The sequence below is a fragment of the Pangasianodon hypophthalmus genome, chromosome 6 (assembly GCF_027358585.1).
Source record: "Pangasianodon hypophthalmus isolate fPanHyp1 chromosome 6, fPanHyp1.pri, whole genome shotgun sequence".
Taxonomy (NCBI): Eukaryota; Metazoa; Chordata; class Actinopteri; order Siluriformes; family Pangasiidae; genus Pangasianodon; species Pangasianodon hypophthalmus.
In genome coordinates, this window is record NC_069715.1 from 13,292,509 (window position 1) to 13,364,597 (window position 72,089).

General features: G+C 38.6%; 1 long non-coding RNA gene across 2 annotated transcripts; it reads left to right on the forward strand.

Annotated features, from left to right (window-relative positions):
• The first annotated feature begins 14,312 nt into the window (after positions 1-14,312).
• LOC128318500 (uncharacterized) lies at positions 14,313-56,301 on the forward strand. 2 transcript variants are annotated; one of them, XR_008301872.1, is made up of 4 exons: positions 14,313-14,818; positions 15,015-15,099; positions 26,879-26,975; positions 53,075-56,301. It is a non-coding gene; the product is annotated as an uncharacterized LOC128318500 (long non-coding RNA). The 2 variants fall into 2 exon arrangements; XR_008301873.1 differs by lacking the exon at positions 15,015-15,099.
• The last annotated feature ends 15,788 nt before the right edge of the window (positions 56,302-72,089 follow it).

Here is a 72,089-nt window from a genome sequence, read left to right on the forward strand (position 1 = left end):
AATATCAATATAGAATTGATTATTATAGATTATGACTGATTATAAATTGATTATTATAGAAAAAAGACAAACAACTGCAGGTGATTTGGCCATAACTCTGACACTTGATCTCGTCTCTATGTTATCAGCATTTGCCAATTAAAGGTACCACAGATTCTGAACAAAGTTGGTCACTTATAGATCTGAGGCTACTAAATCGAAATGTATAATATTGTAATTGTAGCAGATTCAGTAGTATCATCAAATATCAAATCACTGCCTTATTAATCATACCATAATGTATCATAGCAGATTCAGTGGTATCATCAAATATTGAATCATTGCTTTAAGAATTGAAATTGAATTGCATGGTATGGAGTTTTACACCCCTACTGATCACTCTCACTCTATAGGTCTTGAATCAGTTGTGATTGTTTGTATGTTCTTGTTACTTTTGGCATGAAATCTTACATAATGTATGAACTTTCTTTCTTAACTAAATTACATAATAGTTCTAAGTTTCTCCAGTTACAGTAAACTGAGATTAGGTCTTGTCAGGTTTGAAGGGTTTGGATAAAGTGGTGAAGCATAAAAGTCTGTATTCTCACCCTTTCTAGACTGCCTCCACAGAGAGCACAGGACTTCCAGTTTTCCCCCCTCTACCTCCATCCTACACAGACAAAGTGAGGTGACTCTGATCTGGTTTCAGTTATCCATGTGCTATAAGAGATGAAGTGGAAGAGAGAGAGGAAAGGAGACAGATGAAAGAGAAAAGGACCCTCTCATACACTTAACCATAATCTATGATTGGACTGTACTATCCGCCTCCATTATCACCTTCGGACTCGAGGGAATGGAGTGAATTACATCTACCACTGAAAGCACCCTGGCTGCCAGTACGCACACACACACACACACACACAGGTTACATGCAAGAGGAAGAGGAAAATAGTATAGTGAAGGCCTCTCCTGAACCAGTCATGTAGCAATCAATTCAGATAAAATGGAAAACAGGAGCGAGAGAGAGAGAGAGAAAGAGAGAGAGAGAAAGGGGAAAGGGAACTAAGGCAAGATGCAGTGACGAGGAGTAAGTCAGACTAAGATGCATTTGTAATAGAAGGGCTCGATTTAATACAATACAATCCTACTATGTGTTCTGATTTGATGCATGATATAGTTCTCGGCATAATTATTACAGTCGCTGTAGAGAGTATTATTTTTTTCCTTCTCAAAGGGAGGAATTGCTACAGTTATGATGTTTCTTTTATCACTGGTAGTCATATATATATATATATATATATATATATATATATATATATATATATATATATATATATATATATATACATATAATCACACACTCTTTCCTTTTACATAATTCATTGTAAAATTGAAAAAAAAAACTGTTCTAGCCTAGATCTGTTTCAGGTTAAGCATTGTATACAATTCTGGCTGTATTTTTAGTCAGCTGTTGCAATACAAGATAAGAACACATTGCAGAAAAACAACACACACACACACACACTCACTCACACATACACACATAATAACAGATGCAGCCCTATAACTCTCATGGTTGAGCAGTGTGGAGTGAAAGACATCCACCATCCTCCACTTTGAGAAACACTACAGAGCTTGAGGCTACTCTAGACCTGCTCAGAGTTTAGGTGTGTCCCACTTCTTCACGGAGAGTCAAATTCGTAACCATTCAAGCTGTCAACCATATAACAGTCTGTTCAGTATCACAGCTAGTCCCAGCCACCAGCTATCACATTCCAGGAGACTTAACACTGCATAACACAGTGTATAACTGACAAACACTGGAGCAGAGGCAGAATAAACTGAATGTATTGGAGTGTACTGACTGTATTAACACATGCAATATTGTGCAGCCATGAAGCATAAAAAAGGCTATATTCTATTCATGACAGGCAGCTTGTCCCTGTCTGTTTTCAACAATGCTATGATGGTGCTGCATAGTAATGGCCAAATTGATAATCACTATCATTTTCTCAATGTTGAAATCATTATTATTTATCACAATTACACAGCCACTTTTTGTCTACAGAATTTTTAATTGTATGCTATTGTTCTTCTTTCGGCTGCTGCCTTTAGGGGTCACCACAGCAGATCACTGGTCCACATATTTGATTTGGCACAGTTTTTATGCTGGATGCCCTTCCTGATTCAACTATCCCCAATTTTATAAGGGCTTGGGACCGGCACTGGGAGTGCACCCAGTGGCTGGGGTTGGTTCTCTGGCCGGGAACAAAACCAAGGCCACGGCGGTGTGAGCACCAAGGCCTAACAACTAGTCCTCCAGGGACCCAGAAATTTTTAATTGTATAAACACAATAAATATTGCTATTTACTTGCCACTGGATGTGCCTGAGATAATATACCCATATTGATGATCAAAAATGTATAGCTCAGTGTCTTAAAATGACAAATTCCTTTGGGTTCTTCAGTTTGTTCCCTATGTATGCATGTGTATGTGCATGGTGCCCTGTGATGGACTGGCATCCCATCCAGAGAGGATTCATTCTTTGCACCCAGAGTTCTCAGGAAACACTCCAGGTCCACCAAAATCCTGACCAAGACAAAGAGGTTATTGAAGATAAATGAATGTGATTAATCGTGTAACCCTTCTATGATAATTGACCTCATATTGCTACCTCTCTTCAGTGAAGTGAAGTGACTCTTCAAGTATTTCCTCAGTGTTGATTAGAAAACCATTTTCTTTTTTAAGCTAACATTCCAAGAATTGGCATTTACTGTTTTGTGAACCACAGCTGTGCTGTGCTACATGTTACGCTGTGGCTGAAGCCTTTGTTAAGACAAGTTTGACATTTCAGGCCAAGTATGGCACCATATTAATAACAGTGCATCATGTGTTGTACAATACACCACACATAACTGCATTACAGCGGTATCAAATATTGTTTTCTATCCGCCATGGCCTGTCTATATTTTTGCTGAATTTTCATTTGGGACTGTAATGGAAATGTATTGTTTATGAAGTCTGGGGCAAGAGGACATTCGTCTGGTGCTCCAACCCCAGAAAAGTCATTAGTATTGATTGAGGCAGACCACTGATGTGGTGGCCGGCTGCTGACCAGCCTGCAGAGAGCATGGTGTTCAGTGGTTATACAAATAGAGCTGACCATGCTCCTTCACTGCTCAGGGAGCTTTTTGTGGTGAAGTCTTTGCTAAGTATGTCACTCTTGATTTATAGATACAGTATTTCAACACATTAATAAGGAACTACATATTAAAATTAAGGTTGTTTGTAGTTTTTCTCAGTTGATATAACACATTTCTCCAAACTAAATTCAGTGCTTTCAAAACTGTTAACACATCTATCTAGAGCTAATTATTTTTGCAAAACACATTCTACACTTTCACACAGATTGAAGACACACAAAAACACACAAAATATCCAAAACAGAAAAGTTTTCTAAGACAAGACACTACAAGTAGAAATAATTTTGGTCATGTCAATTTTCCCCATTTTTGGATAAATTGCATCTATAACATGTCTTCTCTTAAACTATAGTAATAAAATGATCAAAACCCAACAAAAAAAGTCTTTATTTCATTTGATGAAGGCTTTAAGCTCCACCCAATTTCCACAATGTTATGTATCCATAAAAGGCTTGTTTCCTGAGCTACATATACATGTAAATTTATGTTTTATAAACCCCACTTACTAGAGTGGAATGATTAAATCACACTGTATTTTTAAAACTGTTTTCTAAAACTGTATTTTTTTCTACAGTATCTGCAGAATCAAAAATGTCTCTTTCTAGATGACTTGCTTTCGTGAAATTTTACATGTTCATTCTTATTCCTATATATAAGTATATTGTGGAAGATTTTCCTAAAATGTTGATATTGCTGGATTTATGTTGCATTTTATATTAAAAAAAGACAAAAATAATTATTTATAATAAAAAAATAAAACATCCTGATATTTGTTTTTTATTACTATAAGTATAAACATTTATGCACAGTTTTGTTTGTATCAATAAGCATATTTTTTAAATAGCTCCATTACAAAAAAATTGTTAAATTTTTTTTTTTAATTTAAATTAACCATGTAACTGTATAATTAATAAAGATTAATTGTTATCTATTGTTTTTTTTTAATCCCTTATTCACTAGTACTATCTTGCCCTAAAATGGTCACATAGCCACCTAAAATATTTATATAGTTTAATATATAAATTTATATATAATATAATATATAGTTTGTAGTTTATCAAAAGCTAGAATGAGTTTTTTCACACAAATAAAAATGTGTGCCATTTTTCTAAGCACAACAGACAAATCTCTGCATAAAGTTCACATTTCATTTTAGCTTGCAATCTTCACACTTTCACTTAACTCATTTACATTTATCCCCAAGTTGATGTCAGTTGGATTACTAAAGCACACAACAGAGGAAGTGCAATTTGCTAAACTGTTCACACGCTTCTGAACATTTCACTCTGTACATAAAAAGAGTGACATTTGAATGAATTGCATGATAAGCAAAGAACAAAGAAGAAGAGCAGTGAGCAGAAGAGTGGAGAAGAACAGTAAAAGAATCTTAAATGAGACAAGGGCCACCCTAACTGACCATGTCCTGGAGACAATACTGGAGACAATATTGTCTTGGGAGCATATTACACAGCAAAATCTTCATTTTTCTGAATGACATCCTCATTCCACATCAGGAACAGCTGAGACTGAGGCCATTTGTGTTGGATTCGAAAAAAGATCATTTCCACCATTCAACACTGAGTGAATCGAAGCCCATCCGTATTTCCTAATGCTGTTTCTTCCACCGTATTTTCTTCCTGAATCCTGCTGAGGTCCTCCCTTCTTGAAAATGGAAAATATATATATTAAAAAAAAAAGACACACCATTATGGAAGCTTCAGGTAAATGTATCTTAAACTGTTTTTCCCCAGGTACACTGCTTGAGAAAATACGGTATATTGTGTGATGTGGATTAAATTATCTGGCCTCACAGAACGGAACAGCATGATAAATGAATGAAAAAGCTAAACTGAACTCATAATCAATGAATACTTCTTGTTCCTGTTTGCAATTTCCTCTAATCTATCTTTTTAGTCACATTAGTTTTACACAAACAATTAATTTTCCAATACATCAAAATGGGAAAACCCAATATTTAAGAAACACTACAATACAGAAAAACTAATTTTCAAATGTGGGGGAAAAGTTCATACAATAGAGATGAGGAACTATTCTGATAAATAGGTTTTGCCTTTGTGTACCTGTGTGATTATAGCTGAATGCATTCATTAGTCAAAAGATGACAGGTATAAAGTTTTGAGATTAATATTTGTTCTTTATATATATATATATATATATATATATATATATATATATATATATATATATATATATATATATGAAAAGAAAGCTGTATTACATTTTGGAGTTGAAATTTACTGTTCTGGACAATTAAGAGTGTTTTGATGGCTGTGTTCTGATGTTTTGAGAGCATTCCCTTTAGTTTGTAAAAGATACAAGAAATGTGTCATATTGATTTTGAAAAAAAAAGTATCTAGTGCTTTGTATAGTCACAAATAGGGGAAAAAAAACGCTAAGACAAAATTAATAAAAAAAAATTTCCCTAATTTCTGTCTAATGAATTTGGTCTGTGCTAGAAGGCTGCATATTATAACTGTATGTTTGAAATGTATAGAAAGAGAGTGGTTAAGAAAGAGAAAATAAAGAGAGTCGATGAACACAGGCTACAGTGCCACACTTTTTTGCAGACTCTACCAGCAAGCCTTAATTTCCCCATCAACTCTCATTTCATATTCTGGAATAATAGAATATAAGAGGTATACATTTGGAAATTAGTAAAATTAAAGACATCTGACCTGACAAACACTACAGAGCTTTAATTTTCTCTGCACCTCTGTATGGAATCACAGAGCTAATGTTAAAATGTGAAATAGAGATAGACTGTCTAATTAAAATGCCTAGACAAAGTTTTTCTTGATGTTTGTCGACTGGTGTAGGAGAAATTGCCTGGCCAAATAGAAATTAATCCACTGTACATTTTGTTCATACATTTATTCATTTACTAAACTGCTGTAAATGCACTAAAATTAAACACCCTCGCTAAAAGTGAAGGTAAATAAACATGAATAAATTAATTACATTTTTGTTCTCAGTTGATCACCGACAAATGAAAAACTCAGTAAATTGTAGAATTCATGAAATGAAGGTTTGTGTGGTATTTTGATTTGATTTGTGGTACTTTCATTTTGCTCACAATATACAGCATGAAGGTTCGCATAATGTGTTTATAATCATTCAGTGAAATAAGTAGGTATGAAGCAGGATGACAGCATAACAACTCATGACTCCAAACAACACAGTTTATCTTACAATATGGGACAATAAAAGCTTCCGCTGCACAGTACTTTTCAGAGAACGGATTACCAACCACCCCTCAAATCATCTTTCCAGCATTTGCTTTATATTTATAGAGTACTGTAATTCATGCACAGAAAGCATGTCGAAAATGTGTGTAATTTGTTTCATGAATATGCAGTATGTCAAACATTTGTTTAATTATGAGTAAAATAAAATGTGAGAATTCATTACAGAATTCATTTCATTCCTTTACAATTAGTTATAGTGATCTCTTGCTATTGCTAGCTTTTAAAATATTTTATTTTGTGCTCTACATTGTTTTATTGGCACTTTGTGACAGTTAGAAAAATTATCACAGCATGTGGCAGTGTATGTTTTTGTATGTTAATGCTGTGGTGAGTGCTTTTTTTATGCGGTAACACTGACAGCATGAAGAATTTCTCTTTCTGTCTGAATATATAGCACACAAACATTAGTGTATTTATTCTTTCATTTAAAATTTGTTTATTGCTCTTTTTATAGATCGTAATGAAACAAAAGCACTCTATGTTTAAACTCTTCAAGTTAAAAAGAAGGTTTTGCCAAGAAAAAGTCTTTTAGATGATGTCTGTATTGTGTGTCTGTGTTTGTGTATGATTGTGTACGTGGGCGGGAGAGAGTGAGCGAGGAGGAAAAGCTGAAGAAATCGAGTGAATGAGAGTGAAGTAATGTTTGTATGCACTGCCGTGTTGCTGTATAGTATGTGACAGCTTAAATGCTAGGCAGCTGGGCAACATGGGTGTGAATCCCTGCATATGGACTGAGCGCTCCATCTGCCCTTTCGCCACAGCCCACCTGCCTGTCTGCCTGTCCATGTGTCTGTCTCTCTTCTCTCTCACTCATCTTTTTCTAGCTGATAGAGCTGCACCGTTATCTGACAGCAGCCTCACAGCACAGCGACAGCCACGCTGTGTAGGATGGGACAAAAGACCTGAGACGAGGGACATGTCCTGAAATGATCCGCAGAGACCAGACACCACAGGCTCCTAAATTATAGATATATTACACCTTTTACCATGTGTCTATGGGGGTTAAAGCTGGTAGGGTACAAGCTGACAAACCTTAAATCTCTGCAGTGATGAATGCATGCAATATGTGTTTGTGCCAGAGGGGCTTTATCATCTCTATTTGAAGGGAAAGTTCTGTATGATTCATTAGAGACCAAGAGAGAAGGGGGGCTGGGGGTGGGGGGGGGTAGAGGCAATGTTGATGCAAAATGCAGAAAAGTGTAAGACGTAAAGCCAGACTGCTTGAGAAAGACACAAAGTCTTAGGATTCTGAGGTAAAAGAGCTGTTTTTAGGTACCTCGTAATAATGCAGTAGGAAAGGGTAATGCAGCTGAAAGCCTTTTACATACCTCCTTAACTATAGAATAAGACACAAAAATGTGTGCTGTTATAAGAAAATAATCCAAGCTGGGGTGGTGTAATAATAAGTGCAATATAAGTGGATTATTTTCTTATAACAGCATGCCCCAAAGTGTGATGTTTCCTCTTATACCACAGTGATTTACCAACAATTATAATTGTAATGTATTAATGACTGACACGTCACACTTTTCAGCCATTTGTCATTATAAAGTTCCTGTAATCACTTACCTTATAGCAACTATCAACAAATTGTTTAAATAAGTCATTCCCAAACCAGCTTCTCTTTTATCTCTCCTTAAGTTATAAGACAAAAAAAAAACACAGCCTGTCATGGTGAGAAACCAGAAAGAGTAAAAGTGCTCTATTGTGAAGACTCTACTGTAGCGGAAAACTTAGTGACTGTTACAAAGTGCTGATAGCTAAGACTCCTTACATATATGTTATATAAACGTATCCTTACAGAAAGCTTCAACATATCAACAATTACACATTTTACTTTGTTAAATAACAATATGTTTTTTATAAATCCATTTATCATTAGTATTAGATTATGCAGAGCATCTGCCATACATGTCCCCGTGTATGAGCTGTCACTATAGGAGCGATAATGTATTAGAATGAGCACATTAATATAAACCTGTCATTAATGTTACAGACGGAATTACTGTCAAAGCCATGCTGTTGTAAAAAAGTTAATCAACACCTTCTGATTTGAGAATCCAACAGCGCTGTGGTATAAATATGAAATATGGTTTCACACTATAAAGCAACTTATCGTTGTGGAATTTTACAGTTACAAAAAATACAAAAATTACATGTTGTGTAGAATTCATTAAATAGAAGTGTGTTAAAACAAAGGTTTACAGTATCGTATGCAGTGAGTCTCAGTGTAAGCAAGCTCAATAGTGAGTAATTAATACTAATTTCAGATTAACGCACACTTATACATTGCATGAGTGATCATGAATCATCTATTGTGTGTGCATACAGAATATGCATATCAGCATAACTGTAAGAGCATGCAAACGTGAATGTAAGACGAATGAATATATATTATAGCCTTAAATACACGAAATGTAATTTCAGATAAATAATGACTTTTTAAGGATTGACAGACATGTTGTGATTTGCATAAAGAAAAACTGTATGCAAATTAACTTTATTGTGTTGTCTTGCTCTCTGCACTTTATTTTGCCAACTATAAAATACAACTCATATTTAAAATAACTATGGGTGTTAATTACTTGTGTAAAGTCCAATACCTTTTCAAATGGTTCTCAATATTTGATACTCTAGATGTTGCATTACATAGGCAAACACTAAGCCGATGCTGTATTCTGCCTTTAGGCAAGTGGAATTGCGTATGCTAATTTTCCTCAGATGTGCGAGACACAGCTCAAGACTAAAGACGAAAGTTATTTTACTTTCTCAACCTGCAGAAAAAGATGAGCTCAAGGAGTGAGGTTTGGTCATTTTTTTGCTTACCTTGCTGATTAAGACAGGCAGTGAACAGACACAACAAAACAAGCATGTAGAACAAGTTATAAATCCCTCCACTGCAAAAAAAAGCCAACCTGAGCAACTTGCATTTAGCCGACAAGCATCCCGACCTCTACAAAGACACAGCAAGTTAAATGGTTATACGCTGTGCTGCCTCCATAATTATAAAATTGTTTCAGTGTAAGTTTAACAGTTTTTCTTTAAAGATATAACTACTGTACTGTGTAGTGACTCATGAAGCTTGTGATACTGTATTCACTTCTTTGTAATTGCCATCACAATTCAATCATCGAATTTTTAAGGAGCATGATAAAATATTGACGTTAAAAAAAGACAGATGTTAAACATGCAAACATCAAATTGAGCTTCTTAATGGTACTTCCACACTGAATACTGTGCACCCTCTCCTATGACTTTACTTCTCACTTGATTGCTCTATATTTAGATTCACAATGGTCCAGATTTTTTTGCACATTATTAGGATATAACTAACATTTTTGTGCATGCTTTCAGCAGAATTGATGGCATTTACTCTCAGACAACAGCGACTTGCCCCCCATGTTCTGACTGATCAGTGCTATGTGGCTCTAACACCTGATTTCAGAATACATTAAAATGAAATCATGTTTGATTTATTTTTTTAGTTACTCATTTGTTTCATCAAACATGTTGTTTTTGTCTTAATAAAAAGAAGGAAATTGTAATTTAGCATTAACAATCTGAATTTTGGGTGCAAAATCTTCAGCGTAGAGTTGTAATGCAATGGCACTATCTCAAGTCAAGTCAAGTCAAGTGGAGTTTATTGTCATTTCAGCCATATACAAGTACATAGTGAAACGAAACAACATTTCTCCAGGACCAAGGTGCTACATAAGACAACACAGAACGACACAAAACTACGGGGACTACATAAATTAAACATAAAGTGCACAAGTGCAAACGTGCGGACGCACAAGACAGAACAAGACAGTACAATAACTACAACGCCAACCATATCTGTATTCGTATTTCCAATAATCCATATTTATACTTGTATTCCGATTTAATCTTGAAGGTGGCATGGCCTAAAGTGGAGGAGTTTTTTTTTTAAATAATTAAACATGAAACCTGCCACGTTGTCTCTGGAATCACTGGAAAAGAGCTGGGAGAAAAACAGCAGTAGAAATGCCAGCAGTGTCAACATGGTCTTTCATAGTCACCTCATCACTCGAGTATATAACTGATCTCAACTGGGACTGTTTTCTTTTTATTCTGCTTGCACAGCTATTAAAGTTTGGACCTGCCCATGATATTTTCGAACAAATTTATTTGGTTCTATTTTCCACAATATAAGTAACAATAGTGTGCCTCTTTTCTATATTTGTATCCGTTTAATACACACTTGCTGTTCAATCTGAGTAATGTATTTGGTTACACCCCTACTTCAGTGTGTGGGTTCCCCCCCCCCCCTTTTTTTATAATGTATTTATTCTTTTATTTTTTGGCCAAACTATTTTTTAGTGTCAAGAAATGTAGTATTGCATCTGGTATCATAGTCATAGTCAAACTTTTAGTATTGTGACAACCTTGTGAAATACAGGAAATCAAACTGCAGTGCAGCTGACATGAAATAACACCATAGATGTGAAGATGTGAAGATGTGAAAAATGCTTTGGTGTCTATGTATGTCTATCTATGTGGGTGTCCATCTTTTTGCAGTCATGCATCTGATTGTCCTCTGACGTTCAGGATTTATCCACTTCGTTTTTTTATACTACATCCCTGATAGAAATGCACCCAATCATTTGTTCCAGGTTCCTGGCAAAGCATCAAACTGAATACTGTGGTGTGGGAGAGACTCTGAACTCTGAACTGCACTTCCTGCAATACTGAAAATGAAATCGTGAAGAGAGAAAGAGAGAAGAGAAGGAGGGTTATAGTGTCAGATGTGGACTGGCTGTGAGTCTTTATGCACTGGCAGTGTGGGGGTGTGTGGTCATAGAGAGACCATCATGCAGTGTGTCTGTGTGTGTATATGTGTGTGTCTGAGAGAAAGGGAAGTGTGTGACTCATTGGCCAGTATTAATCTGTTCCTGTAAATGATCTGACTGGCACTCTCCTCGCCTATAAGCGCCGGCTGTCAGAGCGATAAGGGCATGAGCCTCAGTGGGGATGTCTCTCCTTTACTCTTCCTCTCTCTCCTTCCTCTGAGAGATCCAGATAAGGCCCATGTGCAGGGGGTCTCCACACCACACCAGCCTCAACAAAAAGCCCCATTATGAGCCTGTCAAAGCCACTGCTGCTGCAGGTCTTCTCCACACACACACACACTCACACACACACACGTGCAGGTGCCAAGGACATTCCTAGTGCATGAGAGCCCACACACATGTGAACACATTTCTCCCTTTCATTTCTCCCCTCTTTCAATTTCACAAACAGAGACTCATGGACACATACCTTCATATTAAATAGACTGAATTTTCTGCACCAATTAAGCATTAGCACTTTATCCTACACAGGCAGCCACGCCTTTTATGGTTCTCTCTCACATTGGCAGGCAATATACCAGTATATGTCACACCAGTAGAAATTAGTCACATCACAAAGCCAACAGCTTTAATTATGCCATTGTGTCTGTGCACCCCATCATCAAGTGTAAATTAGGCATCGGATTCAGGTAGCATGCAGTAAAACAGAGTGGCTGTGGGTCTCAAATACACACAACAAACAAAATGACAACGAGCTTCTTAGATTAGCTTATATATATATATATATATACCTTGTAAAATGGGCTTGTAGTGATTTATATGATCTTTTAAATTGAATATTAGGAACAATAGTTATTTTGCACTGCTACCAAAGTGCTTACTGTTCAAAATATTGTGATATAAAATTTTGGCTACATTGTCCACCCCTTATATCTCACTCATTCACATTAACACACACACACACACATACATACACACACACACCTGAGCACTGACTGCTGGTAGGGAGGTTGGTGGCTCTTATGAATCCCTGTGCTGGTTGAATGGGGCACAATGTGAGCCTGTGGGTCTGATTGGTTCGTGTGGCCGAGGTGAAGCCGCTCAGTTAGTGTGTGCTCCTGTCGGCTCCCTGAGGTCTACTGCAAAGAGGCTCATCTCTTCAGAATGCATTACCATGCTATTTCTCTCTCACACACACACACATGCACACACACACACAAAAACAGCGTTAAGCACTTAAACTGGTACATGGATGCCTGAATTCCTAATGCTGCAGATTATTTCCCTGATTCAGTTGCCACTGCCAATTTCCCTCAGCTCACAGAATTTTGCCTATAAATCTTTTTTCAGTTTTTCTTTGAGTGCTTGTGCTAAATGTCTTTTCCCAAAAGACTGATCTATCTCCTCACATATTATTACAAATGCCCTGCTGATATTGAAGTCTCCACACCTCTAAGCTTGCAAAGGACCTACTGTGGGACATCTTTATCTGCAGAGCCAGACAGCTGATTTTCTAATGGTGAACAGCATAGAGACGGAGATCAGATTTATCAGTGCTCTTTGGCTCTATCACATATGATATGAAATCTCAAAAAAAACAACTCTTGCATAACTCTTCACTTCCATTTCTGCAAACTGTCTTCTTCTTTCTCTAACACACACACAGTGCGATCTGTCAGCTTCTTTTGTACCGTTGCATTGAAGGAGAGCAGATACAACACAGCGCCAAGCCAATTAAGTCTACCAAGGACAAGCTCTGGGAGCTCGTTGCCTTGAGGGTCACGTGACTTGCAGATGAATGCCACCATGCTCTCAGCTGCCTGTACACTCTTCATTAAGCGCACATGAAAGAACACAGGTCACTATAGCCACCTTACTGTTTTAAACTGTAAAGGCAACACTTGTTCCTTACCATTCTGCTTTGAGATTTAATTTTGCATCAGGTGTGTCACACACTGCTACAGTATGGGCCATACTAATATTTTTTTTGTTTGTGGTTGTCCTCTAAATCCCAAGAATATTTACCAAACCTTTTTTTTTAAAAAAAAAGTTTCTGCGCATGTTCTCCTCACGTCTGCATTGGGTTTCTCTGGGTTCTCCGGGTTCTATCCACCTCCCAGAAACATGCTGGTAGGTGGATTGTCTTTGCTGAATTGGCTCTAGCTGTGAACAGATGCATTCTCGGTGCCCTGCGTTGAACTGGTGTCTTATTCAGGGTGTGTCCCCAACCGTGACCCTGACCTGAAGAGGAATCATTTAAATCATTTTTCTCCAATAGTATATCTCCATGTTTAACAGTGTTTTATTAAAATGATTTAAAATAGAACAAGGCAGCAAACCCGCTTTTAGTAACTCGCTGGCACGACTAATGCGGCAACGCAATATTATCCAACTGCTGTGATCTCATTTCCATCTTAGAACCTCATAAAGAACTGAATGCAGGTAATATTATAATTTGTTCTGGAGTGTTCTACGTCTATGCTTTTATTTGAATGCTGGGGGTACTGATGCGCCCGATGATCTTAAAACAATTGTTTCCTAGAAGCATTGCATATATTAGTAAATCACAAGATATTCATACTGTAAATGCCATATACTCTCCAAGACTATTGTTGTACTGAGCTGTTGTTGTTGTTTTTTCTTTCTTTCTTTTTTTAATTTCGCTGTTGTCAAAAACCTTCCTGGACCTGATGCAGATCTCTGCCCTGTGGAAACAAATAAGAATGCTATATAGGTAAGGTCATTTTTGCAATGTAGGCCTACACTACCTTCAATGCACACCAATCATTGTAAACTACTGTAATTCCTTTGCAACAAAACGTTGAAACGTTTCATTTGTTTGCTACTTAATAAAGAAAATGTTGATGGGTTAAGTAAATGACTGCTCTAATTAAATGTGCATTGATTAGTGCATGTAGTGTGTGATCTGAATCAAGCAAAGCAGAGTGAGGATCACTCTCCAGTGGCACATAATGCATGCAACATGGCACAAACTACAAATGCACCCTCTTCTGTGCCTGGCTTAGTGAGGAGGACAGCCGTATAATAATTGCCGCGCAAACAATAATCCGTCTCCATTTTCTCCCCACATCCAGTTGTAGCTCGGGGCTGATAAAATACTGTACTGCTCTTGCTTTTTTGAAAACCATTTGAATATTTCTTTGGCAGGAAATCGCATTATGGGCTATTAAAAAGTAATTATTTGTACATAAATTCCCCCGCGACTCGGCGGCGGAAGCGGCTCGATACAAAGGCAGTTAGGAGCCGCTCTTTACGGGCGCGAGGCGCGTTTATTAAAAAAGCGCGCGGCTCCTCCATCATTCGGCGCGCGACTGCGCGTGTCAGCCACCTCATATTTTGTAGCTCATGCTAATGTAATTGCCGCGGCTTTAGCACTGTCAGTGCGGACGGGAGGCGCTCATTAGCATTCTTACAAATGTTTATTTCGTCGGGTTTTCGTCGGGACGCGCAGGCCCTCAACTCCGGAGATATTAGCGCTCTGCTACAACTGCACGCGAGGGGAGCAGCTCCAGAACATCTCTGTGTACAACGCCTTGGGTAAATGTACCTGTCAATCATGACATCATGGATTTTTGAACAAGTTCACTGGTTATGCAATACTTGCAATTGGTTTTGATCAGTTTTTCATTCACTCATCCATCCATCCATTCATCCATCCATTCATCCATACATTCATACATTCATCCATCCATTCATTTATCCATTCATTCATTCATTCATTCATTCAAACAAGGCAGGGACAAGCAGGCAGGCAGGCAGGCGCAGGGCAGAAACGCACTCTGGATGGGCCACCGATCCATCATAGATCATCTTTTCAGGTATTTGTAATCAAATATTTAGTGATAAGAAGCTGAGGAGCATGTGGCGCAGCACTTCCTCAGTTCAGTCCTGAGCTGAGGTTACTGTCTGTGTGGAATTTTGCAGTGGGTTTCCTCCACATTATCTGGTTTCCTCCCACATCCCAAAAACATTCCAGTAGATCAAATGGCGGTGCTAAATTTCCCCAGTTGTGAAGGTGTGTGAATGTATTGTATGTGTGCTCTGGCATGCTATCTGGGGTGTATTCCTGCCACATGCCCAGTGTTACTGGATTCTGGCTCTGGATCCACCATGACTCTGACCAGGATAAAGCAGTTACTAAAGATGAATGAATGAATTAGTGTTAAGCAGCTATAATAGTCTAACTTTCTTTCACACATGCCTATGCATTTTTTTTATTTTTCATTTTTAGTGGCATCCAGTTATACCTATTATCATTCCCACTCAAGTAATTTTGTTTAGGTCAAACAGTATTCTCTTAGGAAAAAGGTTCCTCAAGGGTTCTTATCTGCTTAAAGGGGATTTACTTGGAACATTAGTGAGCCACCACTACAACTGACACCCAACACTGTGAAGGATGAAAAAGCCATTTAGTTTTGGTTTTATCTTCTTAAACACAGTATTAGTCTACTTGTGGACAACCTACCTTCGACACACACATCAGCTTTTGCTAGACTTTATGGTGATATCAGATGAGTGTTTCTTTCAACAGATGTATTTTGACAGAATACGCTATAAAATAAAGTGATTTACAGTGTGTGACAAGTAATTACACTCTTAGAAAACAGAAAACAGTCTCTTTAAGGATTCATTGCAATTAAGGATTCATTTATTATAAATAAAGGTTCTTAGCCTCCTAAAAGGGTTCTTCTTGGATTGGATATGTTAACACTACATTGTAAGGTTCTACATTGAACCTTTAAAGGTTCCCCCAGAGGGACAATGAAAGAACTCTTAATTGTTCTAATTTTTCAATTTCTATCAGATAATTACTTACAAGTCAAATAAAAAAATACAATCTTCTGTCTATACAGGCAACTAAGATTACTTTGCATGCCTGGCACTTTTCAACAGTTTCACCAGCATGTCAGCCTGTCTAGATGTTCTCAGCAATTACCATCTCTGTTAAAAGACTCATTCATGCAAACAAACCTGATTTGTATAAGGAAATGGTGCAACACCATCCACTGACAAATGCAAGGTTTTTGCTTTGTGCCAGGGAAAGAGATAAAATATGTCTCTATGCTTTACAGGAGCAGCATTGGGGGAAACTTCTAAATCATCAGTAAAGCAGTTTATAAAAATAATAGTTATATTATCAGTCAGTCCACAAAAAAGTTCGATCATTTAAATAATCCCTTTAAATGCTTAGTTCATGTAAAAAAAAATTACAGAACAAAGGGTGAGGGAGGCACATTAATTAAAAAAATTTATAGTGTGAGTTCTTTCCATTGGTAATTTAGATGTCAACTACTATGGGGGCGTAAGTCACCTTAACCTTAACCTTAAAAACTGAAAACTGAGAACAGCGGAAATAAAAGCTTTTTCATCAGACAGCAATATCAGGACTGTTCTACTCAAATATATTAGTCTTCATAACAACATCACAACAATCTCATTATTATTCATAATTAATCAAATTTTATGGACTAGGAGCTAAATTTGCATATATGTATATGTACGTGGCTCCTGTATGTATATGTTATATATGTTTTGACAATGTAGTAAAACCAGGTAAAAGGAAAAAGGAAAAGAAAAAACTAAATAAAAAAACATTATGTCTCTCAACTGAACCCATTTTGACATTCTTGCTCATACTCTAATCTTTGACGTAAAGAAGCGCTGGGAAGCGCTGGGCCGTAGCCAGGGTTCAGGCAGCCTTTGTTTGGGTGAATATTAAGAAAGCTAATTAGCGGCGAGTCTGCTGGCTGGCATGAGAGACTGGCAGGCAGTGTGATCTGTGTATCTGCTGGCTGGTTGGTCCCTCTGCCTTGCAGTCCACACTGAATCATAATGCACACAGTGTTCACACACAGTTTGTCATTAGTGCTAATGGCTGTGTTTACTCACTAGAATATGGCTTGAAATCCCAAACATTTGAATTTCAGCTTCATTATATTGACCATAAGGCTCTTTCACCAAATCTTTAGCCGTGTGCTTTAACTGTAGTCTACTGATACACTGTGACATGGATAGCAGCACTGTGTTGTTCTAGACCATTTTCAGTAAAGACATCATGTTAGAGGCATTCAGTGTAAACATAAAACATAAATATTGCCATTTGAACAGTAAGCCAAAAAGAACCCCCTGAAAATATCTAAAAACTGGCATATCTTACAAAGTAATGCAGACTGTAGAGTCCATTTTTTTAGTTGCATCCCATATGCTTTTAAATTGAATTTTCTTTCTTAATTAAGAAAGTCAATATCTATTTTGTTTGTTTCCTGCTTCAGTTTAGAGTGAACTGAAATTCTACATTTGCATTACAGGCTAATGAATATCAAAATATTTTAACACAGGCTATAGTTAATTTATATACTTATGTGTATATTATCCTCATTCATGGATCAAGACCTTTGTGAAGCAACTTGTATAATTTGGTGAACCACAGGGCTGTGTCACCAGGAGTTTGATGCTATCAGTAGGGCCACCACTGGTGAACAGATCTGAGAGGAGAGGTCAGACAAAGTGTGATCCTAAAGAATGAGAGGTACAAAAAGTCTGAACGCATTCTGTCTGTATTAGGGTTCCTGGGACCCTCTCCTGGAGTTGTGACTGGGCCACCCACACAACACATGGAGGTCATGTGAAGCCATCTTGTTGGCTCAGCAGCTGTAAGATAAAGGGTGGGGGTCTGGCGCAATACCAGTTGGGCAGTCGGCATGTGATGTCTTAGATGGACTAGATATTTGCAATGGAAACGGGCTTTGGGAAGGAACCTGAGTTAATGTATGAAATGGAAAAGAATCGAATAGATATAGCCAGCCTTACATCCTCACACAGTACCAAACTTTTCAGATGGGGGTAGTCTCTCTACTACTCTGCTCCCACAGGAGAAAGGCCTCAGCCTGGTGTGAGCATACTCACAAGACCCAGAAATAAAATGAGGGCCTCACAGTAGGATTTTTTTCTTAGTGGACATGAGTTGCCTCTGTGAGGTTTCGAGTCTCAAGAAGGAAAAGCTCTGACAGTATGTGCATATGCACCAATAGCAGTTTGGAGTATTCAGCCTTCTTGAATAGAGTGTCTATCACTCACTCCATACTGCTACTAGGGGATTTCATTGGTAATGCTGGGAAAATAGGAGATACATAGAGGGGGTGGATCGGGAGAAACAGCCTCTCGGCTCTGAACCCCAGTGGTGAAAGACTTCTGTACAAGCAACAGATTGTACATTGGCACCTCGGACCAAAGGTCAGTGATCAATTGTTTTGGAAATTTGGGTAAATATAGGGGCAGAGTTGTCAATTTGTCAATACTTGGTGGTTAGTTAAACTCATTGCACAGGGCAGTAGCCAGATTTACCTCCTAAATCCGTGTTGCCTGGGACTGTCTGGCAGAAGCTTTAATGAGAGACAGATTTAACTCACACCTCTGAACGGCCATGTACCTAGTAAGATTGGGGACATATAGTCTGAAGTGATCATGTTCAAGCCCTCTATTATAAAGTTGGCTTCAAGAAGACTGGTCAGAAGGCTGTTGGTGCCTGTCATGGCAGTAACCCTAAGACGCGCTGGTGCACACCAGTGGTGAGAGAAGCCAACAAGCTGAAGATGGAGGCCTTTTGACTAATGCTCACGGATGGCTTGCCTGATTCATTTGAGGTGAAAATTGATGGCCAAAAGAGCTACAGTAGTTGCAGAGGCAAAACCTAGGGCATGGGAGAAGAAGCCATGGAAACAGATTCTTTGGGAAGATTGATTGGAGCCTCAGGAGGGGATACAAGACCACGCACAAGCTCTACTGAGCAAGCATATGGCAATGTTGTCCAATCCTGAGGATTTTGTTGAGCAATATGGGGCAGAGTGGCACGGTGGTGCAATTGCCACCTCAGCTGCAGGGTCCCTGGGTAGATCCTGAGCTCAGGTTACTGTCTGTGTATATTTTTGCATGTTTTCCCATGTCTATTTCTTGTTTGTGTCATCTCCACTCCTTTTGTGATTTTCATGGAAAGTATATCAAGATGCTGTCAAAGTTGGAGCCGTATCTGGTATGGAGGGGCTAAAGGTAACATCCCAGTTACTTGCAGATGATGTTCTCTTGGCACCATCCAAAGTGGACCTCTGACACACACATGAAATGCTTTTTCAGGGGAGAATCTGTGCCCCAGTGGGAGGAGTTTAATTACCTTGAGATCTTATTCACGAGCAATGGAAAAAGCATGTGGATCTGCGATGGTGACATGGGAGTTCAGTTTTCTGATGAAGCTCTCTGTTTACCGGCCTGTCTATGTCCCTATCCTCACCTATGGTCATGAGTGCGAGCAGAAGAAATGAGTTCCTTTGCAGGGTTGTTGGCCTTACTCTCTGGTGTGATAAGGTGAAGAGCTCAGCAGAGCCTCAGAGTTGAGACACAGCTACTCCAAATTGAAAGGAGGCAGCTGAGGTGGTTCAGGCACGTTACGCAAGATGCAAACCTGGTTGGTTCAGCTAGATGTATAGCTAGAGTATAGCCGTCTAACCTGACGTTTCTTTGTAGAGCCTGGGATGCTTGTCAGCCAGATGCTAACCTATTTTGCTGATATATCTATCTATACCTATCTATCTAACATATATATAAAGACACAGTATGTAGTGTCACAGAAAAGAAATATTCAGACAGTATGTGTCTTCTCAGAATGGCCAGTGTCTGACTCTATATTCACATGCAGTGCTTCCTAGTAGCACTACATTTGGTAGGACAGATCATTAAGACTGTCAGACAAATTTAATCTCAGACAGCCCAGAGAAGGAGACATAATTATTGTGCTTTCTTGGAAGAGTTGAGGGTGAGGGAAAATGGAATGCTGAGCAGCTGGCTTTTTGCTAAGGGCAGCTCTATCATTATATGACTTTAAGGGAAAGCATAATGCAGAAACAATACTTATACAAAGCTGGACCTGAAACTCCAGTGTGAACAGCAGGCTAGTCAGGAAGGGGTCTTCTCTCACATTACAGCCACCTGCTATACCCCAGTGGGCCAGAGACACCACAGGCTCCTGTTTCTGTGAACTAGAGCCTAACCATATTCCATTCTACTGTACCTGTGCTGTTACTGCTGATGACAGATATGCTTGCAGCTTAAACAAATACACATCCTCTGCCAATGCTAGGTTATGTATGGGAAATTGAGATGTAAAGATGATTGGCACCCTAGGCTACAGCCCTAATCTAGTTATACTAAAGCTTTTTCTGCATTTTCTGACTTAATGTGAAATTATACACTTCTTTTTTACTGCAGTGAGTGAGATAGGCATTTCTTAACATTTCACAAGCAGCTCAGCCTCTGTGATTTGATAATGACTTTCCAAGTGGTTTTGTCCCACATAAAAAACATTCACACTCAAGCAAAATCCACTTAAACACTCAAATACATGATTGGTCATTTAGCGCATGACCTAGCACTGCTGTTGGCGGCGGCTGCCAGGCTATTTATAATTGCTTTCTCTGACTACTGGAGGACTAGTATGTTGAATTGACCTTCCCAGAGAACAGAGGGACAGGGGTGGGCACAGCCAGGGGCTACTGACCACTGGGGTCACACTGGTGGACAAAGCGTGGGTGGAACAATTCCAAACAAACACCACGACCAGTCTCTCTCTCTCTCTCTTTCTCTTGACCCGCCCCTTGCCTTCTGCCTTTCACTCTCCACCCTCACAGCTCAGAATTACTCAGCCTGTTTGTATTTTCATGGCCTGGTGAATCACACAGCGACTACAGGGAGTGCTGACATTTAAAGGGAGCAGATGAGAAGCAATTAGCATGCTTTGCGAAACAATTAGGACTCACAGACTGCACAGCTGATCAAACATTGACCTCCCATTGCGTTCCCAAAGCATCCAATGTCTGATAGCACATCTCCTGCCAGGCTCCACCCAAGCTGTTGCTTTCTCAGCAAAACTCTCCTCCACCCACTGAGCTAACTTTGTCTGATTCTGTGATTCTGTGATTTTTCCTTCACACACAGAGTATCTATCTATCTATCTATCTATCTATCTATCTATCTCTCTCTCTCTCTCTCTCTCTCTATATATATATATATATATATATATATATATATATATATATATATATATATATATATATTTATATATTTATATATATATATACATACTTACTAATATGTAAGTATGTATATATATATATACATACTTACATATTAGTAACCATGTAGGAAATGTGCCAGATGTTAGACATGGTCAGTAAGCTCTGTGAAAGCATTGCTGGAATATAAATGCTCAGTGTGTTGGTCCACATGTGTAGAACTCCAATTTGTCATCCTATCAGCTGTCCGACATCGTGCATGATTACATCTTAAAATGAAGCCTGTTTAAGATAGAGTAAGTAGATCATTTGAGTTCATTTCCAAGGTCTTGAGTTCATATCGCTCTGATTGTTCCATTAAATTCACTTACAAACAGGGGTTAAAGTGGAATTTGGAAGGTGGTGAAATTCTGACAGTGATTGCAGAGGAGGTTGTAGTTTCAATTTCACATCATGTATTGAAAAATCTATATTACAAAATTGTTATGAAATGAAAAACCTCACACCAGCCCAATGTCCTTGCCTCCTTTCACACATGTAGCATCAAATCATTGTTCACAAGATCAGACTATGCTATGCACTAGCTAGCTAACGTAATCTCCAAGCAAACAAGCTTCCTATATTAACACACAGTCTGATAAACAAATTTGGACATTATGAGGGTTTAATGAAAGGTAAAATTATTACATATGTCATTACAAGTTTAGTTAGATTCATATGTACAGTTAACTTACCAGCACTGTTAAAGTTAACTTGATTTGAAGTGATTTTGATCATACATTCCCTCCACTCAGTGTTCAAATATCTTGCATCACATTACACTGTGAACAATAAACTGAACAATGTCTGTTATAGATGCACCATGATTGGCTCTTACTTTTTTCCTGTGAAACATGATTGGACTTTATTGTACAGTATATACAATGACGATGGGTTTGGTTCCTGCTGTCCATCAGGTCACAGGTGTGACTCAAATTTTTGCTGTCTCCAATTTACTAAGGCACTGAAATGCTGTTCCAGATCATTCCAGCTCACTTTAACCCATGCGTACAAAACCATGGTGAACCATCATTCATTTGATTTTCAACATTAAATCTAAGGCAGACGCTTAGCTTTAGTATGTCCTTATTGCATCTTCACTTTTCATAGCCTCCACTCTTTCTTCACCTCTCCCCAGAGGTAAGCCGGTGGTATATAGTACCACAAGAGAACATTAGCAATAGGGAAGCATACATCAGGGACCTGGCAGAGAAAAAGGGGCAAAGCACAGGGATAAGAGGTTGGGTCAGTAGTCCCACACTAAGTAGACAAAGAATAATAGAATCTGCATAATGCTCCTGTCCCCTTTCCCGTGGGACCCCCCACCCCACCCCCACTCCCAAGCCTTCTGGGTAATATATGGAGGCTCTCAGGATGCACTAGGCTCGTGTGCTCGTTTATAGGAGAAATGAGAAAAGTAAACTGCAAACACAGCACCCAGAGCGACACTTAATGGCCTCATCGTCAGTCTTCTTCTCTCTATTTCTTTTTGTTGTTGTCTCTCTCTCTCTTAAGTCTGACTGGTGAGATCATTTGCTGTTTTCTGTCCTCCTCTTGAAAGGGTGTGAGCAAATTATGGGGTGTTTTTTTTGTCTTCGAGTAAAATGTCTCTCAGCGGTCATTTCATTAAAACTATCTATGGTGTAAACAAACCCAGTCGGTCTTCTGAGCAAAACTGTATGTGTGTGGACAAGTCCACATGATAGTGGTGTAACTCACTAAGACACCTAAAATTTCTTATTTGTTTTCACACTTTCAAATCCACCAGGCCCTTATCGTGCTGCCAGAGCCACAGTCACTGATGCATGGCTCTTATCTCATTAATCACAGACCGCTAGTTTTTGTGCAGTGTGAGTCTGACACTGGCTCAAGACTGGCTGTGTGTGTGATTGGAACGGAGCGAGTGTGTAATGAGTGCATGGATCAGAGCAGGGCTTAGGATTTCTGTGGTCTCATAATGGGCCTACAGCAGGATGAATATCCTTCTTTCTGAGGGAGTTTAGCCTTGATTATTGGCATGCTCAACAGAGAAGACAGGAGCTTACCTGTTCTCTTAATGTAATATAAGGAGCAGGCCATAGACCAGATATCACACACAGCGGCATAAATCCCTCATAAATTGACTGCAAATCTGAGCGTACTATTGTTGATCATAATTGTGTGTGTGTTTGTGTGTGTTCATATCTGGGTCATTCCATCTCATATGGTCCAATAAATGTAAATTTGGTTGCTTGACCGTTTTTAATTTTCGTATTTTTTTTGAGTGATTACTTCTATGTATTGGCATTGCAAAACCACCTTTTTTTTTTTTTTTTCATTTCACTTGGTTTAACCATGATAGCCATCTTTGTGTCATGGCACACAACAAATTTTGGTTACAAATTTGGAGACAAAACAACAAATTTTTACAGAAGAATGCTACTATAGAGGACTTGTCTGTGAAATTGTCTATGAAAATTTCAGGTTTATATCTGGTCCCCCACCAGATTCAACCCGAAAGTGAACAGATTTTTTTTTTTTTTTTTTAAATGGCACTTTCTTGCCCCCATTAAAAAAAAGAGTCTCCAACCTGAAATGTTCTGCATGCACTCTATACTTAACTAGCTACTCCCTAAAAAATTAAGACTAAAATATGAACCCTTCCCATTATAAATTGACCCTAATAGATAGATAGATAGATAGATAGATAGATATACACCTTGTAATGTTTTCTAACTTTAACCAAAATTTGTTGTATGCCATGACACAAACATGGCCATTGGGGTTAAAGAAACAGAAATTAAAAAAAAAAAAAAAAAAGTGTTTTTGCAATTTCAGTACTTAGGGGTAATCTCTCAAAAAATTTGGGAATATTAAAAATGGTCAAGCAACCTGTATTGGACCACTTGAGATGGAATGACCCATCTGCTTATTGGTTATGCTAAATTATATCATAAAACTACTGGGAATGTGCAGCTTATTGATCACTGATAAAATCTACACTTTTGTAAGTTATATAAATTAACCTCTATTGCCACAATCACAAACACATAGGCTGTGACTAACCACCAGCGTACCACCTGTAACCTTTTACATCTTTATGACATGTGTCCTATTCATGAAGTATTTTCACCTCATGCCTTCACCCTGGAGCCACTACAACTATGACCATGACCAGGATAAGGTGGTTCCTAAAGATGAATGAATTTAAAAAAAAAAAAAAAAAAAAAGCACAGAATTCAGAGAAACCTGATCTAGTAAGTAAAAAGTGATTTTTTTTTTAACGTGTCCATAAAAAAGTTACCTGCCAGTTACAAAATGACTTCACTTAGTCCTTAGTCCTTATTTCTCTGCCTGCTGCATTCCCTCTAATTCAAAATAATTTTTTATTTTGATTCCTTGATACATTCATTATTTATGTTCCACAACCAAGTAATAGGCTGGAGAAGCTTTTTATTTGTATGTTTGTCTTCACTTAGGCAGTGCCCTTGGCAGCTGAATTGATAGAATCACAGGCATTTTTTAATTAATAGTTGCCTTGTTTGTTTGTAGAACCCTAAATATTCATGAGAGGCAAAAGCTAGAGAGAGAGAGGGAAAGTCAGCTTCAAGTCTCTCGTTGTGTAATCAGACAGGCCATTAAACACAGAGCGAGATACTTTCTCACTCATGGACAAGCATCCACACTAGAACAATGTTTGAGTATCCTGTTGCATATGTGCCATTTACAATGAATGACAACAAGGTCTAAGTTGGACATATGGACTTGGAAGCTCTGATTTGTTAAGCTGATCTTGCTCTTTTTATGAGTCGGATGAGCAGGGGAAGAAAGTAACATGTATTCTATACACAGTAATTAAGTACATGGTTTACTGTAACAGTACCTTTTTTGAGTATAATTAAATCATAGTTGCTTTACTTGAGCTTTATATATATATATATACATATACATGTATATGTGTATGTGTGTATACGTGTATATATATATATATATATATATATATATATATACACACACAATATTCAACTTCGTTACATAACATTACATAACTTTTGATCACTGTTAAAGAGTAAAAAAATAATAATGCATTTAACCCCAGATGATTGTAAGCAAATTATGTGCAAATTTTAAATAATTCGATTTTGTGGCACAATCAACATATAGCAGTTTCCTGCTGAAGGTCTACACTTTAGGCAAATGCAGGCAGCAGCAGTGTCTGAGACACTGAAGACTGATGAGGGTCCCTGGCTTTTCAAGTATCTTCAGTTTTAAATACTTCAGTGGAGACAATGTGATAACGATCTGCAAATGATGACATGTCAAACCTGTGGAGATATCTTCATTTCACAGCTCAACACACAGATAGATAAGTGAGCTATGTCTCTCTTTCACTTTGATGTTCAATACTGATTGCCTGTTGTGTTAAACATATAAATATATAAGTGCTTCTACAGCCTGGGTAACACTCGGGATCACTCAGGTGTAAGGGGCATCCTTGATAGATAGCTAACTATGTAGCTTGAAACATGTATGAATTAACATGAGTTAGCTAGCTTGCTGACAAACCTAACAAGCTACTCAAACCCCAAGAGTATTTGGCTAAGTTAGCTAGCCAGCTAGTATTATCTTTCTTTATATACTGTTGATAATTGGGGTGGCATTCACTTCAGCATATCTCACTTGGTTAGTTAACATAATTGCTCAAAAATGCATTCCTCGGATATAGAACATTTTCGGATTAGTCAATTTTAGTCATGTAAAAAAGTAATTTGTAAATTAATTGCTCAAGTAGTTTTCCACCAGCCATCTTATCTACTCTTGAGTAATTAGCTTGATCACTACTTTAACACAAGTGAATTATTACTACGTTAACAGTACATTTACTCAGGTCAGTGTGGTTTGTACCCTTTCACCACTGCTGATGAGGCAGTAGGATGGAGGAAGGAGAGAGAGAGAGAGAGAGAGAGAGAGAGAGAGATTCTCCACCTGCACACTGTGGCCAGACTGCAGGGGTGGTTAGGAGTTTACCGGTACACACACTGTGCAGAACAGCTGTCCTCACAGCCACAGCTTTACACATACACACAATACACACACTCACATACACCTTTAAAGTGAAGAGGAGCACAGAGACAGATGCTGTTACAGGCAAGTCAGCATGGAGCCCCCTTACTTTTTCTTTGCACACACACACACACACACACACACACGTCTGCAAACACAAAGTTGTCTTTAGCACAGAGTGGCATATTCGAAACTGTTGTTTTTGCACAGATTTACAAATCAGTGTGAAGAACCATTCAGTTAATGTCCTACTTTTAGTCTAAATCAAAATTGGTTATTTGAAAAGGAAATAAAAGCTCCATAGCCCTATACAAATGTACACACCTAGAGTTGCAGACAGGATGGTAACAGTAGTGCTAGTGTTTAGCTTGGGACCTCTCCAGCCTCTCCATCCTGTTCAGTATGCTAAGAGGGATTGAGGACTTGACAGTATGTTCTCCCTCCCTGCTGTCAGGAGCCAGTGATGGAGGAGCTGACAGATGCCTGCCACTCCACAGAGCTGCAACATGCAGAGCAATCACACCACAGGCAGCGTCGATTCAACTTGGGAGGTGAGTAAACTGCTCCTCAGTGCCAAAGGAATTATACAGTTTCAACAAGACTATATTTACAAAGAGTATATATTTCAGTAGTAATAAGGTACTTGAGAAGCTTACGAGAGAGCAATTAAATAAAACAATGTGATCAAGTTGATAAAACAGTGCTACTTAAGTTTTAAACAGTTGGAGGTAAAATTACTTTTGTGCAACGTTTTTACTGCTTGGGAGGAACGGTGGCTTAGTGGTTAGCCTGTTTGCCTCACACCTCCAGGGCTGGGGATTCAAATCCTGTCTCCACCCTGTGTGTGCTGAGTTTGCACGTTCTCCCCATGCTTCAGAGGTTTCCTCTGGATACTCTGGTTTCCTCCCCCAGTCCTAAGACATGCATTGTAGGCTGCATTGTTGCCATTTCCAAATTGTCCGTAGTGTATGAATGTGTATGTGGTTGTGCCATGCGATGGGTTGGCACCCTGTCCAGGGTGTCCCCTGCCTTGTGTGACAGCGAATAGATTAACAGGAGAATTTTACTTATTCTTACTTATGGGGAAACCCTGACATTGTATAAAGATGGAATCACATTCTTGCTCAGTTAGAGAAAGTGACATATTCCAGCATTGGAGAGCCACAAGTTGGTAAAACACTTCTGAAAATTGCCTCTCACAAAACCATGACTTTGTACAAATTCTATCCTTTTCGAAATGAATAAAATTCAACTATTTTTTTTTTCTTAACTAAGGGATATAAAGGGAATATTGTGCAGGAAGACACAGCAAGAAACACACCAACAAGCCATGTTTGCTACTAATAAGCTGCTACTGTAGAGCAAGACCTCTGGGCCAGGGATATATATGGTTTAAGAGAGCATTTAATTGGATGATCAGGGAGATTTGGACAAATAGGAATCATTAAAAACTATAAAATTAAAACGAGAATCCCAAATGTAGTATTATATGGGTATCCATAAGACTAATGGACAGGTACCAAAATCTCTGAAACTTGAATTTTTATTTCAGATGTGCTTTAATGAAAGATATGATATCAAAGTAAACAACAAAAGTTTTAGAAAAGGAATGGCCTTATGTGATGATCAAGAGTATGGAGTATTGTTTTTAGTAGGGGGGTACCCGGTGCATTAACATCTGTGTGCAACTGCAGATAGAACATACTTTAAACGGAAAGTAAAGTTTAAAGTATGTAAGTGTAAAAGAATTCAATTTTATTATTATTGTTGGTATGTCTCATGGAAATAGTACTAAAGTAGCTAAAGTACAGACAGTCTGTTACTTTTCAGCACTGTTATCACCACTGATCCGAGAGCAGCTGTTGCTCCTTTATGAGTGTGTATCCTCAAATCTGAGTAATAACAGAGGCACTCAAGCAGGTGGCTGTGCTGACACTGGATGCCAGAAAGGCCTTGCAGCTCTTTGCCAAAGCTAACAATCTTAATTTTAGCCAACATGAACAATGTAATCGAAAAAACATCAGAGAGTAGGGACAAGAAAGAAAAAAAAGACAGGAGGAGAAAGAAGATGTACAAAAACAGTAAGTGAGAGAACAAAATGTTGACGCTTCTTTGCAGACGCCACCTACTTCACCAACACCAGCACCCCTGTGCTCATCCCTAATTCTTTCCTTTCATCACCTCCTCCTTCTCTCTGCTTCACTTCTGTGAATGACAGTCAGACATTAATCCTCAGGGTGGGGGGCAGATCACCTTGACATGTTGCTGTTGTCCTCGGCTGTGTTGCTTACTTCATCCCCAGCTCATTACACATGCTGCTGGGTGTCTGAAAAAAGCACCCATCTGTAACAAGGCATTCAGGGATTGCATCACTAACTCCCATTGCCATTATGAATGTCAGGTTTTGGTAACAACAGGTCCTGTAAGAGTCGCGAAGAATAGATCCATACTTATATACAGGGCATACTTGATGGATCCCATAAAAGATCCACACAAAGAAGATGCAGACCAATATATACATGAGCTTGTATACATAATCATAGAAATGGAATAGGAATAAATGGTACAAACACAAGTAATGACTAGACCATGCAGTAAATATTACACATTGCCCAGGGATTACAATATAAGTGTATGATGTATTACACATAGGGTGGCACAGTGTTGCCGCCTCATAACTCCAGGGTCTCTGGTTCAATCCCGAGCTCAGGTTATTGTCTGTGTGGATGTTCTCCTATCTAGTAGGTCAACTGCCTATATTAAATTGCCACTAGGTGAGAATGTGTGTGTGTGTTATGTCCTGGGAATAACTGGCGTCACATCTATGGTGTATTCCACCCTCACAGCCATGCTACAAATTCAAGCCACTTATTCCTGACTATTCTTTTTTGTATATGAGTACATTACAGGATCTCTACAAGCTTCCAGTCTTGAGGTCTACAAGCCCTACCTCCCTCATCTTTGTCTCCTTTATCTACAGTATAATGATTCCATTGATATTGATAACTAATATATTGGTTATCTCTATCATTAAGTCACTCACCCACTTTCAGTAACTGTTTTATCCTGCTCAGAGCCACAGTGGATCCCGAGCCTATCTTGTAAACACTGAGCATGAGGCAGGAATACACCCTGGATGGGACGTCTGTACACAACACATTCACACCTAGGTGCCTTTTAGAGTAGCACCTCCACCTACCAGCATGTTTTTTTGGGAGGTGGGAGAAAACTGGAGAACCCAGAGGAAATCCACACATTAACTCCACACAGAAAGTAACCCAAACTCAAGATTGAACTAGGGACGGTAACATTGTCCATTGCACTGCGTCACATCTTATCACTAACCACTAACTTAAGTTCCAAATGTACTGGAATTCCTAGACATGCAAAAAAAAAAGAGCACTTCATTATGCCAGTGCCAGAAAGAGGAGGATACTGCTGAGTCTTGGTTCCTCCCAAGATTTTATCCCTCAACTATCTCTCTATTCTAGGGAGTTTCTCCTCATTAAGTTAGTGATGTCTGTAAAGCTGTTTTGAGACCGTCTATGTTGTAAAAAGCACTGAAAATTCCATCTTTTTTCACAGAAAAGATTCTCTACCCCACTCTCATATGAGCATTAGCCTTCTTTTTATGTGATAGAGTGAATACCGTAAATTGTACAATAACTTTATGGGACATTTCTGACTAACAACTGTCCAAGTGAGTGTGCTAAGTACTGTAGGTTTCTTTTATCTTCATAGAAGTGGAATTTTCATCCAGTGAATGTTACAGCTTTTGTAGTGTCTTGAAAGAAGAGTGGGATTTGAGCTGCAGCACATACCCTGATTCTGCCACATCTTTTGTTGGAAATTCAGTTCAGATTCTTTTTAAAGCATTTTAAAAGCCTTTTAAAAGCTGTTTAAAAGGTTTTAAAGCAAGCTTCTCCCAACACCCACCAGCATCACACAGAAACCTCCACTGGATGTTCATGCGCAGTCTGGATTCCCCTAAATGCTGTATTGAGAGGTCAGTGTGTGTGACTCTGCTGCTGGATTCTCTGCAGCGTGAGGAATAGGCAGGTCACCTCTGGCTCCCCAGTGCAGCTTATGTCAGAGTGTGAAACAGAGCTGCAACCTTTGTGTTGTGATACAGACATCCAGGGTCATTGCTGGAGGCAGAATTTTATTTTCTGCTTTTGTGCAGTAAACGGGATGTAGCCTTGTGGATCTGCTTCTCTCTCTCTCTCTCTCTCTCTCTCTCTCTCTCTCTGTCCGAATCCTGCAATTCTGAAGAAGCAGAGCTGAAGGAGATGTTGCTGGTTCTGAATATTTCGGGAGGGTTGAGGGCATCATTTGTAAACAGAAAGGAATTCTGTATGCAGCATCTTTTTCCAAGTGAAATTTGCATTAAAGTTGGCATGTGATTGGCAAGCCCTGGTGAGAAGGAGTTTCTATAGCAAGGGTGCTCTCTCATACATATATACATACACCCAGCTGAAAAAGTGTTGAAAGAGAATGGAAAAAGACTCTGGCACTTGTCAATGCAGAATAGACTAGCTACAGCCTGCTTTCTGTTGTGTTGGCAAAGGCTTTCTCTGCTCATCATAGAGCTTTTTCATCCTGATCCGTTTTTGCTGTTGGCTTTTATAAACCCATGTATGAACATGTTCACAAATAGCCCAAGCACCTTTTAAATATTACACCATAATAACCTTAACCTACGTAAAATCCGTCAATATTTTAGTTGTGTATAATGTGTTCATAAACCAAGCTTAACAAACAAATCCCACCAGATTTACAAAAGTTTCAGTAACACGTATAGTTCTTTTGTTCTAATGGAATAGCTAGTCTTATTTGTTTAACTGAGTTACAACAGAGTTTCACAAAATTGAAATAAAGAAGCAATGTAATCCAGATATAAAATTTCAGTAACGCTGCCCAGTTATACAATTGGAAGCCTATCAGTCAAGGTTCACATATTAGTATCCTAATAGGTAAATTTACACAAGCGCAGGAGCTCTCACAGGATATGAACGCTTTTCCGAATTAACTAGACTTTTTAATGAATATCACATTTATTGTGTAAATGCACCTGCAAACGATTTACAAATTTATTCATATCCAGCTTGATAAATGAGGCCCATTGAGCCCTCTCTGCAGGTACAGAAATAAAAACTTGATAGACCTCTCAAGCTAAAGCAAGCAGTGAGGCAGTATTTTAAATTCTCAGTTTACTGTCCTCTTATTTGAGCACATAGGCACTCTGATTCTGCGATTTTGGAGGTGAAGACCTAGAGAGAAGATAGAGCAGCACACACTTCCTGGCGCTGATGCTGTCTGCAAGGCAAGGGTGCATCTGACTGCTCTTTGATAAAGGCAGTATTGCACCTGGCCGACCACCTGTGAGTACTATAGACTGTGGCAGGAGCAGGAATAGAACAGCTGCTGAAAGATTTTGACTTACACACACACATACTCTCTGTCTCTCTCTGATGTCTTATTTTGTCTTGGGGCTTTTAGTTTTCTCATCTGCTCCACGTCGGTAGCAGGGACAGCGAAGCAAACAAGAGGGGGATTCGATCCCAAAACCGGGAGGCAGGGGAGAGGAAGATTTGTGATGTGCTCATGGTAGTGGTGGTCTCATGCTGAGCATGGAGATTGAAGAAAGAGCAGCCAGAGCACACACAAAGAGCAGGGATGCTAGAGGAGAGCAGGAACTGTGATGTCTGGAGTGTGGGGAGAGGGATACACAATTCTGTTGTTGTTTTAACTTTGAAGATCACAGCAATGTTGCGTCCCTGTGCCCCCACTCCCAGATGCCTCCTCAATCTAAGACTATTCTGAACGATCAATCTTCTGTGTGTGTTCCGAACACACACACACACACACACACACATACACACACATTGCAATCACTCTGCAACTTGCTGTTCTATATACACTTTGTGCACTTAAATTTGATATCATACGAAGCAAATATACATTACTTTATAGGGCTTGTGACACAAAAGTAATGCCACATTGCAGTGACTTCTGGGAAATCTGCACTATTTCTTCCTTTTTCATTAAAGCAAGGTAGCTAGCTAATATTATCTAGTGAGCTTCTTGCAACTAGCAATCTCACTAGAGTTTCTTTTCAAATTTGGGGTTATTATGGTAAAAATATAGACAATGGAATATCAGTTCACAGTTTTTCTGTGTGGAGAAACTATGTGATTTGATCAACTGAGGATCTGAGGAAAATGTAGACATTTTTGGGTTTGGGGCAGTTAGCAGTCAGGGGCAATTATATTTGGGATTTAGGGCAATTAGAGGTCGGGGTATTTATTTTAGTGCTTTAGGGCAATTAGAGGTTGGGGCCAGTTAATTTTTTGTCTGATCAGTCCCACAATGAAATTCATTGAAACATTAATTTCCCAGCCCTATTGTTATCTTCTCATATGGACCAAAACCCACAATTTATTTATTTATTTAACAATTTATTTATTTAACCTTATAGTATGTGTTTGCATATAATGCCATTTGTAATTTGCATGTAACCCCACAGTCATTTTTGGCTTCACCAGATCCTTATGAAGGAATTATGGGATTGTCTGAAGAACAGTAAACACTCACAACAGTTTTATAGCTATATCGGCATGTAAATATTTGTCGATATTGATGTAGCTTGGTTTTTTCCCCACATTTGTAGTATTTCTAATCTAGTGCATATTTTTTTTATTGGGGAGTAGCTAGGTACATGTAGTGAGGTGCCCCGCCACTATGTACTGAATTATTTCACAATTATTTCCTCTTTACACAGTATATTAAAGTGAACTCAAATTTACGAGTCATACCAACTCTTGCCTCATTATTTGACTATTCTTTAGAATTTGGCTATTCATGTTTCGTGCTCAGTTGTGTTATGACCATTGCCCTCCATAAAATCATGACTTTTGTATTGTGTATTGGATTGTCATCTAATAAGTCTCCAACACACGGATCCTAAAACCTCTCCTGAGTCTTGTGTGTTACATTCTTACTGTTTTGGTTTCTTGGTGTTTAGTTTTGGCATACTGTGTCAGAATGCTTCCTATAGAGTCATTCATTCTATTAAAGCATATACAGTATATGACATGCACCACATTTAATTATATCTAATATAAAGTAGAATATTGTGCTATTTTTCCCACATTTTCAATGCACTGGAAAATAAAATGAAAAATATTACCCCATGTCTTTCTGTGATTAAGTTTCTATGGAAAGGCAGAAAAATGTTCTAATAAAGAATGGAGATAGAGGAAGAATAAGAGGCTGTGTGAAAGCAGAGAGACGTCAGCGTTATCTCTCTCTCCTCCACATTGGCCTTGGGCTGTCTCTCTTGTTTGCTGAAGGTTGAGTCTTGGACTCGTTGAAAAGCGAGCAAACATAAGCGCCTGTTCCCAAGAGTGTTCGTGTGTCTCCTTTGTGCATGTGAGTGTGTGTGTGTGGGTGTGTGTGTGAGTGTAGTGCCACAGCCTTGCTGCTTCTGCAGCAGTGTACAGGAACAGGGTCCACACATACACGCAAAGCATTTGCGACTGACCCATCTAATAAAGACATGTAAGAGTGCACCCTGAAAAGCTATTCAGCCTACACTGCAGCAAAAAACTCTCCACACTGTAGTCTCTGCCACTGATTAGAAATATATATATACTTCCCTTTATCCTTCACTTAATATACTTTTCTATTTTTTCATCTTCGCTTCACCCTCTTATGGCTTTCTCCCTCCTTCTATTCCTGACACACTTTCTCCCTCTCCTTTTGTTTTATCTCTCTGCCCGTGTCTCCTTCCTCTGGTTCAGATTTGTCTTTATACATTCCCAAAGAGCAAGCAGACAGGGTCTTGTCATCTCAAAGGTTATGTGGCTAATAGAAGCCCCATTGGATAGGAAATTGTATAACTTGTCTGAGGGAAGATGTCTATTTTCTCACCTCAGCACCAGTGTTTCCGTGTCTGTTCCTTTTTAAATGAACAGCTAGCCAAAAAGGGCTGATGTAAGCAGGAGTTTCTGTTTGTCTAAGATAAAGTATCTAATATTGAAGCAATGGGCCAGACAGACCTAAAGCTTGTCACCACAGCCTCTTTTATCATCATCATCATCCGCAGCAGCAGCATCATCAGCATCATCACCCACTTCCTCTTTGCTAATAATCTGGACTTGTGGTTTATGTTAGCCTGGCATAGAGACATTTGTTTACATAGAGGGGATTTTCATTGATTGTGACAAATTAAGCTTGAAAGAAAGAAAGAAAGAAAGAAAGAAAGAAAAGCAATATGTGTGTGTGTTCTTGTGTGTCTACACTACGTCTCTTTCAGGGATTGAAAATACTTGAGTAATTGTCGTTTCTGTACTTAAGTATCATTTTGGTGTATTTATATTTTGCTGGAGTATTATTGAAATTGAATGCTTCTACTCTTACCTCATTACATTTACAAGAAAAAAAAAACTTTTTTAGACCATCAAAGTGCTTGTATCAAATCTTGAAGGTCTCTTATTTTCTCATCCAGCCAATGACTGTATATTATATACCAGTGCAATGGGCTCAGTTTAGCATTCAATCAAGTTTATTAATATAGGTTAAAACTATTAAGAATCATGCCATTTTCATCATCTGCAGTGATCTTCTCATGCTACACAATGTAGTTAATGCTATAGCTATCCATGTGCGTACATCTGAAAATGGATACGACGCCAGGCTGCAGTGTTGAACTTGAGGATGTCCCTGGCCCTACTTCAGTAAAATGTTTCAATATGCTGGAGTAAGAAAAGTCTCTCCTTTGCCTCCCTAGAAGACATGAACGCCATTTAATTTGAAAAAGCATGTTGAGGTAGGTTTTACTAAATTGCTGACGTTAACTGGCTATATTTAACTTCATTGACTTGTTTTCTTTGCTAATGCCAAATGTTACACTAGCATAGTAGCTATTATCCAGTAGCTATGATAATTTGGCTAGACAGCAAGTCAAATTCTAACTAATGGTAAATATTAGATATTTACATGATATATTACTTCTGATTAATTTATTATCAAATTACATATCATTAGTCATGCATATTACCAGCAAACGTAGAGAGACTGAATGTTTTTCAGGTGTAAATGGCGGAGAGTAAAATTTCAAAACTATTATTATCTAACAGTTTTTAAAAACATGACATTAACTTAATTTCATCAGTTAAAAACATTTACTTTTTTAGTACTTGAGCACACTTAAAAGTAGCAACTGTTTAACTTTCACATTTTTGGCTGGATACTGTTTAATGATGTTTAACTGAATAGTAGTTTGAAACATTATCTATATAGGTTTATCACCTCTGGTCTCTTTTTTTTTTGTTCTGGAAAGAGAGAAAGACCAGTGACAGAAATCAAGGTTGAATAATGAAACAGACTTAATGGTGTAGACTGTTGTGGTGTGGATGTTATGATGTTAAGATTAAAATGCATTTTCTTCCATTGTATCTTTTAATGTTATCTGAGTTCCTTAAGTAACACAGTGGCCTACAAATATCTGAGAAAAGCATGAAATTATTGTGGCTACTATATTTTTCATTAGCTGGCTACTGTATTTCTCATTAGCTGGCTTATTGGCTGTCATACAAAGCAAATGTTTCCGGTTACACTGCCAGCACATACACTGGGGTCAAAAAGTCTGAGACCACATTGAAAATCTGTTATTTTTTCATTTAACATTGAAAATAAACAGAAGCTTTTAGAACTGTAAAATATTTAAAACAAAAAAGTAAATGTTCAATATCTTGAATAGTTAATATTCAAGATTCTGCACTGTTTCTAGGTCCCTATTTAAATGTACGCAAATGTGTGATATTGACCATATTAACTGCGAAGGTCAGATTTTCCTCATGCCTAATCTCTTCTATCTCTGCACGTGTTCAGACAACACTCTGATGGATTTGATCTAAAATGGATCATAAGGTTTTGCACAAACTTGTGGACTCCATGCCAGTTCAAGTGTACACTATCATTCAAGTAAAAAAAGGGGACATACGAAATACTAAAAACCTCTGAAATTCATGTAAATATATGAAATTTGTCAATTTCAGTCATATAATTTGTAATGAAAATTATGCAAAGAGAATGAGAATGCAAAATAGAAGCATTTTCATTGGTGTTCTGAGAGTTTTGGCCCCTACTGTATATTTAAAGTCATATTTAGTGTTCACTGTTCATATGACTTAGTATAAATGAACTGAACCCTAAAATGAGCTGTGATTTTGTCACTGAATAAGAATAAAGTGCTGTTTCTACATTTAACATTCAGTGCTACACACATTCACCTTAACTGTGTTTACAGTATTACTAAGATTTTTTTTTTTCATCTGCATGGCCTTCCCATGATAATGTTATCCTAATGAATTAGTATTCTCAATATCTTAAAGATGCAAGTGTTAAAATTCATATTGATTACAATTATTTTTTTCACTAGCCTCGTCATCTCTGTACTTTTTCATTACCGGTGTACAGAGCGTCAGACTGTCATATTTATTTAAAAGCAGGAGGGAGATTAAATCTTTATTATCATTGCATCTTGTTCTTGCTTCTTGCTTTTTTTTGCAAACACGAAATGGATAATATGTTAAATATGTTATACTAAATGCTTGTGTGCTTTTAAAACACGGGTCCCTATGTTGTAATATGTAGTGAGATTCTGAGCCAAAAAATGTGCCATTTAGCATGTTCTCATTAGAAGGAAACACTTAGATGTTTGTCATGGATAACAGGATTTTTACCTCAAACCAACAATGTAAATAAAGCTCTAATCTCTTTTTAATTGTTGATGCAGAATGGCACACTGCACAGACACACCCACAGCCACCTCCTATCTGTCTCTCTCTCTCTCTCTCTCTCTCTCCAAATCTTTAACATTCATGTGTAAACATTCATGGACCTAATCAGAGCCTCGCACCTGCAGCCTTAAGCATTCACACAGAAGAATGTGACAAGCGTCTTCCTCTCTGCTTCACACCATTTTCCTCACACCCCAGCTCAGCGAGTGTGTGATGAAGATTCTGCTGCATGGCAGATCCAGAACCAGCAGGGGAGATGCCTCAGTGCGTCACATAAATTAAATAGACTGTGTCATTAATGGTACGCATGAAGCTATTGTTAGGTATGTTCTCAAAACAGAGCACTGGTTGAAAGAACAGAGAATTTGATTAAAAACTAAACAGCAGTATGAGCTACCATTAAGTGTAGATCTATATAATAATAATTTGATTAATTTGATGCTTGTTTTCTTTTTTCCTTGCAAAAGCATGAACAGAAACCATTTCCTCATTGGTCATGGTGAATTAAATCATAGTACACTATATGGCCAAAAGTATGTGGGCCCCTGACCGTAACACCCCTATATAATTTTTGAACATCCCATTCCTAAACCATGAGCATGAATATGGAGTTGCTCCCCTCCATTCTTCTGGGGAGGCTTTCCACTAGATTTTGGGGCATGGCTGTGGGGATTTGGTCATTCAGCCACAAGAGCATTAGTGAGATCAGGTCACTGTGAGATCGGGACACTGATGTCGGGTGAGGAGGCACACACTCGGTGTTTCAGTTCATCCCAGAGGTGCTTTGTACACAAGGGAATTGTTATGCTGGAACCTGTTTGGGCCCTTTAGTTCTAGTGAAGGGAAATTTTTAATGCTACAGCATACAAAGACATTCTAGACAATTGTGTGCTTCCAGCTTTGCAGCAACATTTTGGGGAAGGCCCACATTAGGGTGTGATGGTCAGGTGTCCATATACTTTTGGCCATATAGCATATGTACAGTATATACAAATTCAAGCAAACTTCACCTGAAATTTTTAACTTGGTAAAAAATTATCTAGTGTTCATGAAACATTTTTTAATCTTATCCTAATATATATTGTACACTGCAAGCAGTGGCATCAGGAGTATCAATGCGCTTCTGACAATTCTCTCCTGACTTTCAGAAGTCACAGTGCAGAGTGCATGCCCTCCCTAACAAAAACCATGATGGAGAATCACAACATCTTATTTATTATTGCTGTTTTTTTCTGTTCATAATAGAGTAAGGATATGTAATTGACTTAAAAGTGCTTTCTTGGATCAAAATGCAAATTTGACTGGAAGAGTACAACTGTGTTGGAGTTTGAGTGCTCTCTGTTAGCATACAGTCTGCATGGCACACACAGGTTTCTACCAACCTGCCATCACACAACACAAAAGATGTGGATTTATCTTTTGAATTCTACCTGGCCTCTATGTACGTCTCTTGGTTCAAGGTAAACTGAGTTGCCATGGTTGCGCTTGCCAGCTCACTCTACCTCCTTGGACCTTTCAGTGTATTTTTTTCTTCTTCTCACATTTCTTTCTGTTCTCAAGGGCATTTCTGTAATAGCTTAGAGTGAGAGACCAAAGGCTTTGTAACAAACAGCTCGAACAGCATTCATACGCTTATTGAGTCCAGAACTATGACAGGAGATGCAGTAGAGCAAACTTTATTCCACTTTCATTCTTTGTGTTTGTGTGTACATGTATGTATGAATGTATGTGTGTGTGTGTGTGTGTGTGCGTGTGTATGTATAAGTGAGTTTCTTGCAGGAATCTGGCTCTCTGACTTGATTTGACCTTTCCTCATTAATCTCCTCCAGAGAGGAGATGAGCAGCATTAATCTCTAGCCTGGTGGGAACCTTCTCACTAATGCCCACTGAACTGACCACAGGCCTGCCACAGCCAGCAGACCCCACTGCTCACTGCAGAACTATCTCTCCCCAGAGACTTGGCCAGCACCAGATTCAGATAAAGTCTTTGCTCCTCTGAGACTCTGCCTCTGCCAGCAGCCCCAACATCATCAGACTCTATTTGGGCTTGTTTCCCTGGATTATACATTAAGGCAGCCAAATACACTGCAGCAAACGTCTGTGCCAATAGAGCTTGTGCCCATACACAGGATTTACTAGCCAAAAGACTCAACTTTGTTGCTTCCTTTAAAAGCAAGACAACAAACATTCAAAAGGCCAGATGTCTCTTTCAAATAAAAAATTTCTGGCATCTTTTTGAGCCAACAGGCTGTACGTCAGTCAATCAATCATGTTTAAAAGTGGTCCGATGTCATCTCTTATAAGAGCAACTGCCAAATGTTTAGACATTTTTAACTTAATCACATATTACCAGTAAGATGCTGGGTTGGGAAAGACAGAATCTGAGCTTTGCCATTGCAGTGCTTCTTCTCTTTCGTTGGCCTTGATGAGATTATGGGAGCTGCATTACCAATGTAATTGGGTGCAGTGAACAAATTTGCTACAAAGATAATAATACAAGCCAGGTTGCACAACTGGCAATCACTTCATACATGAAGAGTAATAAAATTTCCTATACAGCCTTAGTAAATGGCACAGGTTTAAAGTATCTCCACAGTCCAACGACATATTGTACATTATTTATCTCGCTCCATCTGAACACTGGCATGAGGGGCAGGAGGAGGGGGAGGGTGCATTACTTTTATAACATTCACTACACAATATGCTTTAAAATAGCAATACCTAATTCAGCTCTTACACCATGGACAATTGCACAATAAATCCAATATTATTGATTTAAATACACTGGATCATAATCATACATTCATATTCATGTTATGGGCACCACAGTGGCTCCAAGTTCCCCGGTTCTATTATGAACTCAGGTTACTGTCTGTATGAATGTTTGGATGTCTTGTCCATGTGGTTTTCGTCTGGGTTCTCTGGTTTCACGACACCTATCAAAAACATGCCATGAGGCACACTGGCTACTCTAAATTGTCCCTAGGCATGAATGAGTGTATGACTGTATGTATGGATGATGCCCTGTGACTGACTAACATTCCAACCATGGTGTATTTCAGCCTCACTCCCAGTGTTCCCTGGATAGATCCAGCATAAGAATGATAATGTGATTACTGAAGATGAACATTCATTCATCCTCAGTAATCACGTTATCATCCTTATGCTGGATCTTCATTTATGACAGTGGTGATATTCAGCCAAGCATCTACACTATTACTTGGTAAGGTGAAGCCATTTGTTTTCTCTTCTAAGCATATTGAGGGCTCTGCAGATCTGTATGGTTCTGCATGGCTAGGCAGTGCATAAATGTAAACACAGCTAATAGTATTTTGCACACTGTAATAAATGAACCAGTGCGCTCTTAGTTTGTTGTTAAAACATCTTACTGTTAACATCTGTGAAATCATGCTGTCAGTCTAGGAGACTCCATATGAGCTCTTCCATCCCTGACTGGTCCTCTCCTGCTGTCTCCGCTGGCAACCCTCTCCTCATTATCACCTACATCCATGTCGTTAATCTTGTAATTAGTACCTGTAGTCCCTGTACTAGGCAAATAGTGAGAGTTCCTTGGTTCCTGAGGGGTTAATCTTTATGTTCCCAATTATTATTGGTATAATGGCCACCATATGTACTCTATTTTGTTCTTGGTCATTTTAGTAGACAACTCTTTCTGGTGAACCTTAGCTATTTAATTAGCACATGAATCTCTGAGGGTCCCTCTCTGTAGGAGTCAAAAGTAACAGCTATTTGGCGTGAACTTTAGTGTAATTTTTCAAAGCCAAAGTCTGCGATCTACTGATGCACTAAGCAGCAAAAACATTCATTTTTCATTTCATGAAAATTTCATTTACCTGTTACATTTCACTCAGAAACATAACTGCAGCAGTACTTTGGATTGTTTTGTCTCTTTTAGTTACAAGTTGCATGAGGTTGCATGTTAGTTACTGTACACAGTTTATCCATTAAAGTAATAACAGTGCAAAAATTTCTCTGGTCCAAAGTGTTGGTTGATTATTTTTTCATCAGTAAAACTTTCAATCATGCTAAAATGGCTATCGTTGGTGTTCTTTGCAAGCGCTTTGCAAAGATTTCAATGGAGAATGTACATTTTATTTGAGTGTTTACTGTGTTAACTTGGTCATTATTTTTATTTACGTACTACCATGTTAACTTTAGTCCCTGGAGGACTAGTGGTTAGGCCTCGGCGCTCTCACTAGGAACCAACCCCAGCCACTGGGGTTGCAAAAGACAGTGCACTTCCAGTGCTGGTCCCAAGCTTAGATAAAACTGGGGAGGGTTGCATCAGGAAGGGCATCCGGCATAAAAAATGTGCCAAATCAAATACACGGACTAATGATCCGCTGTGGCAACCCCTAACAGGAGCAGCCAAAAGAAGAGCAAGAAGAACAGTACCATGTTAACTTTAGCATCATTAAGTAACTTGTGTGTGTGTGTGTGTGTGCATGGTGCCTTATGATGGACTAGTGTCCCATTCATGTTGTATTCCTGCCTCATGCCCATTGTTCCCAGGATAGTCTCTCGATTCACCACGACCCTGACCAGGATATAGTGGTTATGGAAGATAAACGAATGAATGAAAAAGCTTAAGCAAGGTACAGTTGAATTTTGTGTGTAATTATGTGTTTGCTAGAGTTAGCCTTAGCTTATTGGCTACAGTGTCATTAGTTTGGTGTTTATGCATGTCCAGTCCTTTGTGAACAAACTCACTAAGATGTTAAGCCATTAATTAATATACTAACTACACAGATGTGTATCTGTTTGCTTTGAGGAATCACTCACAACAGTTGTTCTGATCATTCAGCTTGTGTTACATGCACTCTACCTCAGCGTCATTCACTTAAACTGAGCAATCAGTTGAGGATAGTAACGAAAAGGGTATGTGAAAGAAAGAAAAAAGAAAGAAAGAAAAAAGAAAGAAATTTCCCTTTAAATGGACATTTGAAGTTCTTACTTGACACTCCATAGAGGTTGCAGTTTTTTGTTAATCAGAAAGTTTTCCATCCGCTTTTACATTTATCCTTCCAGGTCATAAATAGTTTTGATTATGGATTTGCTCACAAATCCTTTACCTCTCTTTATGGCTTTTCAAAAAGCTGAAAATCAGTTCAATGAAATTTGCAGTGAGACCACATGTCTTATGATGTACAAATATATACCGTCTCTGATCGGTATATAATGTATGGCCCTAATGGCCCGATATGCCAACATTCTGTGCGGCAGAATGGCACCTTTATGCCCTGTGTACTCAATGTCTAAGATGACTCATGCAATTCACAGTATCATGAAGTGACCCATGACTCAGTTCATCAGATATGTGTTTCCATACTCACCTCTACCTCTCCTGCAGCCCCTGCCATCACCTGGTTGGAAAGCCAGGCAGGGCACCTTAACCCCACCCAAAAGTCTTTCCTTAACCTTCTGCTTCTCCTTGTCCTGTGGTGAGGAATCTATGGCATTTTCACACTTTGTCTGAAAGCTTGAGGTCATTCCCAATTCTGTGTTCATTTTGGGGAAGGTGTCATCATTCCAGGTTTGTTTTCACATGCACAAATTCCTTTTGAACCATTAATTGCAAGAACTATTGCACAGTTTTAGATTGCACTTCTGCTGTGTATAAGATCCTTGCAAAATAGAGATTACATCTGTTTATTGGGGTTTTTTTTTCAATCATTCATCATCAGTAATCCTGGTTAGGGTTGCAATAGATCTGGAGCCTATCATAGGAACACACGGCATGAGGCACCATGCACTCATACATTAATCCACTTATTCAGAATTAGAGTCAATTTTACTGTAGCCAATCCACCTACAAGTAATTTTTCAGGAGGAGAGAAGAAACCAGAGAACCCAGAGGAAACCTAAGCAGATATGGGAGAACAGGTGAAACTCCACACAAATAGTAACCCGAGCTCAGATTCAGTGACCAACTTGCACCACCATGCTGCCTTTATTGGTCCTTATGAAAGTTTATTTAACTGAAGTATTATTTATTTAATAAGTTTTTCTTCGGTTTGTTCAACAATGTTAGTGGTTTGGATGAATCCTAATAGTGGAAGCTGCTTGTTTATAACCTACAGTTCAGGCAAAAGTTTACATACAGCTAGGCTAAAGACAGTCAAACTCATTTTTTATAAATCCACACATTTCAAGTTACCATATATTTCCTCTGTTAGAGTATCTACTTTATTTCCATAAGAAGTAATTTCAAAGTTTAGCTTTTCTTTACAAAATCAAGTTACATACAGTTTGTAAGTATTTGGTAGTATTGCGTTTTAATTGTTTAACTTGAAGTAAACACTTAGGTTGCCTTCCACAGACTTCTCATAATACTTTGCTGGAATTTTTGCCCGTTCCTCCTGATAGAACCCGGTGTATCTCAGTCAGGTTTGTGGGCCTCCTTGCTCGGACACATTTTTTTTTTTTAGTTTAGTCCACAAATCTTCTATGTGACTCAGTTCAGGGCTTTTTGATGGACACTCCAGTACTTTCATTTTGATGTCTTTAAGGCATTTTGTTACAACTTTGGATGATGCTTGTTCTGCTGGAAGATCCATTTGTGACCGAGCTTTAACTTTCTGGCTTGACTTTTGCGTCAGTATTTCTAAATAATCCCCTGATGACATCAGTTTTCCGAAGTGCATCCATCCCTTTTCCAGCAAAACGCCCCATAAAATGATGCTGCCACCCTCATTCTTCACAGTTATAATGGTGTTCTTCAGATTAAAAGCCTCATCCTTTTACCTCCGTAGTTAACGCTGATCATTTTGGCCAAACAATTCAATTTTTATTTCATCTGACCAGAGAATACTCCTCCAAAAGGTCATGCCTGCAAACTCCAGTCTGGCATTTGGTTTGTCTTGGAGTAGGGGCTTCTTCCCTGTGAGACAGCTTTTCAGGCCATGGCATTGTAGGACTCTCTTGATGGTGGATGTACATACTTTGGTAGCTGATGCCGCCAACTCCTTCACCAGTTCTTTTGTTGTTGTCTTGGGGTTCAGTTGAACCTTTCAGACCAAGGTTTGTTTATTCCTAGGAATTCATTTGTGCCTCCTCCCAAAATCATGCAGTATCTGTGTAGTCCCTAGATTTTAATATTTGCATACAATTGTTTGTACAGATGCTTGTAGTACCTTCTGTTGTTTGGAAATTGCTCCTAAGGAGGTTTTTAGAGGGTTTTCTGAAGCCTTGGCTGAATTGCTTCAATTTTCCCATAGTATCAGAAGCAAAAAGTCACTGTCTCTAAATAAATTGGATGCACTCCCAATTAATTCCTAATGATGACAATTGACCAATCAGAAGCTTCTTAAAGTCATTACATCAATTTCTGGAATCTTTCAGACTGTTTAAAGACATAGTCTACTTGGTGTATGTAAACTGAAATAAATTTGTGCCTAAATGATTAGTAAGTAGAGGCTGTAACTGACTTGCCAAAAGAAATGTATGGTAACATGCAATGTGTGGAATGTGTGAAAAGCTGAGAGTGAATATCTTTATCCAAGGTTTATGTAAAGTTTTGGCCTCAACTGTGTATATAAAAAATCTCATTTGGATTGTCGTCATTTGCATTTTTAAAATTTTCTTCACATGATTTATCTAGGAGGCATTCTTTTTTTTTCTGCCGAATCCTGTCAAATGTGTCAGTGTGAAACCTGAAATAGGAAGTAATGTGACAAGTGACTTGCTGCCCAGCCCCAGGAGGGCATCACTTTTATGCACAGTGTGTCAACACCACATTTACTTGAAGTGAATCCCAGGGTACTATTTTAAGGTGGACCAAAGATCAGCTCCAAGGATTGCATCCGGGTTTGGAAATGGCTTTCACACTTGACCAATCGTACTGTGCTCTCAGTGCCAATAGACTTGGGTTCCAAAAAACAGAGCAAGTGTGAAAATGCCCTTATATGCAGCATGTTTATGAGTCACTATGACTCCACTGATTTTATCCCTGAACAAAAGAAACAACATTGTATTGACTTTGGACTGAAGAGATATTCCACTGTTACTAACTCGGGTATAAGAATGGCACTTTGTGTAGCAGTTGATGTTATGCTTGGAGCACATAGAATGAGTGAGACTCAGATTTGCCCAGACAGAGAGTGTAATCCAACATCTAATAGGTAGAGACATGCATACACTAACACTCACACAGCACACTGAAGCACACACACATACAGATTCTATGCTATTAAAGGTGTCACCATGCTCACATTGAATAAGGTTGTCAATCATTGAGCCTGAGAGTGAATATGAAACTGAATGTGTGTGTCTATCCTTTGCTTGACGTCAGCCTCAAACACATGTCTCTTCAACATCTTTCACTTCCTTTCCTCATTTCCTTCTCCTGCTCCCTCATTTCACTGCCTCCTCTTTCTTCTTTTCTTCCCACCAACCCCTTTCTAACCTGCCAAAATATCACAATGCATTTTCATCCCTTTTTTGTTTTACGTGCTGTGTCATTGATCAATGCGGTCCAAATGCCAGGACTCCATCACAGTTACAGCGTGTGATAGCGGGGCACGGCTGCGGCCCAGTGGAGCCTATCTGTTCCATCTCAGTCTCTCGGGCGAAATGTCGCTCTGGGAGAGCGAGCGAGGCTAAACCAACATATGTCAGCCGTCCTGTCATCCCTTGTTGGGCTGCCCGCTGTGGGGTGTGTGTCTGCGTGTGTATTGGGGAGCGGGTTGAGGGGTGATTTGACAAGCAATGCAGTCATGGCTGAGTGCTCTCAGAGGCCGCTCCAGGGGAGCGAAGGGGCGTGAAGGCGGTGTATGTATATGCTTGTGAGGCGCATGTGGAGAAAAGGTGAAGCAGTGCTGGTGAAGAGTCACTGTGTGTGGTGTCCCCTCCTGGCAGTAGTGCTAATCACCCTCTCTGTGGCACATACCCTGCCGATTAAACATGAGCTACTGGGATGGGGATCAGAGTCAGAGGCCCCTTCTAAATAACACTGTATCTGGCTCGCTAGAAGGAAGCAGCTTATACATTCAAGCAATAACCACCCTGAACTGCATGAACTGCCATGTGATTGACAAGCTGCTAGAGCTGTCTGTGATTAACAAGAATAGCAAAACAACACAGATTTCCTCCTGACACCATAATACTGACAAGAAAAGCAGACAAGGAAAAAAATGTAATCTTTCTCACACTTTTGCTTCTCAATATGTGTGTTGAGTACTAATTATGTTCATCCTATAAAGTTATTACCTGTCTTTGTTATGCCTTGGGCTCTGGATGACAAAAATAAATTGTTATCAAAAATGTATGGCGAGCCGAGCTCACACTTTGGCTCTGTGTTCCCTGGGAAAGAGCCATACAATACAGAGCAAAGCAAATAATTCTCCAGCAGATTAGAATTGAATTTCAATTTGCTAGGAAAACGGCACTCTGCTCTATGTCAATATGCAGCAAGTCTCAGTTTTCCCTGGGAGACAGACATGCAACCTGCCTTCTAGTCTGAGCTATAGAACCAACTAATACAAGGCATCCCTATTACACACATTCTATTTGTCTGTATTTTTTTCTATTAGTCCAAGGTGATGGAGTTAATTGAGACATTTGCTTTGTCTTTATAGACTGACCTGGTTTATTTCCCAGGTAGATTTGTGTAATCTCCAGAATGATTTTATCATTTACTTTTTTTTAAAGTTTTGTCAGCTTTTAAATATCAATATTTTATATCTTTTATAGTGAAGATCTAATTTATCATTAATAAAGTGACACTGATTATAAGGGAAATGAAAAAGTACATTGTCACAGGTTGATGAAAATTCCAACAAGGCCTATAGAAATTGAAACAACATTTGAGCACTTATCAGTCACCAAGAGGGACATAATGGGTGATAACATTGAAATCGTCATACCTCATTAAAGAGAAACCCATCAGGCCGAAGAACAATAGCTTTTTGTGAAATACAATCTACCCAGACTAACCTTGAATACTATACAATCCAGCGTAAAGTTGGTATTGGCCCCATCAGTTATTATCTAATGTCTCCTGCTATCTGCTGATGAATTAGGGGTATTTTCCTCTTTATTTTGTTGTGTGTTGTGACCCTCATTCTGTGACAGTGCTCTTATATCTCCTGCTCCGGTGGGAATACTGCTTCCTACATTACGCTCCAGCTTTCAGATGAAGATGTATCGCAGGTGACCTCGTAACTGATGGGAGCAGTGGAGAGATGCAAGGAGCATAACTCCTTAATTCCCCTCTGCTATCATTTTATACAAAAATGTGTGTATGTGTCATTGTAGATATGTATGAATGAGTGCATGCATTTGTCCTTGTATAAGAGTTTGAATCTGCATGTGTCTCTGCCCAGCTTTTTTTTTTTTTTTTCTGTAAGTGCCTGGTTGCACTCAGTTTTTCCGTAATGGAGCTGTGCATGCTAATGTGTGTGACTTGTGCAGTGTATATGTCCTCCTGAAATGGGCAGAACTTTATTTGGTAGGCATTAGTAGACCAGTCAAAGACATAAATGAAGGGCTAATATTCTACCAAGTATAAGTAACCGCATTTACAACAAGCATAATAATGTACTGTATATTTGGAGAGATGTAACGTTTACCTTTGATATACTATCATGTCTAAGTACAGAGCACTGGGTGTGAGGCAGGTATCAAGCACACACAGAGTCCCACACTCTTTCATACCTAGGGGCAATTTAAATTAGCCAGTCCCCATACAAGCATATTTTTGAGAGGTGGGAGTTCCTTTTGATATACTATCAAGTCTAAGTAGGGACCTACTGTATATTTGAAGTGAAATACTCTATTGTAATATTAATATTCCAGCCAATCCATCTGTCATCTTCTAGGAGCACATGTGAAGTAAGTGAAAGTTTTAATACAGAATACCAATATGTTCAGAAAACAAGACATGCATTACATACAGTATATCATATACCGTAACAAATCATATACCAAGCATTTAAAATAAAAAAAAATTAATTTATAATGTGGATAAGATATTTCAATCTGTTTTACACAAATATTTTTTTAAACTTGATTTTACTGTGTTGCTCTTAAGCCAAAACATGAAAAGTAATTTACGTCAGTTAAACTGCTCAGTGTGAAGTAGACAGTAAATATTTGTTTTAGTATTAATTAGATGGTGCAGTGGTGAAGGTTTGCCCTGTGATCAGGAGATTGTGTGTTTGAATCCTGTGGAGGTCAAGCATGGCCTTGCCACCTTTAATCAGAGAAATACACTATATGGCCAACAGTAAGTGGACACCTGACTTTCACACCCATATGTGGGCCTTCCCCAAACTTTTACCACAAAGACAATGCCCTGTGCACTAAGCAATGCTTATAAAAGCACGGTTTGCCAAGGTTGTTGTGGAAGAGAAACAATTGTGAAGAAGTTAGCTAAATCAAATACAAGTGAGAATCCCTATTAAATACCCTGAGATATCAAAAAGAAATCTTTAAACAGAGAAATTTTCCTCTAGGAGGGTCTTGACTTCTTTGGCCTAACTCAGAAAATACAATCTACTTTCAGTCTGGTGTGTCTCCTCAGGTCTGCGCTGTTCCTGTTTAGTTCACACACTTCACACCTGCACACACACTCATACACTTAGAGGAAAGAGGTGAGGGTGAAAAAGTTACAGAACGAAAGCGGGAATTAAGGAGCTGTAGGTATACGTTGCAATTATGGATGTGCTTAGAGCAGGCTGGTCACTGGAGTTTTCAGTGGGATTTACTGATTTATTACATTTTCTTCTCCTCTGTAATAGTGCAGCATTGACTATGAGCCCTCAGTCAGTAATGGTTCTTTGTGTGTGTGTGTGTGGTTTTATTTATTTAGTTAGATATTTAGTTTAGTTAGTTAGTTAGTTAGTTTTTGGAGGGCATGTTTGGAGAAGTTTCGAGGAGTGAATTACTGCAACGCCATCGTTTGCTCAGTGCATCCTGGTGTTTTCACTTTTTATATAGTGCTTAACTGCTTGTTTATAATTTCAGATGAAATTATATTTATTATATTTACTATATTTGCAAAATCATGTAACTGTTAAACTATGGAGTCTTGTGTAATTTTGGTTGATAGACAAATAGACAGTATTTTGTTTGAAACACTAAGTGGCATGTAAATCCAGCTGTCTGTTTGCAATGTCACTCAAAAGTCATCTTTCTAACAATTTACGTGGTTCTTGGCTACGTTTAGTGATGAAGAATCCCAGCTTTCTAATGAAAGCTAGTGGTCTGGCTTACGAGACTAGAGCCTTGCTAACCGAAGTTGCTAACACTTTACTATAAGGTCCACAAATAAGCAATATATTAATATTAAACTAGCGCTTTCATAATGACTATTACTTAGTTCATCAAAATATAATGAAGCATATATGAATAGCCATTAATAATGGTAATAGTGAAGTGTTTACATCTTGTTAACTCGTTCTGTTAATTAATATTATGACTTACACTTACACTGACATTGTCTTTTTGTACACAATGTGGGTTAACCAAAACTTTAGGCTATTTAAGGAACTTGGGACAATTAGCAATTTGCTTTGTGAAGGCCACTAACTATGTTGCTTAAAGACAACATGATCCAAATCACTTTATCAATTATGATCAAACAGTTGAGTTGTGAGTTGATTTTTGAAGGATGAGTCAAGTGAAATCCTTTTTTTTTTTTATCCTTTGTTGCAAATAGGTGTCACAACAGTGTATACCGTTTCTACATAATCTCCATTTTGTTCAGTGGAAGTGTTCCAGCTCTTAAAGACTGTCTGGATTCAATCTCAGTCCTGCAGAATACTCTTATAAAGTGTATGTTTCATACCATAGGTAAAAATTTTAAAAAGATGTATATTTCATTTTTATTTTTAATATATGTGTTATGGGAATTGAGTGTGCTGGAAAACAGATATTCAAAAGGGTCTCAAACTTACATTATAGCCTATAATTTGAGTTAAGATAGATTATTTTCAAATAGGCTTTTCATAACATAAATAATCTTTATTAATACAGCCAAAGTCATTATTTCAATTAGCAGAAAGATTTAATAAGGTGTTATTACTTAAGTTTTACAGTTATTAATTATTAACTCATATATGACTCAGAGGCTGTTAACATATACACCTCATTATTTCCTGAGGTTCTCAAGATTAGTGTGTGTATTAATTCAACATTATAAAACTTTAGATTTATTGCTTATTTTAATTTATTGCTTATTGGTGGATCTTATAGTAAGTAGTATATAGTTAAGTGTTACCCAACTGTTACGTTAGTTTAGATGGTATAGTCCAAGTTTCTTGCTATTTGGACTAGGCTACTGTCTGCATGAACAGGTAATTAGACACACTGTATCCCAAAAGCTCTTTTTTATCATTCATGCACCTTATAGGACTTTACTTCATTGATGTAACCAAAGTGTGGACTTAGTGGAGGACCGTAGGATTTATGAGGCTATATGTGACAAAATGGAGTCAGCTCCCTTGAATAACACCCGTGACCATAGCGATAATCTGAGAGAAATATATAAATGTCATCTTCACCTGGTGTACTCTCTATTCTTATTCTATTAATATTCCACACTGTTGGGCATTTTCAATTCCATTCTTTCAGGTGGGATGTCAAAATCTCACTGGTTCCTTTAATAATTATAAACTGTTCTGGAAAGAGGCAGTGTTATAGTAGAACATGCTTGTCTAAAAATATAATGATAATAATATGAAGTGTTCAGAAGTAAGAATATAATGACAAATACATATCCTGAGCAAAAAAAAGCTTTTAATCATATGATGGTTTGGGTATCATGAGTATTGCATCCTCCCAAAATGCACACACACACACACACACACACACACACACACACACAGAGAGAGAGACTATGAGATTAAATTGGTCATTTCCTCCTTTTTCATCCTCTTTTTTCCAAACACATTCTTTGCTTTCCTTCATTAAAGCTGATGCCTTTGCATCATTCTAGTGTCATATTAGTAAAATATTAATGTACGGATTCTTGTCTGTTAAGAATTTGTTTGCTTACTTGGATATGTGTGTGTGTGTGTGTGTGTGGTAACTTTGTGTGCACTGTCATGTTGAAGAATGAACAGACAATTGAGATCGTGCTTTTTTTCTTTCTACGTATGAGCGTTGGTTTTGAGCCTTGGTGTCAAACATGAAGAAGCAGGCCGTGAAGTAATGAGGTCGAATCGGAGGAGGATAGGGCGATGAATGCAGCCACTCAGAACTTTTCAGAAGGTGCTAAGAGAACATGTAGGTGTGTGTTAGATTCAGGTGGAAGAAAAGGTGTTAGCAGACATAAGAGAGAAATGTGTGTATGGAAGAGTGATAGAAAAAGTGTGTTGTGTTTGAATGCGTGCCTCTTTTTAGAGGTGTGTTTTGGCTCTGCTGAGTGAGAGGAATGTGAGTTTTTGTCTTTCTCAAAGCGTACAGAAACTCTTTGGAGTGCAGAAACACAGCGAAATAGCTCCTTATCAAGCTTCTCTATTTTATAATTCCTGAAACATTACTGAGTAGTCATGACAGTAGCAGCACGTCCATGAAACTTTATCCATGTCAAATTCTTCAAGTACTTTTCTATTGATGAGCGACCCTGTAAAAGCAGCATTGTTCATCAATAGAAACATTCACTTAAATGGTGTACTGCTGATGTCCTTGGAGTCTACACAATACCTATACTCGTGTCTTTTCACTTTTCAGTTGAATAGTTTACACCCACACACTCATCCCATCCACAGTCACAATGTGTATACACGTGTATGCACACACTAACTCAAACAGTAAAAAGGCCTCACCTTGTCCACATCAGCCTGCCTGAATTATGTTGTGCATATCCTTATTTGGTCAGGAAGCCTGAGTTTATCTGCATAAGCCATGCTAATGTATTCTGAAGCGAAAGGACCAGACTAGAGGTGATGTTTCAGCATCCTTTAATCAGCTTTTTATGTAAAGGAACCAGGAAATGTCTCTCAGAACTGATACAGGTGCAAAGTCAGTGTGTGTGTGTGTGTGTGTGTGTTAGTTATAGACTGACTTGGTGACATGCCCAGGGAATAAAATGATCAAAGGAAACAAGGCCTTTCTTTATGGATCACTCTGTCTTTATTGTGTTTATTGTCTGTGCTCCAGTGGGGCTGAAACGCACAAGCCTTGTCAATTAAAACCCCCTGTCAGTCCTCGACACTGATAAAATACTTCTTCTTCTGAAGGCCATGTCATGCATTCACTTGTGCAGAGGTGTGTTTGGAGAGAGAAAAAGAAAGGTGTATTGAATTTATCCGAGTTGTATCATTCTATCCACTTTACTATATATTGCAGAGTTATACAATGAAAAGCTGTCCAGCATTATTTATTAACGTTTATAAAGGTACCATTTAAATCATTTGGAAATCATTTTTATTTTCAATAATTTAATACTTTTGTTTCACTATGGCAACATTTTTGTCAGGTCTGAAAGCAAGTCATTAAGCTTTATCTGTGTTAGTAACATAATTGTAGATTTAGGTATAACGTCAGTCAGCTATGTTTTTTCCAGTATCTAAATTAATTGTACCAAAAACATTCCACATGGCTTCCTTCTCGTTTCTGTACTTTAGGAAGCCATTTGGGAATCATCCTTTGATTTGGTTTCCAGTTATTTGAATTTAGGTTTCATCGCTTCCATGTTTTGACCTCATAGACAATTTAAGAGTAAATCAGACATATCACATTTACAAGCACACGTGTTTGATTTTCACCAGGGAAATGTATAGACAATAAAGCCCCTTTTCAGATAATCAGCACCTGCCTCAGAATTCACTGAGTACTTTATTCACCATTACTATTTAAAAATATTCTGTTTGTTATTTCAGGGTGGAAACACCTTGTTGATGAGAGATGTCAGAAGAGAATGGCCAGACTGGTTTGAGCTGATAGAAGGGCTACGGTAACTCAAATAACCACTCTTTACAACCATGGTGAGCAGAAAAGCATCTAAGAAACACTTTGAAACTTAAGCCTTTACATCTGCAGACCACATTAGAATGCATTCCTGTCAGAGAAAAAAACAGGAATCTAAGAATACAGTGGCACTGAAACTTGACAGTTGAAGATTGATAAAACATTGCCTGATCTTTTTCCAATCTTCACCTGCCCAGTTTTAAGTCAAGTACTTATATAACTTTACTTCTTGAATGTGACAACAAGAAGACTTGGATGTGAGCGCTGCTGCCTGGGACTTGATTTGATGTAAGGTACTTGACAACAAAATAACTAAAATAAATTGCGTACTTTATAACACAAGCAATGCCATGTTCCAAAAAAAACTGAATACTCTAAAAGGCCAGAAGAGGCCAGTAAATACTTTGTGTATATTTACACTTTTTGCATAAATAAGAGTTAAAAGTGTCAGTGTCAGTTGTTTGATAGTAATTAAAGATTTGTATTTCAGAATAAGTTAGCCTGGCTGGTAACAAAATCAAGTGCAAAATATGCATAAATTGTAAATAAGTCTTCTATAACCTCCAGACAGGAGTTTGGCTGCAAAGTCACATTGGATCTTGTTATGTCTGCAGAAAAGTGAGCACTTTATTTAACATAAAGCATCGCCTGCGATTAAGTATGGTGACGAGAGTGTGATGACTCAGGAGTACTTTGTTGCTTTATGTAATTATTGACCAAAATGCTAATTGTGTTAAACCCCATATAGTAAAAAAGACTTTGTGAGCTGCTTACATCAAGGCCTAGATGCACAATGAACAAGTCCATTTTAGCTTTGTTGAAAAAAAAAGAGGGTTAGTTTTAGTGTCATTTACATCGGATGTAAATCCACTAAGATAATGCAGCATAACATGGATTGAATTGCTTTTAATGGGATTATTGGATATGGGTCTAGTTCCATGAATGTTCTAAAGTTTGTGTATGTGTAAATGTGTGTGTATAAACAATGCAGATGTGGCATAACATGGTTTAAAATGACTATTTGGATATGGGTTCAGTTATTGTACTAAAGTCTGTGTATACAGTCCCCTCTGAAATTATTGGAATGGCAAGGCCAATTCTTTTTTTTTTTTTTTTTTTTTTGGCTATACGCTGAAGACATTTGGGTTTGATATCAAAAGATGAATATGAGACAATAGATCAGAATTTCAGCTTGCATTTCCTGTTATTTACATCTACACGTGTTAAACAACTTAGAACATGGCACCTTTGGTGGCACACCACACAATTTTAGGCAAGCAAAAGTATAGGAACAGATTTACAGTCTGAAAGTAAATAATACTTAATATTTGGTTGCATATCCCCTCCTTGCAATAACTGCTTCAATTGACCTACATCACCAAACTGTTGTATTCTTCTTTTGTGCTGCTTTTCCAGGTTCGTACCACAGCTTCTTTCAGTTGTTATTTGTTTTGGTGGGTTTCTATGTTCAGTCTTCTCTTCAGGAGGTGAAATGCATTCTCAGTTGGGTTAAGGTCTGGTGATTGACTTGGCCAGTCTAAAACTGACCACTTTTTTCCCCTGATAAAGTCCTTTGTTGTTTTGGGAGTGTGTTTTGGATTATTGTCTTGCTGCATGATGAAGTTTCTCCCAATTAGATAGGATGCATTTCTCTGTAAATTAGCAGACAGAATGTTTCTGTAGATTTCTGAATTCATTCTGCTGCTACCATCATGAGTTACATAATCAATAAAGATTAGTGAGTCCATTCCAGAAGCAGCCACGCAAGCCCAAGCCATGACACTACCTCCACCATGCTTAACCAATAAACTCATATGTTTTGGATCATGAGCAGATCCTTTCTTTCTACACACTTTGGCCTTTCCATCACTTTGGTAGAGGTTAATCTTAGTTACAGAACTTTTGTAAATACATCTCTGTATTCCTTTGTAAATTCCACTCTGGCCTTATGATTCTTACTGCTGATGAGTGGTTTGAATCTTGTGTTAGGGCCTCTATATTTCTGTCAAAGTCTTCTTCGAACAGTGCCCTGCGCTGTGGAGGCTGTTGGTAATGTCACTGACTGCTGTTTTTTGGGTTTTCTTCACAGCTCTCACAAGGGTTCTGTCATCACCTGCTGTTGTTTTCCTTGGCTGATCTGTTCCATGTCTGGTTGTTAATACACCAGTGGTTTCTTTCTTTTTCAGGACATTCCAAATTGTTATTGTCATTGGCTAGGCCCAATGCTTGCAGGCTCTGATCCATTGTCCCTCTTTTCTCAACTTCAAAATGGCTTGTTTTTCTCCCATAGACAGCTCTCTGGTCTTCATGTTGGTTTATCCTTTTTAACAAGTGCAGCCTTCACAGGTGAAACTCAAGACTAGACATTCAGAGCTATTAATTATTTAAACAGTCAATCTAACAGGGAATACCTGGGCAACAAGAAACACCTGTCAGTCACATGTTCCAATATTTTTAATCTCTTGAAAAATGGATAGGTTCAAACAAAAGGTGCCATGTTCTAAGATGTTTAACACATCTACACTAGATATAAACTTTAGGAGGGGACTGTATGTGTGAATGTGTGTAGTAACATTGCAGAAAGTGGCAGAAGCAACACCTTGTGGAGAGTAGAATTAAAGATGATGAACAACTAGAAAGCTTGAGTCTACAAGATGAGTGCACACATGCACACTGACACATACGTTATGCATAAAGGGAAACTAATAAAGACATTAAAGACCCATTAATTAAAGGCCTGGAAGTATAGCTAGTGTTAGGTACAAGAAAAATCTGGAAGGTGTGAACATAGCACCCTCATTGGCTGGTTTGTGATATGTAAAGTCTTTTGTTTGTTGATAAAAATAAAAATTCACTTCCTGCCACTCTTTTATAGATGCTGTTTCTTGAGCGATATGTTCAAAGTCTTCTGCAGGCCTTCATATATGAAGGTGTGTACTGCAGGGACGACTGGTGAAGCTAAGCTGTTTGTGCACAGAGAGCTGTGATTCATTATGACCAAGTCCAGTCATGACAAATATGCTTTGTCATCAGAAAGACAGACTCTTCTGTGCCTAGACAAACTCCATTCCTCTCTTCCCCCCCACTCATATAAACAGGTGCGCAGGGATAGAGGTGAGGATCCATCACACACACACACACACACACACACATCTCTTCACACCTCCCTGAATGCCCATCACTGACTCAATAGCGCTAACCTCATAATCAAGCTTTAATAAACATAAAGGCTGCTGTTCAAAACAGCGCCATTTGCAATTAGTGAAATGAGTGGGTGATTGTTGTACGGGGTGCTTCCACACCTCCTGATGAAATTAACGTTATTTTAGGATTCCCATTCAGTCTTGAGAACCAATGCAAGAACTCACAGGTGCCATATGGCTCTGAATTTATTATCATTTCTATGTATGTATGTGCGTACGTGTGTGGGTAGGTGGATGGGTGGCTTCAGTGAGAAAGAATGGGAATGAGAATATGCCTTTACACACGCTGGTGTGTCATAGAATGTAATGGCTTCGGAGTTTGTTTAAGTGCGCCGTTACGTCTACTTGTCATGTAAGTGCACTCAATATGTGCCTTCATCACCTCCTTTTTCAGTCTCTCCACTCTATCGGAAAGTAAGTAAATATCGCATTCAGTATTACAGTTGTTCTCCCAGGAGTGCTATAAACATATCATTTCAATATTTGCTTTGCTTAAGTTTTGAACGTCCAAGATTTTTGCTGTAATACATACCTGTCACTCAGTGTGTGTGTGTAAGTGTTTTAGTAATACAGCTCTGAGATCTTTATTACACACTCTCTCTCTCTCTCTCTCTCTCCACCCCCTTATAATATGCCACAGTGGTTATGAAGTTCTGAGGTGTTTGCTCTGAGACTCAGTTTCATTTCCTGTGCTAGACTGAACGCTCCACTAAGGTAATACTGAATCTCACTATAACTGTAGACTGTGCTGCAGAGGATCAGTAATGAGCTGGGAAAAAAAAGAAAAAGAAAAACCAAGGACAGGTTAACTGTGTTAAGAAAGTACCTACCTATCCAGACACATACACTCCAATGCACATTACATGGAATGCAAATGACTTTCTCCTCAAGGGTGGCCATGCTGACCCAGGCCATGTCTCTCAGCGCTGGTTCCATGAGAGTTCTACAGTGTAATTAATGCCACTGATGCAGCAAGGTGAATAAGACTCATTCAGATGCTTATGATCACAAGAAGTGCAGCATGCCGGGGCACTGAGAAGACTGACCCTGCGCTCTCCAGAATGCCCTCCATTTCCGATTTCCCTGAGTGGCCTCCTGTGTGGTTTGTTTCTGTTAGGATCTGTGAATATGTGTATGTGCATGTGCATCCCACTAAATTTATCACGGCTATATCCATACCCTTTTACATTAGATCACACAGTCTTTTTTTTTTTGCACCAATTGCATCATAAACGCTGGTGCTAATCAGAGCTTAGTAGAACACGGCAGACCGATGTTTGCAAGCAGCTGTGTGCACACCTGTGTTCGGCAAATCAAAGGTTTACATCAGAGAAATGCAGCTCCTGTCCAGCCTCCACTTACACCAGCACTCTAAAAGCCCTGCCCTCTCAGTCGTAACCTAATGCCCCCTCTCTCACTTTCACTCTCTCATCTGAAGCATGCAGCCTCTGCCTCTACCTAGTTTGTACTTATAACTCATTTACTGTTTGAGCAAAGATTACATAGGACAGCAGGTGGTGCACAGGTGAATCTGCACATGAATTACAGCAATTACAGCCCCTAATTCTGTTGGTGCATTTTAAGCAATGTCAGAGGATTTTGCTCACTACGGGAGAACATTTAAAAAAAAAACTATGTATTTTAAAATGGGAAATCATGTCTACTTCAAGCATTTATTCATTCCGTTACCTTTAGTAACCACTTTATCCTGGTTGATGTTGTGGAGCCAGAACTTGTCACTGCGACACTGGACACAACGCTAAAACATAACCTGGACGCACATAACATAACCATAACACACGCACACACACACACACACACACACACACTCATTCACACCTACCAGCATGTTTTTAGGAGTAGGGAGGAAACTGAAGTCCCTGAATGTAACTTATGCAGACCAAACCTCTGTACTGTGAGGCACCAACACTACCTGCTGCAAAATTGTGCCACGTTATTCTAAGCAAAATTTAAATACAAAAGTATAAATACACTTTGCTCATTGCAAAGTCTTGTTTACTATCTTGACCTACATTGCTAAGCCTTATCTCTTGCACTGTGGTTTTGACTTGTGTGTTTGTTTTTTGGCCACTATTATCTGGTTTATGGTTTTACTTTGCCCATTAGTTAGCTTAGTATTTTTTCTGCTGGCTTTTTATGGTTATTGACCCTTTTGTCTTTTTCATTTTTTTGGTGTTTCCTTTGTTGTACTGTTTGCCTCATGTTGGCCCTGTTAATAAACAAGTGTGTATCTTACCAAAGTGTGTAACTTACCAAAAACAGTTTATGCCCAAGACTCACCTGTTCCTTGGTGGATAATTTCATTTGGATACTGTAGCTGCTGCTGTAATCATAAAGACTATGATGCTCATCTTGAACCTCCGTTCGACACAGTCAGAGTGGAAGAGTAATGATTTATATACCACTATCTGATGTCACCCAGAAGAGGCTTCTTCATGAGGAGATTTTCCTCACCACTGTTACCTCTGGCTTGCACATTAGGGATCTAAACTCACATCTGGATTTCTGTAAATCTTTTTTCTCATTGTTAAAAGCACTATACTGTAAATGAATGCAAATAAAATAGCATTCAATAAATTTGAATTAATTTAAATATTTTAAAATGCACATGACTCTGCTGGTCTTCTCCAACCCTACAAGAAGAGCTATATAGTGATATGAAAGCCAAGTTGGGTTACTGCATGGAGCCAGCAAGGAAAAGTACCAGATGAGAGAAAGAGAGAAATAGAGAGGATATAGTTTCTCTGAGTTTGGACTTATTGGGCCATGGTTGTGCCAGTTACATGGAAAACAGAATTGATTTGCTTTTCTCATGCACATTACCTTACTACTGCTTAAGGATTTGCTTAATATTTCCTAGAGATCAGCAAATACATGACACTCATGCACACACATACACTATCATGAACATTGGCATAAGCTTTATAGGAAGAAACAATTTTCAAGATCCTCACACAGTCCCTGTCAATCACTTCAGCTTTCTCTGTTAGCAGATGTATTATTTTTAGTCAGCACTGGAGAATAATCAGAGCATCAAATTGTAATGTTATATGGATTATCCCAATTGGCCCAATGATCTTTTCCAGAAGGATTCCTTGAGACTTCCTTTGAGTCCTCCATTTGGTTCCTGATAATGATTTTAGATGATATTGTATTTGTGTATATATTGGTAGACTCAGGATTTTTGCCTTGATATTATATCATTATATATATGTTTTACAGTCAGGATGTTAATTTCATCTTCTGTGTCTACTACTATAATTCCACAGTTGTTGATTAATGCAGTTCACCATTTGGCAGAAGAGCTCTCAGCAGCAACAGCTCTGAGATGTTCAGCATATCAGCATATAGCCGTGAGTCACCCAACCTGTGTATTTCAGCATTTGATCAGTACTGTATAAAGACTCATGCCAGATGAGGTTCGGCAGAAACACTGCAGCACCATGAGGCTAACAAGCTGCTTGCTGTCCTTCATCGGCTGATTATATCTACAAGTAAACTATACACTCCTTCAAGTTACAGGACCCCAGTGTTGTACTGGTACCGATAAAACCTCTGCAGTGAGAAACTGCTAACATCTAGCAATAACATCTAGCAATATGTGATGAACTAGTTGGACATGTGATCTACGATAGTTTTGTCAAAGGAAACAAAATATGGGTAACGTGGATATGGTGGGAAATCAAATACGCATGTGTTTTCATGAAACTCAGGAGGTGGACCTGGTGGGATATTGCTTAACTGTGCAGAGTGAAACCATCCATCCTGTCTAATGAACACTTCCCTGGATGTCCTGGATATCTCTGTTCTCTGTAATGTAAACAAAGAGAAGTGATTAATAAGCAGAGACTTCTTCAGACATGATGTATTGACTTTAGACATTCATAAACCACAATTTAATAAGCTCAGCACAATGCTATTTTAGACCACACTATTATTAGTTAATTGATGATAATTGATTGAAGTTGAAGCCACTGCCATGAATATTAAAATGAATCTGCTTGCAAAAAGCTGAGTATCAAAATGTAGGTAATATACACTAGAATATAGCGCTATTCTAGACAGAAGTCACATAGTGCTTCAGAGTAAATAAAAAAACAATAAAGCGGTATGAACATATACAAGAATAACTCACATTACAACATAATACACAGTCATAAAATAAAACATAACATAACCTAACATAAAAAAAGCACATCACTCAATGTAAGCTAGGTGAAAGCCAGCTTGTAAAAAATGAGTTTTTAAAAGTTTCTTAAAAGCTGTGGTCTGTTCCTCTGGGAGAATACTTAAAGATTACATCATATCAGCAAGGGATCCCAGTAGAACCACCTTAGGTTAAGAATCTATGCTTTTTGTAAGAGCGTAAAAATAAAAATACAAAAAAACGCCAAGCTAAATTTCATTTATTTCTGTTCTCTTTCACTCTGCTGTCTTTGCAGATAGCTAATTCTACAAATTCTCTACTTGCTTATGTTTTATTTTCTTTGCTGTCTTTAATGCACCTCTTTTGATTTTGAAATTTTCTCTTTTTTAAAATTAGCTTAGTTGGTCATAACAAGTTCCTTCATTTTTGTTTGTTTGTGTGTATGTTTTGAACTGCAAATTGACCCATACCATTGTATACTGATGTTATTTTTTGAAAGAATATCCATTCATTCATCTTCATTAAATGAGCTATACTGGTAATCGTCATGGTGGATCTGAAGCCTATCCCAGGAACACCAGGCATGAGGCGAAAATACACCATGGATGGGATGCCAGCCTTTCACATAGCCAGTGCACCTACATTAATGTTTTTGGGAGGTAGGAGGAAACCAGAGATCCTGAAGGAAACCCACACGGACATGGGGAGAACATGCATAACTAGAGACAGCAACACCACCCACTGTACCACCAGACTTTTTGTTATTTATTTAGTAATTTAATGCATTATTCAGTTTAAAAGCCTACACGTGCACATTATTTACTGTTGAAAACAGCTGAAAGGAACAAAGTTCCCTGTGTTGCATGTGCACAAATACAGCACACAGGATTTAGGACTAAAAGAGATGGGTTATAGATTTAAGTGGCATCAGTAGGACAGATTTGAGTTGTGTAGACTACTTATGGTAATCAGAAAAAAAATGTGTCAATTATAATTGTATCTGAATGGAGACACAGAAAGTGAGAGGGAGGTGTTGTTGTCTGAGCCGTAATTAGCCTGTTGTTATGTGTGCGAAGAAAGTGTGAAACGTCCTTTATTTTGTTGTGCAAATAACCCAGAGTCTTATAAATTTCAGACTGGAGCCTCCATAAATAGTGTGAGGGAGGCAACATGTGCTCTGTAACCCTGTGCTCCTGCTCATCCTGTGCCTCCCTCCACCTGCTGACACAGGTTATTAATGCGCCTCATTTAGCCTTATCCTGCCTTCCTGCCCTCAGTATCTCTTACACACACAAGCCCCAGCAACAAGGTGGGACACTCATTAACAGAACATCCATGCACAAAAAAAAATCAAGCAACTCAATTGACTTAAAAATATTTAAAAAAAAAAAAAAAAGCTTTATTTGGAAATACTGAGGGATGTAATGCTGTATCTGTTTTGTGCTCCAAATACTAGTGTCTGTATTTGGATTTTAAGTGGGCATGGCCAAAACCTGAAGGATTTTTTAACCACTAGAAAACACTGCGAAAAATCCAGCGGTAGAATGTCAGCTCTGTCAGCATGATCAGCATGGTGTGTGAATTTACCTAAACTGGTCTCAACTAGAGATGTGAGCAGGACTGTTTTTTTTTTAATCCCACTCACACAATTGTTATATTTCTTTCCATTTGCCCGTGATGTTTTCTAGAAAATTTAGTTGGTTTCTATTTCCATAAAAAATTCTGACCGCTTGCCTGCACCTGCATGAAAGTAAAAAATTCCTGCTGACCTGGATTTTTTTGGTGTATTCCATAGCATCCCAATTCTGATGCACACCCATAGTCTTAACTAGCTGCCCTGTGAACCTTACTGGCAATCCCCCAACAAAATAAATAGAGCACTTTATTTTATTTATTCTATATCTGTATTTGTATCCATTTAGCAACACACTATCTGTTCATTCCAAATAATGTAAAATGACAGTGATGGTTTCACAACACCTTTTGCTCCAGAATAGCCGGGAACACATCTCTCACTGAAAGAGTATCCCCATCACTTACTGTGTATATTGGCATTTTCTGTCTCTTTCTCTCTGTCTCAGTTATTTTGCCAGTAGCTTCAGTCTATCCCCAAGCCTCTGTCTGCTCCTGCTCTTCGTCCTGCTCTAGCCTGTCCATCTGTTCCACTGTGAAACATACACACACACACACACACACACACAGCTACTCACCAATGCACACAAGCTTAAGGCCAAGTAAGGAAATTAGTCACCAACTGGAAATTGGTGAACTGGAAATTGTTCTGTTAAGACGTGCTCTGTTTCTTTGATTACAGAGATGATACAAAATCCCCCACCCCCTTCCATGCTGCAACATAGCCCTTCGTAACAGTCTCTCTTTCTCTCTCTGATTCTCTATGTTTATCCCTTCTCCCGTCCTCTCAGCATGCAGTTTTGTTTGTTTACTGCAGTACAGGTCTCAAATCGTCAGCACGGCATGAGAAAAATCCTACTTTTATCCTTTCTGGATCACTTGAACCTCATATCCGCCTCCAACCCCATGTCCATCTCTACCCTGATGCCCGTGCTGCCCCACCGCCATTTGTCTGTTCACCAGGCCTCTGCCTGTTCAGATGTCCTCAGGGTGGAAAGTAGGAGAGCAGCTATTTAAGGTGGGTGTTAGTGGTGTGGGTAGAGGAGCCAGGTTCAGGCTGAGTCTAGTGCTGGATTTGGTGAGCAGGGGGGTGCTGCCATGTCCGTTGGCCAGACCTGTGGTGCCATCTGTTGAACGGGTTCTCTAAGGGAGTGACCCTGCAGGGTGTGATGAAGCCAAAACTATGCACCTGCAGAGCTCTTCACACACACTGAGAGAGCTGTGCAGGTGCACTCCTGAGCCTATTCCACTCTGTGTTGCTGCTAATGGGTGATAGCTGCTTTGAGACACTACCGGCTAGGCTAAAATGAAGCTGACGGAGCACACAGATATATTACTATTGTTGAATTAACAGGAATTAACTGAATTAAATGAGACTCCTTGGTAAACAAGTGAAAGTATTGGTATTTATGTGCAGTTGATTCAAAACCTGCTACTTTTATAAAACTCTGTAAAAAAATTATCTATTGACATGCTCTGTAAGTCAGTGTGAACATTACTGAATTATTAGAGGTAGCATTTAGTCTTATCCAATGAGATTTCTCATCAGAACAATCAAACCGCTAAAGGCACAGCAGTACAAAGCACTTAATGGAAAAGTCCAACCCCACAAACATTAAATATATTTATATTGAATTATTTGTAATGTGCTTAGCAATCCTGGTGCCACTTTGTTGGTTATTCCTGTGAGAAGTTATGGTTGTCTGGTACTCTTACATCACAGGGCGACATTGCTAGTGCAGGTACAATGGCCTCTAATAGGAGAAAAATATTCAAAAAAATATCAAACACAAAGGATAACAGTCAGGTTTCACTGATATATTTGAGGTATACATTTCTATACACCACAGGATAAAGACATTCGAATTCAATTTTTCACAGCACATTTCAAGTTACCATACATTTCCTGTGTTAAAGCAGTTAGTGTATCTATCTAGGGTATCTAACTTAGAATCAAACTCTTGGGGTAGCCTTCCACAAGCTTCTCACAATATTTTGCTGGAATTTTTGCCCATTCCTCCTAACAGAACCAGTGTAAATCCAGCCAGGTTTAGTGGGCCTCCTTGATTGGACACACTTTTTCAATTCAATCCAGAAAGTGAAAATACACCAACATGTCAATTAAAGAAGTATAACTAAAACAGATAAAATCAGAATTTCATTACAAAATGAATCTCTGACCCCATTGAACATCACATTATAAAGATTAATATGCATGGATGTTTTAAAGTACACTATATGCCCAAAAGTTTGTGGACACCTGACCATTACACCCATATGTGGGCCTTCCCTAAACTGTTGCCACAAAGTTGGACACACACAATTGTATAGGAAGTCTTTGTGTACTGTAGCATTACAATTTCCAAGCATGACAATGCAAGAGGTCCAGGAAGACATGGCTTGCCAAGATTGGAGTGGAAAAACTCGAGTCGCCTGCACGGAGCCCTGACCTCAACCCCACTGAACCCCACTGAATTTTAATGTCGACTGTGCCCCAGTCCTCCTTGCCCGACATTAGTGCCCGACATCACTAATGCTCTTGTGGCTGAATGGACAAATCCCCACAGCCACACTCCAAAATCTAGTAGAAAGCAAAGAGTAAAGAGTAATGGGATGTTCAAAAGCACATATAGTGTATGATATTATAATCTGAATGATTAGAAATGCTACCTGAATTAGCACTGATTAAAATTCTGTGCATGCCTGTGCACTGCACTTTCTTGACCTCTGCATGCTAATCCTATTTGTATGAACGATTCCCTGTGCAAATTCACATCCAATACTCTGTGTGTGCTTTCATGCACTCACATTGACTATTGCTCAGGGCATTGCCAGTGGTATATTTAATGTCGTGTTGTCCATGGTAGAGTGATGCCAGTCTCTGACTAATACCATGTTTTCTGTCAGTGTGCATTAGTGACATTTGTTAACGTCACGCCCTGGTTCCATAGCTGTTGTATGCAGTGGTGTGTGTGGGCGTGTGTGTGTGTTTCACTGGAGACGAGCCTGCCTACCAAACAACGATCAACAGCAATGAGCACCACCAGCCAGATCAGCCACGACCAGCTTTAGTAGAATAACGGAGCCTCCCAGCAAAAAAATAAAGACATTCAATTTCATTTACACTTCACTATCAAACTGCTGCAGAGCCGACAGTGAAAATTAGATATGGGAGCAATAAGTGTGGTAGTTAGGGCTCAGTCTGGAGGTTGGATATGTTAGTGTATTGTTATGAGCCAGCTGGATTAGATTACACACCATAAAAAGACAGAGAGAAGCTGCTTAATTCAGTGTCTTCTGTCTCGGGTCTGTTTTCTCAAACACTTGTTAACGAAGCATAACATGTTTTCCTTCCTTGTGTTTCTCCCTTTATCCTAACCTATCCAGGTGTGTAGGAGTGTGTATGTGTCGTCAGATGTTTCTGACATAGCATTGCAGGATAGTCTCATCCCCATTAGCCCGAGCGGACCACCTGCATCACGGCAGGATGAAGAGCCATGCTCCTGGCCTCATTAGAGCTTCAGCAACAATTATAGCCGTGACCTGCAGAGAAACCGACTTCATGGCCTCACCATGGCAATGGTGCAAAAGCTCCATCTACTACACGATTCTTCTACACACTGATTTTCCAATCCATTTTGGATCTGTTTTGCCCTCAAACAATCCACTAGTCCTCTGGTTGTAAAGCAAGAGACTTTAAAAGGGAGGGAAAATCTCAGTTTGTGTGTTGCAATACCATGCATATTTGCAGAGGTGTTTGAGAAAGAGAAATGAGAGGACCATGGGAAAAGGAAAGAGAAAGAAAAGTATAACTGGTGATTGAATCTCTACATAGGATCCAGGAACAAAAAAACAAGGCAAAGGGTGAGGGAATTGCTGACATTTATTTTACCATATTCTTCAGCAAACAGACAGAAAGAGAGGAAAGGGAGGAAAGAGAGTATGAGGTGTGTATTATTCGATGTCCATCCCAGTTGGCATGTGTTGCTGGAGCATATGTGCAGGATTGAGGGGGGGACGTTTTAGCTAGAATAACAGCTTTTGTATCAAGAGAGCCTGGTCAGCACAAAAGGTTCTGTACTGTCAGAGGTCATCGGACACACACGCACACACACAACCACACACACACACACACACACACGCATACACACAAGCACATATGCAAACCCTCCAATAAAAGTCAGCATCTGTTTTGTGAAGAGATATACAGGAACAGTCTGGGCTCCCTGCAGCTTGAATCTCTCCCAAGCCGTGCTGTGAACGCTGTGCTGTGAAACAAAACCCAGTCTCACACGTACAAACTCCCACACACAAACAAGTGCTCTTACAAAAGCTTCAAGGTGCAACCATTTCAGGATGTTTCAAATTGTTTCTACATAGCACAGTAAATGCATCCCCAGTGTACTGCATCCTAGCAGTGATGCTTGCTTTAGCATAAACTGAGTACATTTTCCTCAATGTTGTGCTTTTTAGTAGAAAAATATCACAGTATGCTGGACATACACTTTTAGTTATAGCTCTGTATCCCTGCCATGTGTGAAGAAGCACTCGTGTGGTTATCATTATTAAATATTACATTACATTAAATTAGATCAATATTTAACTTTTGTGGTACTTGTGAGAGTTCGAATTTGACATAGAGACAGCTATTATAATTAGACAAGACTATTGTGTTTTAGCCCCTGGGACATCCGCACTGGGGCCAGACTATTCTTTACTTGTTTAACTACATAACTTTTCTATTAGTTTTACTGTGTTCCTTCATTTTTCATTTTTAGTAACCGCTTTATCCTGGTCAGGGTCACAGTAGATCCAGAGTCTATCCTGGGAACAGCAGTCCATTGCAGGGCAGCATGCACACACACACACACACACACACACACACCTAGATACAATTTTAACATGGAGAACCTGGAGGAGTCCCACACAGACATGGAGAGAACATGAGAAACAGTAAACAGGAGACAGTAACCCAAGCTCAGGATCGAACTGGGGACCCTAGAGCTGTGAGGTGGCAATGCTGCACTCTGCATTGTTATTATTGAAATATGCCTTAAGATAACTGAATAATAAGACTTTAAGGTGTTAAGGTGTTATGGTTGCATTTTGTATATTCATCAGTTTCATGAAAAAAAAAACATTTTTAACTTTTTAAACAGTTTTGACTTCACTTGACTTGTGCCTCAACAAACCCACATTTATTTCATATCACAGTTATGCTTATTTTTTATTATAGTTTGTGATATTATCATGATATTGTATTGTCATTAATACATGTTTATTTGTGTCTAACAAGCCAAAGGTGTTGCTTCTGCTATCTTTCAGAAACCTTCATGGAATTTATTTATTTATTTTTACAGTATCATTACAGTATTCTCTGTGCTGGGAAGAGTAACCATTTCCCAGTGCATGAGCATAAATACTACCTGTCTAGGTGTACACAATAACTATATTTTGTTCAACATTGCAACATGTCATACAATCAACTATTAGCATATGCTTATAATAATTATGCTATACACATGAGCTGCAAAATGATTACAGACCCATAGATTAATTTCATTATAGTATGAATATGATTGTGAAACTGATCAGTTGATTATCTGATGACAAAATACAAGTGATGCTCCCTCAGCATAACCATGTATTCCCATGGTTGCAATGAACATCTGGGCTGTCAAGCCAGATGTGTCTGAGTGACAGGGTCATTCTGCTCGACCCTGTGCAGATGAAGCCAGGCTTTTGATGTTGTATGGAACAAATGATGGGAGATTGCATTTTGTGTGTGTGTGCGTGTGTGTGTAAGAAAGAGAGAGAGAGAGAGAGAAATCTGTTATACAGTATGCTCTATGTAAACAAATGCTCTAACAATGATGGGAAGATATAAAAACATCTATATATATATATATATATATATATATATATATATATATACATATATATATATATATATATATATATATATCATTCACGTGAGGAAATTTTCTCGTAATGGGCAAAATTATACCTTGCGAGAGACTAAAGGAGGAAAAGAGGATACAGAGGATGAGACAAAGTTTGAATATACATAGCAGTATTTTGCCACTATAACACCTATAGCTAGCCCCAGATAAAGAGCAATATGTGTGTGTGTTTGTGTGTGTGCGTGTGTGTGTAAAGCATCACATTAAATAATACATGAAAAGAAAAAATACTAGTTGGAATTGGAATGGAATTCATAAACATTTTACCGTCACTCTCTAACCCATTTCCGTGTGTGTTTAGGATGTAGATCAGGGCTTGACAACCAGTGGACTGTGGTCCGGATACAAACCCTGCAAAGTATTTTTAGGAGAACAACCAAGTACTTGAAGAAAATAACTATAGCAGAGGTCTACTATAGCAGATCTAGATGGGAAACAAAACCTACCCATAGTTCAGCAACTTCTAAATTTGAACCTGTAGCAGATCCTATGTAGCGGCTTAACCAATCACATGCATTTATGTAAATTATTTAACACAAAGCAGTTCATTGTACTGGAGACTAGCTACAGCGCTAAAGATATTACAGATTTTTGTCTACTAACTAATTACTAATGATTAAACATGAAAGGTAACTGTTGTCTCCATTCAGTCATATTGCTTATCAATATGCTAATAAGCAAGAAACTTTATGTTTTTATTGAATACCCCCGGTATAGGAGGTCACATCCTTGATCTTTTATCTTGAGATACATCTCTGCTTCTCCTTTTGTCCCCTCTCATTCTCTCTCTCTCTCTCATTCTCTCTCTCTCTCTCTGACTCAGTTTCTTATTCACTCTTTCTGACCCATATACACTCTTAGATGCAATTCAATTCATACTTCATACAGATGCAAAATGGAGACACATCAAAATAAGAAACACCATCAACGTATGGCATCAGTCTCTATACATTCGCAGCACACACACCTCCGACGCATAGAGCGGTGACGAGGAGCAGTGTGTGCTTGGGAGGGAGGTGGAGGGGACACTGATTGAGTTTGCTCAGCAGAGCTCAGGAGAGTGGAAGTGAAATATGTGGAAGGCAATATTACAGAACGCTGGGACACCTGGACACCAGCCAACTCCTCCAACTAATGCCATCATCTGGACAAGTTTATATGTGTGTGTGGAGGGAAAGTATGTGTCTATGTATGAACGAGAGGATGAGGAGAGAGAGAGGCAAACAAAGTGACACTGGAAGGATTTTGGGAGTTTTGTGATGGATGGCATTGGTATAGAAAAGGTCTGACATGACTGGAAAACAGTGAAAGTGTGGAAATTATATTTGACTCACCAACGTTATATACGTGTGAAAAATTATGAGTGTGTTTGACTATGTGAGTGTGTGTATGCCAGCCTGTGTGTATGTGTTCTGCACCTGATATTTATAGTAGAGTCATTCAGAGAAAGCCAATTACCACTCTCAGGCTGTACCTCCTGCTCCTCCTTCATCATCACCAGTACCTTTTTGATCATGAGCACCATTCCTCTCCCATCTCTCTGCCTCTAGCTCCATATATTTCTGCTCCAACATCCATCAGGATGTTGAGACTTCGGTAATGACAGTTTATGAAGCCATTGCTAGAATTGTTGTTAAGGTCTTGTTTTGAAAGATGTGAGAATAAGTGGATGGGAATGGAAGAATAGTTTGTAAAGCAAAGCTCTACTTTACTTTTGCTGCATGTCAGTCATGTTGTAGATGTGCGTGTGTGTGTGTGTGTGTGTGTGTGTGGGTGTGGGTGTGTGTGTTACAGTCATTGAGGGGCAGTGGAGAGACTCTCAACAGAGCAGCAGAGGAAATTGCATCAGCAGGGAGGCCGGTTTGGGGCAAAGTGCCAGGTTAATTTAATTGTGTGTGGGCTACATTGTCCCCAGACCTCTAGCCTTGGGCCAGCACCTCTCAATACACAGAATCCTGTGGCAACCCCAGTGGCACAATGTTTGAGAGAATGGTGTGCCACAGGTGTGTATGCAACTATTTGACTGTATGCATGGGTGGCTGGATATTCTGGTGTGTGTGGGTTTTTTTTTTTTGTTTCCAAATGTGTGTGCATGCAAATGTTTTATCTAATTCAAGCAAAGAAGCTATTCACAACTGAACTGATGCCACAAACACAATAAGAGACCACAGTAAGAGGAATTTTCTCCCAAAGTAAATCCAGAGGTGTGATTAGAGTGGCACTAGCTACTCCATCATTTATCAGTTATAGTGTTTGTCTGTGCTTCCTCAGTGCAACTTTTACCAAAAACATATAAATGTTTCCTGTATAGCCCCAATTTTCTGTATCGCATGACAAATTCTGTGAGTGAATGGTCAATGCATGGTCATGCAGCTGCATTGCTAACACCACACACAAGTACAATGTTTAAACATTGCTTCATAATTGTCACCTCCTGTTTAAAATACATGGTACGGTGTGTGTGAGCGAATGCATGTAAGTTCATGTACTTGTTGACTGTAAGCCAGAACAAAAAAAAATCGGCCAGGGAAATTGCTTTCAAATGGCCCCCTACATTTTTCCAAGATCATATAAATGAAACTGCATCAACTAGTATTATGACTCAGGGTGACATGACTATACCAGTTTCCACATAAACAACAGGAATCAAATAGGCAATATGCCAGAGGTGAAACAAATTATTCAGCTCATTTTTATATATTTCAATCATTTCTTTGATAAATCATTGACTGACTAAGCAATTTCCCTGCTGTTAAATGAACAGGGCTCAGAATTAGATTTTGCTCTTGTTTCAGAAAGGTAGGTGCACCAACATTAACAAAAACTCTGAAGTATTTGCATTTCCAATATACAGCAAGTGCATGCTGTGTGTGTGAGAGAGTGAACTCATGGAGGTCAAGCATTACGAATGATACCTTATATTACTATTGTGCAATAAAGCATTTAGTGTTTACTGTATAGTTTGTTTACTGTATTGTTTATTGTATAGTTTACAGTTTATTGTATAGTCTGTTGTCTCTATTTACTGTATTCACTGACCTTTGCAGAATCTGTTACTGTTATTTATCTTCTTGTCTGATGTTTTCACATATTTTGTGTTACACTGTTATTTTGAGGGACACTCTTTTTCATTCCTAACATTGCATCTGTCTATGGTAAGAGGAATAAAAATAGCGCCTACTTGACTTGACTTGACATGATGAAGCTTAGCTGTTCAGTGTAGTATCAAAGGACTGTTGCACCAGGACTCATTTTGCCAGCTAGTCATCTCTTGCTAGCTATCATTTCCCTATAAGTAGATTAGTAAACTTTTGGAGAGACAAAACAACAAGAATTGGAAGATATAAAAAAGAATACTAATCACTCCTTAGCCTTATTTAGCTTGGACACCTGCTTTCTCAATGCTGCTCTCCCTTCTTTTCTTATTTCTTTTCTTATTTTTTTTTAATCTTGCCTGCTACACTGTGTGTGTGTGTGTGTCACCTGTCCGAGAGTGTGCATGAGAGGCAAGGGAATGCAAATTTGAATAATTTTATTTTATTATAAATTATAATAATTTTATATTTATTGAACTTCCTGATGGACGATCTGCCCCTGCCTGTATGTTGAGTGCGGATTCTATGTGTTGGGGTGTATTTATAAATTATGTGTGTGTGGGTGTGTATAAGTTGATTAAAGATGCCATGAGCTTCACTGCCCTCCAGTGTTGTTCTCATTTCTGTCTTTCTGTAATGTGTGTTCAAGAATACATTTCTGTTGTGTATCATTGTCAGTGTTATAATGTTTGTCATTTTCATCGTTTTTTTTCTCTGTCAGTTTTGATAATTACAGACATTTTTTTCTTCATGGACTTTGGACCTTCTTCAGTGATCTTTAGTTCTAGAATCACCACTGATTTTCTCCCAGCGTGCACTGCACTGTGAAAGACAGAGATTTAGCAAGGATTGTGCAAAGAATAAAA